Source organism: Pseudochaenichthys georgianus, chromosome 24 (genome assembly GCF_902827115.2).
Source record: "Pseudochaenichthys georgianus chromosome 24, fPseGeo1.2, whole genome shotgun sequence".
In the NCBI taxonomy this organism is placed as follows: Eukaryota; Metazoa; Chordata; class Actinopteri; order Perciformes; family Channichthyidae; genus Pseudochaenichthys; species Pseudochaenichthys georgianus.
In genome coordinates this window covers 20792377-20848150 of record NC_047526.1, presented here as the reverse complement: position 1 = coordinate 20848150, position 55774 = coordinate 20792377, and the positions used below count along the sequence as shown (strand labels likewise).

The window sequence follows — 55774 nt, the reverse complement described above, 5'->3', positions numbered from 1 at the left end:
TTCATTTCAAAATAAAAGTGAGCTGCAACATTATGTGGAAATGTCAGTAAATGTGGGTGGTGTAACAAATTAACACGGTTGTGACGTTTAAAGGGAAAGGTCATTCTTTCTTCACATGATAGCAACAACAGTTGGAGAGCCACATTAATTAATGTGAAAACAATTTATATTTGGGTTAAATAACGGCTTGTAATAACCTGTATCAAGTCTCATAATGACTCGACACTAAATGTTGACGTAATGGGGAAAAAACCACCTGCACACCTGAGACGCTTAGAGTAATAGTCGGGCTGTTAACACCATAGGATGAGAAATGAAATGTCAGTAACTCAAAATAATTACGAGGAATGCTGTATTCACGTGTAAAGCTGGACATTTGTAGTTTCCTCTTTTGACTCATACCACCCACTCATTTCTGAACAAGTCTGGCTTGTTGAGAGTTCGTCAGTCTAGTCAAAGACAAATATTTCCTAGGTTCATTAATCATATTCCGAAGTGGAAAAAGGTGAGTTGTGAAAGCCATATCTATGTTTGGAGGTCTAACCTGTGAACGTTCATGATCAGCTCGTATAGGGTACTCACTGCACGACTATTTCTCCTCACCACTCTCCGTTCCCTTATAAATTCATTTCACACCATCTATGAACACAACACAAATCAAACTATCTATATTTATTTAAAAAGTCATGTGATCCTGTCGAACGGCCAACGTTTGTCTTTTTTCTTTCAGCTCATGAATGGGTCAGACCAACGTTTTTCAGAAAAACATCAAATGGCATCAGTTCATATTTGTCAAATCACATGAAGGAAAACAATTACGTCGGTGTGCTTCTGTCCAAATGTGACTCTGTGTCGCTTTCATTTAAGAACATATCAATTGTCTGAAGAAATGGCATAAGATGGTTAAAAGTAATTGCTGGCAAGAAAATGTAACTCACTGTGAATGCTAAATAGATAGTAATGCAGATGCTTATTAATGGTGAGACAAAGGAATTTGAAAAAAAATGAAGAAAAATTGCATATAGTTTTCAAAAAACACAAAAATAACTATTTTCCTGCATATTTTGTTGTCTTTATTAATCTGGATATTTATATTCATTACAACAATTGCCAGCATGCATTTAATTGTTTTCCAAATTTGATGTGAAAGCAGACTCATTTAAAAAGTAAGTCAAAATATGTCTGTATGAATACATTATAGACTTAGCAGAGTCAGTCAGATGTAGAGAAAGGGAGTTTTTAAATACATTAAAAGAATAGTAATTTCATTCTTGCCGAGTGTTCGATAAATTTATCATTACAGGTCTTGCATCTGTCTGTTAAATACAAAGCTACAGCCTGTAACTGGTTAGCTTAGCGTATAGACTAGAAACAGAGCAACCATGGTCCTGGAAATTGATAAAAAACTAACAAATATATTTTCTTCCCAAACATTTCTAGTTTTTTCTGTTAGGCATGGCTTTTTGTCATCTGCTGCAATGTGTATCCCTGTGGCCCACAGTACAAGTTTTTGGGTTTTACTCTGCAGCTTTGAGGAGTCTCATCTCCTTCTCACGGCAGTTTCATTACAAGACATGTAACCTGCTCATTTAAGGCAAGTGAGGCACCATGATCATGTTCACGATGATACAACTTGAGTACTCAGTCCCCCAGAAGCCTAAAGGACTGTTGAAGTTGGAGGTAGATTTGATTAATTTCCTCCTATTCTTGACGTTTCCTTTTCTTTTTCTTGTCCTTTTTAGATTTCTTCTCTACCACCTCCACCTTGTCTACATCGCCCACCTCCTCTAAATGTTTCTTCTTTTTGCCAACAGCCTCAGAGTCTACACTTTGATCCTCAGTTGGCTCATGTCCATTTTGAAGCTCAGTTTCCCTATGCTGTTTTTTATGCTTCTTCTTCTTCTTGGATGGAGGCAGTTCCTCGAAGTTCTGCTCAACACCGGAGGTTGAGCTATTTGTAGCTTCTTCACTTTCTACCATTTTTCTCTTCTTCTTCTTCTTCCCTGAACTCTCCTGCTGCTGGTCCTCATCGTCCACCGTTATGACAGGAACGGGGGTACTGTTCTCTTCTACCACTTCTAGATCATCGTCTGACGTGTTGCTCTTCTTCTTCTTATTCTTCTTCTTCTTCTTCTTCTTCTTCTTCTTGGGTTCTTCTGAGTCGTCAGTGGGGATGAGGATGGGTTCCTCAGATTGACCTGAAGTCTCGTCTGTCTCCATCGATGGTTCTTCACTCTCGGTCTGTCCACGAGACTTCTTCAACTGAGCCATTCGCTGAGCAAAGTACTCCTGCATAGTGAGAGTACTTTTCACAGTGTTGGTGATGGTCTCTGTATCCAGTTTGAACGCCGCAGGAGGAACATTCTTCTCAGTCTCACCCTGAGAATCACTGCTGTTGCTCTCCTAGACAAAAACACACATGAGAAGACAGGGTTAGGATTTAATGCAGAATTTAAACAATCAACACTGAAATAGACGGACAATGGTGGACCGAGGAGCTTAAGTGATCGTCAATCATCACGCACAGATTAACCAGACAGATTTTCTTGAGTGAAAAAAACCCAAATAGGATGTTGAGGCAACAATAGGTGTTAAAGGATCATCTTAAAATAAGCATCTCTGGACATAATTATCACACAGTTGACATTTATCATCATCTTCTTCCAACACAATGTAGCTCCACACATCCAGCTGTGCTCCTTAACTGCCATCTCCACGTCTAACCACAAACACACCTTAAATATACTAAACCATTGTGACACTACAGAACATCAAATAGAAAGAATATATTTGTCTTTTAATTCATTTTACAGGGTTTAGAAATATGTACATATATATTCAATTCATCATAGTACTCAGGCATACTTCTACTTGTCTTCTCTCGGTTAACACACATTTTCTATTTCATTAGACACTTTATACTTTGATCATCGGGTGCTTTAGGGAAAAAACTAGGGCTGTCAAACGATTACAATTTTTAATCAGATTAATCACAGCTTAAAAATGAATTAATCATGATTAATCACCATTCGAACTATGTCCAAAATATGCCATTTATTTATGTATATTGTTGTGGGAATGGAAAGATAAATGAAAGAAGGCGGATATATCCATTTAACATACAGTATCTATGTTTATTATAACATTTTTCTGCATGTCAAAATGAAAGACAACCCACACACCTATCAATCATCAAACCGTGGGGTCTTAATTCATTACGTGTTGATTTCTATCAACGGGGGAGTACTTCAGGAAAGTCGACAGAGGGGGGGGGGGGGGGGGGCTAGTGGAGTACTTCATGACCACAGGGTGTGAACGTTGTGATCAGCTGTTTTAGCGCAGTTCTCCAGTGATGGGGGAGTCTCCCTCCGCAGCCGGTTGGCGTAGTTTTGGCACAGTTCCGTTGTACAGACCGACGTTAACAGCAGCCCTGTCTGTGCACACGGAGACCGACTCTGTGGTCCGGTGATCTAACCGCCTTCTGGAAAAGCTTCACAAGTACGTCGGTACGCAAATGCGCTTTGTGACAAAAGTGACGGTACGCATTTCAGATTACGCACATAACCTGCGTACCAGTTATGTGCACCCCTGTACCAGAGCCATATTATTACTATTATATGGCTCTGCCCTGTACTACAGCAAGAGTATTCTCCGTCGGGACTTCCTGCAACAACACCACGCCGTTATCAAAGATGTTCTATTGAGAAGACGGTCACTACGTGACAAAAGTTTTCAAAACCGTGGCGACTGAAATCAGTCTTACTAACTGCTGTCTGTGCAATTTACTCCGCGAGTTGGCAGACCTTATTTTGCTTACTTTAACATCATTTTTCATGGTGGGGCTAAGCCATTTCTTGGTATGGGTGTAGCCTACCCCAGCCATATCCTGGCGCTGCCACTGGTGGCACGTATGGGGCGGGCCATTCTGCACATGCGTTAAATGCGTTAAATATTTTAACGCAATTAATTCAAAAAATTAATTACCGCCGTTAACGCGATAATTTTGACAGCACTAGAAAAAAAACACTTCTTTTTTATATGTGTGCACTTAGTAGCTATGGTGCTTTAATTTGTGTTGATGAAACTCTCAAAAAAGGTGTTGATATACTTGTTTTGTTCCTTTTGATAAAGTATGACTTCTTTGACATTCTGCTTGTAGTAGATGGTGACACTATTAGACAGGAAGTGCAGGGATGTCCTAAAAAAAGGAGTAAAGAGCCAAACTCATTCACTAGTTTTGAATAAACTGTCTCCAATCTGGGGGACATGAGTTATTACGACACTATTAAACAGGGACTACTTTACAACTATGAGGTACAACGCAGACTACATTTTAACTCTTCAGCAGGAACAATTTGTCACCTCACCCCTGCGACCCATTTGTCTTCATTTTCCTAATGGCCTACTCAATGCATAATGATTGGTCCAGAAGAATACAGGAGCTCCTCCTGAGAGTCGCTCTAAACAATGCTGCCGCTCAGAGTATTGCCTCAGAGATGGCATTATTCAAACCCTACAGATTAGAGATTAATTGAATATGCCGTGTTGTGTAGAGTCACCTCATGGTGCGGCCTTTAAGCTTTTACATTCAGATTACATTACTTTGGCCCTTAACACAGATTGAGGCAGACAAGCTAACTGATGGGCTGGTAAAACAATGTGGATGCAGATCCCAACTGTTCTTTTGGGACTTACTGTAAGTAGACTGAAATGCAGAGTGAAGTTAATACATTGGTTACTAACAAGGGCTTCTGCGTCTTCTGTGTCATTTGTGGCAAGAAATTGGCTAATGACAGCGTGAAGCCAAGCGAAACATAACACCAGCAGGAAACAAAGCACATCATTGGTAAAGGTTAGGAATTTTTGGAGAGGAAAATTCATTTGGCATATTCAAAGAAGAGCCACAGACAAAGGGTGAGGGCGTCCTGAAATATGTCTGTGCTTATCTAAGATGTGGACCACTGTGTTGCTACACATGCACCAGGTTTCCACGCATTACACATCTGTATGTCTTGGGTTACAACATGTGCCACTGGGGACTTAAGCAAAACCCTAAAGCAATGAGTCGTTACTACCTAAAAGGCTCTACAGTATATTATGTATTTCCATGAGGGAATCAACCATTGTTTATTTGGTCTAATATATTGATTATTATGGTAAGAAATTATTGTCCTGCAAATATACCCTTGGATCAATACTTTTGAAGGGCTATACATTATGCATGTAAAAATCAAGATTTGACCAGGTATAAAAATACAATATAATAATTAATCTTAAAAGTAGTGATTCTGGAGCCTCACATTAATAAAGCACCAGATTGAGGCTTAATGACAAGCCAGCTGTTCAAATGGACCACAAAGTTTTCCGCCACCTCAGTCCTCCACGAGAAAGAACCCCAACTTCTAACAAGGGGGGGAAAGGCCCTTCAGGTGAGGTGCTATTAAACAAAACTTTCCAACTTCCCAGAGAAAATCTATACTCCCCGTTACTGCACAATGGCATCCTCTCTGCTTGGGAGAGTGGAGATGGGGCTTAGAGCTGACAGCGCCAAACAACATGTAACAGGGATTTGGGAAGATGGCTGGGGGCCACTTTAGAACTGCCTGTGAAATTACTCTCTAGAGAGGGTGAATGAGCGAGGGGGAGAACGAGAGGAGAGTGACTGAGAGAGAAACATCTCCATCAGGGGAAGGGGCTGGAATGTGGTCCGTCCTCACTACCTGGGGTCTCCATTAGACCCTGATCCGGCAGGACACACATATGTACAGTGTGGATGTGAAGCTGCTGATCCAGACAGCACTACTGACAGCCCTGGAGATCTTTGTTGGCGAGTGTTAAGGGCAACATGTTACCAAGAAACAACTCTGCAGTAATGTTGGAGATCTTATTTCCAGGTGTGTGTGTGTGTGTGTGTGTGTGTGTGTGTGTGTGTGTGTGTGTGTGTGTGTGTGTGTGTGTGTGTGTGTGTGTGTGTGTGTGTGTGTGTGTGTGTGTGTGTGTGTGTGTGTGTGTGTGTGTGTCTTTCTATGGCCTGGTATTATCAGTCACCATTTCTGTGTCATATATCAGTACAGCAGGCATGAGACAAAATGCTGAGATTAAAATAAATGTTATCACTGCAGGAACAATGTTAATTATCGATTTGTTGATTTGATTTGTTTCCTGATATAATGAAAATTATGTTTTCTGCTTAGTATTATTACATAAAACAATAGCATTTTCTTAAGCAATTTTCTACTCAAGTATGTTGGACGTATTCATTCATAAAGATAAAAAGAAATGGGCACTAAAATACATTACTGAATTGTGTATTATTTTAGGCAGCTGCAGCTTCATATAGTTTGAGGTTTGCAGTCCATTTCTGAATTTTCAGTATGTCAGTCACTTGTTTTACGTTTTGAACTGATAAGGTGAAGCCCTGGAAACAAAAGATGAACCCTCCAAAAGAAAGTGCAGTTAAGTGAGGGTAAGTCAAATGTGTTTATACCATAAGATGCTAATGCTACAGTGATTTATTTGTTTTCCCTTATATTGCTGAGACTTAAAGGTGGGGTAGGTAATTTTGGAGAAACCAGCTCGAGTGCGCTAGAATTTGAAAGTACACAGCCGGAACAAATCTGCCACTTCCTCACAGAGCCCCTCCTCCAACACACACGAACGCGCACATGACCAATGAGGGCACGAGATAAGTTTGTGCACAGATGGAAGGCTGACAGGCAGGTAGGCCATCCAGTTACTTTAGCCGGGCCGGCTAAAGTGATTGGTCGTACTTTTTACAATACTACGGCTTCCACAGGTGAAATTTTTTTATGGATTTTTTGTCAAAGCACTTAAGATATTCATTGCAAAAAGTGTATCTCGAGCCGGTTTCCCAAACCTACCTACCCCATCTTTAAGAGAAATGTAACATACCTCATTAACTACTTTAATTATAGACTTCCTTTTGAAGAACAATGTTTATTTTCTTTAATAGTACATGTACTTTAAAATGGACACCTACTGCAAGAGAAGGGACACCACTAATCTACAGTTTTACAAAAATCTTTTTTTGCGAAAACCATAGAAAAATGATCGAAAGAAAAAGGCAGTCCCAAGCTGCAACACAGTGGGGTTGGAGAACACACCTATATCCAGCCGTGTTTACTCCTCCACAACCTCCTCCACCTCCCGGGCCCAGAAACCAGGAAAAGGATGCGCTCAGTGCAATGTGTGCAGTTCTGAGATAAGGCTCCTTCGGCAGAGGAGCGGTCTGGCCGGCTATCGGTCCCTTCCTGCTCCCCTCTCTCCCCTGGCGGGGGCTGGGGCTGGGCAGGGAACACAGGGAGGGCCCACAGAGGGTCCCAGAGAAAAGGAGAGGTTGGGAAGACATTCAACAGGCCGCCTCCTTCAAGACACTCCAGTCCTATCTCTCTCTGCTAATGTAGCCGATGGAAAGCCAACCGAAGACATGTGCCAAGGAGCCAGAACACTGAGGCCAACATATTCAGGAGAGTCAAACAAGCCAGCAGAGGGATGGGGGAAGAGGCTCACTGCAGAGGATGGGAAACTTTTCCCCAACTAAGTCGGAAGCTTTATGCATACTTATTTTAGTATACAAGATTCCAGGGTCAATACTTTTAGGATTGTCTGTTTTAAGCTCTTCATCCCAATACACACCCTATAATAATAAGTCAAATTATTTGTAATGTTTTCCCAACACTGCTCAGCTTCAGACGGCATCATGAAGTCCAAGAATTTGTATGTGCTTCGTATTTTATTTGCCCTACTAAGGGGTCACAAGTGGGCGTCTTATGGCTCGACATGAATTACTTGCTAGTTACTGCTTCTCAAAGAGTTTATTATTTGCTCAGTTTCAAATCACTTTATGGTTGCGTAAACTGTTAATTTTCTGTTGGACAAAATGAGGGATCAGAAGACACACATTTAACTCATGTTTTGCATTCGTCATAACCGTTTACATTCGGATAGACACATTTTTGAAGCTGTTCTCAAGTGAAACCAGTGAACATGGTAGCTAACTAAACGGGTGCTAACTGGGACATCCAGCTCTGCCTGCAGTAGGTCTTAAGCAAAGCCCAACAGGCCGAGGTACATGAAGCGTTACTTTGTTAGTTCAACGTTTAAGTGAAAAGTATGTTGAATAAGTAATAAACATCTTGCAAATTACCTAGCCAGATTAAAACAAGGAGATTATTTTTAATAAACTAACATTAACAAGATCTGGTAGCGGTATAAGACTTTAAAATAATATTGATAAGAAAATGAAACCCAAAAGGATGGTTGAAAAGGTCACTTGTATTACATTTATCAAAAAGTTACGTCGACTGATGAAGACGTCTTACAGCTTTTTTGAAAATGGTATAAATTCACATTCTGGCTCACATGTTAATTAGCATTTGACAGAGCTGCAATTGCCCATTTATTTTCTTTAAGAATTGCCTGTATGCTTTATTTGCTGGGTTTTTTCCTCCAATAATTTCCAGCCAATATCGGTTGTGTCTGTAATTGCATGAGTGTGCCCTCATTGTCCTGCCACAATAATAAATTTGGCGATACTCAAGGTCTATGGATCAGGCCCTGATTAGCCAGCTGTCTCTCCCTGATGAGCACACAGGTCCAGCATCCCATCTTTCATGAGCTGACGTGGGCGGACAGAAAAACAGGTGGATACCTTATTCTCTGTAAATAAGTGAACCTGGTTGACCTTCTTTTTTCATTTTTTTTTTTAAAAGTAATATCTCTGCCTTTAAATGTGACCCTAATATTTAGCTTATTTTTCTGCAGAAATTCCATATACACAAAGTAGAAAAACTTTAAATGATGCACCATAAATACATTAAATGCCACACACGGAAGCTTCCACAAGACAATACTTTTGCTAAAGACTTTTTTCGTGTGTAGTTAAGTCAAAAAATATATATTGGGGTTTGAAAAATTACACTTTGTGTCATAAGCAACAAATGAAGACAACATTATGCATGCAGCACGACTGCCCTGAGCTTGTTTTACATTAGCAAACACTAGCCAACAATTCCCCCTCAATAGCATAGGGTACTCCCACCCCAACCACAGAGAGAAGATACAGTGATTATTTCCCCCAGATGTGATTTATTAGATTAAAGAGTCAGTGATTAAACGCTGGTCGGCGGAAGTAAACAGCCGAGAGGGCTGGAAATCTTTGGGCGGTTAGCTTCACCAGGCGGTAATTACCCTGGTCCCATGTATTCTAGCTAAGGCCCGTAACTAAGAGACAGGCGCCCTCTTTTTCTTTTTTTGTCCTGTGCTAATCTGTAAGTGTCAGCGAGCTGGCATGGCCAGGAGGGAGCAGTCCACAGAACTGCCAGGGAGGTAGGTGGTGAATGCGTGTGTGTGTTTTTGCAGCAGGGAGTGGGGGGGGGGGGGGGGGGGGTTGCTTGGCGGGTCTTGATATTTTCAGCGGTAGAAGCAAAAGGGCCAACAAACATGCTCAAGAAAGGGAGAGCTTTTTCGCTCAAAGTAATTAGATGTTATCTGAGAATGAATAAGAGCTCTCCAGCTTGACAATACGCTAAGAGCATGACTGCACTGGCCCAATCAATCTGCTCCAACAACGCAGCGAAAGCGCACGTTTACACCAGCATCCCCTTTCAATAGATCAACACTGAGGTTAACAGACAACTGAGCCAATAAGAAAGATCTCTGCTTTAGTGCTGTATTTCTATTTATACAGTTAACTGGAAAATGCAGTAGAACTTCAGTAAATAAAGAATAATCCTGTTCATGCCAGCAGGACAGACGCTTAATCTGTAAAGACTGCAAGTTAACAACAAAACTAATCGATACAGATTCTTTCTACATATACATAGCACCTGACATGTGTAACACCATCTAAGCTGGTCTTAATTAGATTTCTAAATAATCCAACACTACCTCACGTTCCTGTTCCCAGGCCTCAGCAGCAACCTATAAAACCTGTTCTAGAGTTGAATAGAATTTCTGTAAAAAGAAATGTTGCCTCTGCGCTGTCAGCAAAGTTTCACTGCTCGACTCCGCCCATCGACTCCCTGGCGCCTAGCCGACGCTTCTGCCAAACGCTCGAGCCCCCAACCCGCTCCGCCCCTGCCCCATATTCCTTAAGATGCTGGTATCGGGGGAGCCCCCGCTGACGTGCGATCCTTCATGTGGACGACGCGTGGGCAGGAAAGACTTGCAACAGGTGCCACCCGATGAGGCCTGATCCTCGGCCCCTTTGTGCCTGAGCAGGAGTGGGAGTGGGAGAGGCCGCAGGGGTCATGCTAACCCGAGAGCAGGGTGAGCCATACCGACTGTCTGACTGGAGGCTCAGACGTCAAAACAAGCTATGTTCCAAATTATATTCAACCGCTTTTCCTTCGCTGACATTTTTAAGGAGTAAATAACTAATGAATGGGTCACTGTTAGGATTTTAATGTTTCTTACATCATCGGATCTGCCGACTGTAAAACTTAAATCCTAGATAAAGATATGTACTGCACTGATAAAGAGGTTGTGAGCAGTGAGCAAAATATGTTATGTTGCCGATTGCATTGAGCAACAGAAACATTGTATTATAGTTATCAGACTTCTTCACAAGATCAATATATAGAAGACTTCCTCATAATAAACCATTTAATTAGAAAAAGGTTTTTAAAAAAGCTTTACATGCAAGTAATACAAATTAACAACAAAAAACAAACAGAATTTAGTCTTTTTCAAACCCCACCCCCCCAAAAACAGGACCGTGGAAGCAAATGTAGGTGGAAAAATAAAACTATGGCTTGTTTCCACCTTTCATGTGAGCTGGCGGCTTTAAAAAATGACTAACTTTTGTTGATGTATGAATCGGCGGGGAGTCTATTTATCAGCAGGCCCTCTGCGGTCGCCGGCTCGGGTCCCTCAAGTCACAAGCCGCGTCGCTCCCCTTTGACTGATTAATTAGCCAATCAGAGGACATTTTTCACTGGGCGGCAGAATGGTTTATTTCAGCTAATGCCGGGCTTTCGAGCTGAGGCCCGTTGGAGCCTCGTCGGCTCTTTCGGCCTGCCTGAGTGGCCGGGCAGAGGGGCAAGGGAGATAAATCAAGCCGGGCTGGCCCTCCATGTGGCTCCCCTAACTAAACCCCCTGAGGAGGGCATGGTGGTGGAGAAGGAGGAGGAGGAAGAAGGGGGGGACGCAGGACGGCCAGGGGCACTGCTCGCCCGCCGATAAGCACGGGGAGCACAGGGCTGCCAAAGTGCCTTCATTTAGAAGTGGCCGGGGCTTTTTGATATCTCGGCAGAGAGAGCCTGTCGTTTGTCATGCTGTGAGTAATTGTGTTGAGGGGCGCTAGAGGAAGCAGGAGATGGAGGGGGCTCGCAAGCGTGGGATGGGTGATGGATAACAGAGAGCCATGTAGATGGACAGGTGCTCCAACACAACTTGATAACTTTCACTGGTCAGGGAGTGTAAATAATGGTTGTAAGCCATCATTTTCAAGTGTCTAGATGGTTAGATGGAATAAGGGTTTGGGGTGAAATGGTGGTCATCTATTTATGGTGTGTGTGTACTGATGATGGTTTGTATTTAACAAATGTTTTTTTTACAGAGGTCACTGGTTTTGGGGGTGTTGTACTGGATCTAAATCATATTGAGATGTGTATCAACATGTTTGACCTTCCTAAATACATGAAGGCATAATATTAGGAACCCGTCTTAATATAATGCAGCCAAACACCACCCTCACTAACTAAGACCCTGATGATAAAACAGAAGAAAAACTGAACATGATAGGCATTAAAAGTAGACATTACAGCAAAGTAGTATTTGAATTGCAATAGTTGCATACAAAAAGTGCAGCCTCTGGTGAAGTGTTACGTATGCTTTTAATATTTTAGTTCTCACTCTTCCATTTATAAATAGGGCTTGAATAAGAAATTCTAAAATGTTTAATGTCACACATCTAGTGTACTGTGGCTGTTTGGAAGGAATCAAACCCTCATCTTTAAATGTATATATATTTTACAATAATACTTGTTTTTCACAAAGCAAATGTTACACTTTTAAAAGTTAAAATAAAGGTCATTTTTACCCAAAATACAGCTCTGCTATACACATTATTGAGAAGACAGGTGAATCACCAAAATGAATTAAACTTATTGGATGACTGTATACAACCAATTAATGTGCATTAGGTTAGTAATCTGTCCCATGAGCTCATTAGTCCTTTCAACACGTTGCTGCCTTTAACTAAAAGAGGCATGTGGGACAGCCGAGTGTCTGCGTGCGCGTGCACGTGCGTGCGTGTGTGTGTGTGTCTGCCTGTCTGCATTTCAGGGAGCGTTGTGAGAAGCGATAAGAGGTGAACAGGAAGCACATCACTGCGTAGGAAGGAAAACCCCAGCAGCGGGGGGACTAGTGTTAGGGGGGCTGGAGAGACAACAGTGGGTGGTGGGTGAGGTGCTCGAAGATTCATGAGTCGGTAGAAAGGCCGTTCTGGAGAAGCAGATTCAGATTTGGTCAGGTCTCACCTTGTTAGGATGCAGATATGTGATAACGCAACTGGTTCAAACCCCTGGCAATCCAATCCAACACTAAACCAAAGCCCCTAATGTTGATTTTATGCTGCGAATGGATCTGGCCCTTACTACATCCAGGACATGGTTAAACCGTACACCCCAGCACGTGCTCTACGTTCTGCATCAGCCAAACGGCTCGCTGCACCCTCGCTGCGAGGGGGACCCAAGTTCCCATCAGCAAAAACACGTGGGTTTGCTATCCTGGCTCCAAAATGGTGGAATGAGCTCCCCATTGAAATCAGGACCGCAGAAAGCTTACACACCTTCCGGCGCAGACTGAAAACTCATCTCTTTCGACTCCACTTCGAGCGATAGAATGACTAACAAAGAACTGCTAACAGAGCACTTATATACTAATAAAGGACTGGCTTAGCCAGTTGAGCAGCACTTGAAACGATTGGCTCTTTGAAACCTGATGTTCTTATATGATTCTGTTTTCCTCAAGGTTGTGTCTTCCTGGTCGAATGTACTTATTGTAAGTCGCTTTGGATAAAAGCGTCAGCTAAATGCAATGTAATGTAATTTGGTCACTACTTAGGAGTACAACTCTTTAGGGTACTGAGATTTCTGGATGTTTGTCAATTGTAGAGCACAATTTGTGCCGTCACAGTAATGGTAAGCACAGACCACGGAGCGCAGAGGGTCACTGGCAGTGTCACAGAGATCCTGCACAATGCCTACAGCTTGATTGGTCCATCACCCTCTTTACCTCTTCCCAGCGACCTCTGATGTTGCTGGGCTTCAACACAAGGCCTCATGGGATGCCATTGTAATTGTGTTCAGTGTTTTCGATATGGTCAATGGTGTCCCTCCTGGCTGAAAAATAACAACCCATAACCAAACGATTAGGGAGAAAATGATAGTGTGTATTGCTTGCATTTCCAATGTTAATCAGCTGGGGAGAAGCAGCCATTGTGATGTTATGGCTCTGTACCTGCGTGGGAATAGAAAAAGGTTTTTCTTTTGCAATTTATGGATTTTAAGATGCCAATTTCTTCAAGCCAAATGCTTGAGATAAATAGAGGAAGCCAGCAAGAGGGTTTTTCTGTGTCTCTGCGTCCAAAAGCTACATTTGTTATTGTCCTTCTGGCTCTGTATGGAGTCAGCAGAAGTTGTGACACCAAAAATACTTTAACAAATTATATTTTAGTGAATTTCAACAGTAGATTTGGTGTAAAGAAAGATCCATTGGCAGATACTTGTTTAATTTGTAATAATAACTCAAGCGATGTTTTTATTAATCAAAGGAAGACCGTCCGAGACTAAACACCTTTCGACTTTTTATTAATTGTAATCTAGTATTATTTAGTACTATTTAGTTAGGCAAAGGAACATACTGTGCCTGAAATGCAGCTTGTACCTGTCTGAGCCTCTAAGCTACGCTTCAAAAGCACAAGAGCAGCATATTGCCAAATGGTAAAGTGACCAACCACCAATGCCAAGAGCAGAAAGACAACTTTTTTGCAAGCGTCATCATTTCAGATTTCTGCACACCTCGCCCAAATTTTGATTTGCCTTTAATAATGCCCGCTGGCATTCTAACACCCTTATGTGAGCGCTCCAAGACAGAAGTGGAGAAAAGGGGGGAGTACAAAGAGAGAAGTAGGGGGTAAGAGTGCAAATCCCTTAACTGGATTTAGGTGCTCTCGCCACCACCGGTGGCCATTTGGCGGTGTTAAAGTGACGTGGCTAATCTAGGGCCACAGGCTTCACAAGGATCACATGGTACTGCAGCGAATGATAGAGGCGTCAGCACCAATGGTCACCCTTAATTACAGAGGGAGATAAGCTAAAACCACCTGGCTAAAAGGAAAGCATTTCCACCCTCAGTGCACACTTGACATTGAACGAGATCAGGAAGGATCAGAGTACTGCACACCCAATTTAGAAAACCACTGTTTCAGTGCAAACAGTCATTCACACCTTGGATAACAAATATTCTCTACAGATATCTTGTTACTTGAAACAGAACCATTTGTCACAACAAGACTGACTGGAACAAATAAATATGTACATGTTTTACAGGAATTAGTCATGATCATATTACCTAAGCCAAACATTATTTCTACATCTTTGAGAGAACTGACGGGATTGTTTTCTTGATTTGTTAAAAATGCGTTTGCCTTTGTTAGCAGGTTAAAACATAACAACAATAAATTCAGCCTAAATTAAATGTTATATCAAAAGAGGAGTGTTTAGCGATTGTGGATTTACCAAGAAAATCATGATTTATTTCTCTTACCTTCTCTGGGTCATTGGAAGACCCTCCTCTCTTTCCAAAGATACAGTTTAGGTCAGTTTTACTGCGGGAGGACAGGTCCTTTCCTAAGAGGGGACACAAAACAAACACATTTTCTAAAAATTGCAAAGCCTATTACAACCAAGTTAGTTTTTTGTCTATTATTCTTGCTTTGAAATACAATTCATGGTCACATTCATCCCCAAGACACACAAAATAAATTAACAAACATATTAAGGGCAGCTATTTTTCTAAGGCAACATGTAATAGTTGAGGAGGAATGCGGGGGGGTCTCTTAAGGAAAGAAAAGGGGAGGTTTGCGTAGTCTGCTTCTGGATACAGGGATAAAACGGCAAAGAAAAATAAACCGACGACAAGGTCTTCCACGCACGCCTCCGGATTCCCATTTTCAAACCAGGCCTCAAAGACTCCTTGAGCACACAGTGGTCTGTCTCGAGCCCAGGTCCTGTTCGTACAGCTGCATCCTCTTCCTTCAGCGGGGCTCTGATAACATTTGGTTATTTATTGCTTTTAAACCTCTATCTCCCCGACTCTTGGCTTTGAAAGCCACTGCACATGCAGGTCTGAGAAGTAAAACCAAGAAAGTATGTTGAATAGTAAAATAAATGAGGCGGGGGGGCTGAGGTGTTTGTCTTCTCGTGAACTCGGGTCAAACGTAAAATGATGCCCAATGTGACCTTTCTGCTGTTTGGATGAGGAAGTACCTGTCAAAACGCTCAGGCTTTGAGGTGAAAGTGCAAATAACAATGTTCTGATAAAAAGGGGCTTTAACGTTCAAAAGGTGGCTGAATGCCATCATGCAGGATGGAGCATGTGCGCTGCTGTCGTGCAGCGGAAAGTGTTAGTGAATACACGCTGGTTTCTAAGGACACGGTTGAAATGGTAACAACTATCAGTGAAGACAACTAGTCAAACCAGACCAACAGATCACTGAGGCTCTACAGGGGATGCACAAATATGACAAATACTAAATGATGAAAAAAGCTAAATAAGATAGTCTCCAATAAAACAATGTAATGAGTTTTAGAAACACTGAACTGCAGGTACAGGAAACAAATAACAACTATCTGTGACCTGAAGCTCTTTAGCTGCATAATATGTTGTAGTTGCGTTTCCTTAAAATCTCCAATTACAGATCTATACTGCCTGAAATGCGAACATTTGTTTTGATAAAAGCCCCAAGACTGCAATTAAGCCAACAACACGGAGAAATGGACAGAGAGCTTGTGGTTTAATTCTGCATCAACCACCCCTGCTGCAGTGACAGGTGATAGATGGAGGTAGCAATTAAAACTGGGTTACTGGTTTATGCTGTGAGCCCGGACCAAAGCAGCGGAGATTTTGGTGCCTTTCCCCACAAACAAAGACCATCAATCCTCAGCGCTGGCAGTGAGGGAAGCAGCCTGAACAGGATATCAATAAAAAAGCAGGAGAGAGTAAGGAGGAGGCCTGCGCTGAGACGCAGACTAAGATGTTTGGAAGGTTCCCAGATGCTTCTGTAGCCACAACATTTTAATGCTTTAATGTTTTTACAGCTTTCCTATCAAGTTAAGCAATAAATTAATGAGAAATGACTAGATGCATTTTAGTTAATAACCAGGATTAGACCAAACCGCAATATCTCTTACAATTTTAATCAGACTGAACATGAAATCAGGTTTTAAAGGGAGCACTTTGGGGCTGGGAATTATCCTAACTTGTTTTCTTTTCATTCTGATTTTGGTTTATAATGATGACAACCAAATAACCAATATAAATTATTATAATTGTCCCAGTTTCTGTATGACACTCACCTTTGTCTTGTGTTATAAATATAGCAAACCTTTTTTCTTTACAGCCGTGTACATTAAGAACAAGTCGAACAGGGACAGCCGCTATACGTTTATTTTGCTGTAAAAGTGCACCAGATTCATGTACTTTCCTTTATAAAGTGCCCTCTTTTTTATGTAAATGCTTGATGTTTCCATAATAACCAAGTAACAAATTACATAAGCGTAAGGATGATTTTGTCATAATCAAGCAGAACTGGTTGACCTAGTTGACACATGCACATGCAGCACTATGAGGAGGACCTGCCTTTTCAACCTCTCATCTAACAAGCTTAGCAACCCTAAATCCATTACCAAGCCTTAACTTGGCAACAGCTTCCTGGAGAGGAGCGCTAGCGTCAGTTCAGTCAGTGGTAGCATGCAAACAGGCGTGGCCGGTTATATGTTGCCAGGTAACCCTTTGTTGGCATATGCCGATTTAGAGCATAAGCTGGCCAAAGTGAAGCAATGCACTGGCACTTTATGCTTGTCAGACAACTTAAGGCAGGCGGATCACCCAACTCTCATGTTTCCAATCAAGTTATGGACAAACAAGTAGTGCCAGCGTCCCTTCTGTTGCACGACAACGGTTGTTGCCTTTTTCTTTTTTTAAAGAAACAAGTCAAAGTGGTGTCAGGTTGCCAAAGACACGTCTGCTTCCTACAGAGCAACAACATGTCTCAAGATTGAATTCTGGTTTCCCTGTAAATGCCTTGTGTTTAACAAACGGCGGCATTGTCAGGTGCTACCTGCTCTCCAGCTCCCTTTAAATAGCTGCTGGTGATAATTAAAGGGATCTCCTCAAATGGATTAAAAGTCCTACAAGGTCAGACTTTATTAGCTGATGACTTGTTGGGGTACAAATGTGTCCTAAAAGAGGCCCAAGTTCACACTCAACAAAAGGTGATGAACAACAGATACATGTGGCTGTCACATTGACAATAACACTTAAGCAAGGTATTGTTTTCAGTGCTTTTCATGGGGTCAATGAGGCCGTCTTGAGAGGGAGGAGTGAGGTGGATATAGCTGGGAGGATGCAGAGATTCGAACAGAATTGTAGCATTTCAAAACGTTTGATGGGACTCGCAGGGCAGGGACAACAGGAAATGTTTTCAAAGATTTCATTGCAGAATGGAAATATCACCATACATTCTCATTATGACTGTGATATATCCTCATTAAGAATAATGGAAGTTGTGATTTTATCGATGATGCCAACGCTAGAGAGGGATTAAGCAGAGGTAAAGCAAGGCTAAAAGCAGGCCAAGGCTAAACCACAGTATTTATAGTCACTGAGGGGACACGCAGGGAGCCTACAAGAACCCTGAAGACTTTGTTTAAATGAGACTCGCCCCGTGAGGAGACATTAACACTGTTAAACAGTCATCGGTAGTCAGGATTTAATAAAAACAAAATCTAAAAATAACATAAATAACTCACCTAACATGTTTTAATGCAAATGTGGTAAATGGTGCCATGTTGTTAAATTATCATAGTGAAGTGATATTTAGAGATGGCATGGGTGCATTCATTTTCAAATTACCCAGCAGATGCAAAATCCCAGAATGAAAACCAACTGAAGCAAAGGTGCGTCTGCAAGACTCAGAAAAGTCTGTTATAATCAGTTGTAGGACTTCAACAACGTATGCATAGGGACTGAGGGTAAAAGGGAGAGCACCAGATGGAACATTATTATGTTCATAGTGTCCGTGCTTGTTGCCTTAATTGTGCCTTGTATGGTGCATCTGATGCACCGGGATCTTTTTCTGGCTCCTGCCAAATTAAGATCACATAAACAGGGTGAGAGGGTCTAGAGAAGAGACTCAGGTCATACGTTATCTAGCAGGGTCATCTAATGGGCCACAAAGCCCCTGGGAGGTGTTGTTTTGAGGGGGCCAGTAAATGGACATGCCAGATGCCCCAAACAGGAAACAGGAAGTTGCTATTGAATGACGTAAAATGTAAAAGGCTCTCCCAGGTGAGGCAAAAGTTGAGATATTTAGTTTGCTCATGTATGCTGACCTCAGGATGTACATTGAACCAAATAACAAAAACTGTTATGGATTAATTACTTCAGCATGTGTTAATACTTCATGAGTTTGCAATCCTTTCAATCCAAAAGGATGAGCTAAATGAATGTTTAAAAATGTTTATTATCGTGACAATCATCTTAAAAAAGTGTAATCAGTCTATATGCTCTTTGCTCAGGAAAAACCACTTTGCAGTAAAATATGGGCTTGTGGTTATTCAGTTTGGTCTCCAGTGGTCCTGAACATCAAATTCCTCCTCTTGCCTATCAGTGTTCTGGCCTTGACCAGCAAATCTTAACTTCCTGACGTGTAAAGGAGTAATGAAAGTAGAAGGAAGAGTTATTAATAACCTCCCCTAGCACTGACCGGGCCATCTGACCCAGTACAGGCTGACAGAGCTCAGATCAGCTTCAGAGGTCCGAGCCAAGTGCACAGGCTCAACAAGGGGCTAAAGAGACTCCTCTCTGTCTGTCTGGAATGACTGTATGAAAGGTTGAAATGAAAATAGTGGAGGCACACAATTGAGTGGGACCTAATATCAGTATACATCTACCTTAAAACAGAGATATTTTCACGAGGGAATTGTTTTAGCGCGATTAACGGTTGATCCAGTGATACTACAGAAACTGTTTTAGAGGCAATATATATAATGGGTGCTAAGATTGAGAAGAGAAAACACCCCTTGAGAAAATAGTGCTCTCCTGAGCTATGTTTATCCCTTGGACTTGCTGCTGTACAGACCCGTCTGCTGCCAAAAGATAGACCCACCTTTAGTGAACTTCATGTAATGGACCCTCTTTTTGCCAGTCTTGGACTTCTCCTCCAAGCTGAATCCTTTTGGCTCCTCTGACGTTGGAGGTTCTAAAAATAATAAAGAAATACAAATAAATATGGTCATGTGATAAAAATGTAAGATGCATCTTTGCACCAACTTTGATAAACCAGTATTCTAGCAGTGCAGTGTGTTTACCAGAACAGTGGTAACAAGATGTTTCTGTGAGAATGTATCCTAAATGTTGCCGTGTGGCACCCTCTACTGTCCGACACAGGGACCAAACAAAGACATTGCTGCACTGGGATTTTGTGTAGTTTCAGACCGAGCCACAACGTTGGAAAACCTAGCACTAAAAATGAGTACACACATCATGCATCAACTCATGACAATACGTAGCTAGGGTATAGGATCATATCGGATACATATTGGTGGATGGAGAATTTTCACGATCTAATAAGAATCTAATCACAAATACACATGAAAAGAAAATCCTATCGCTAGATCTCAACTTGTAATAATTATTTCTTCTTTCTTTTACACAACCAAGGGAACACAAAGTGCTTGAACCCAATGTGTGAACTGGGATGAAATGACAATAAAGATAATTTGTTTTATTTTTTAAATTGAAAAACAACATTTAATCCAACAAGGACAATCGGTTTGTGAAGAATAAGAGTGAGACACTGTTTTGAAGTAACACCGCCACAACTACATCATAACCCCTTTGTAGACAGTGCATTATAAACACTTCACACATCCTAATGCTGTGGATGTACATACCAGCGCTGTTGTTTTGACCATGGTGGTTGTTCAGTTGAGCTAGAAGCTCATTGAAATCATCTTGGTGGGCGATCCACTTATCCTGTGAACACAACAGGAGTTAAATGTAGATTTAAACACTCAGTTGACAGATTATAAGAAGGTACAGCTAGCCAGCCTTAATTATTTTTAATACAACAGTTCTGGCATTAATCCTCGATTATAATGTATACTTTGTTTTAAACCCTGACAATCTTTTTATTTGCGTCATTTAAATCTGTACCATAATAGATGTAGTTTTAAATTTAAAGACTGCAAGTTGATTGAATACACCATCTCACATCACATAAACGGTTTCCATGCACCACAAACTACATTAACCAATAACCATGTTACTAATACAATCAATATGGACTTCTGATTACTTATTCTCTTTAGGTTCTCGTAAAATGTCCTTGGTTTTCAGATTCAGAGAAACTATATTCCATATATTCCAGTATCAAATCCCAAAGTGTTGAATGTGCTCACCTCAGAGCTGGCAGTGGTTCCAAAACCTTGGTGGTTGTTTTTAACTTTGACTTTGATATGATCGGTGGAGCCCTGCTGAGCTCTTCCCAGGCCCTTCACATGAAAAGAGAAGACATTACGTTTAACACAATTGTTTCTTTACTCATCCGCTCACTGCCAGTTTAATAATAAATCACCGCTGTTGATCTAATAAGAAAGGTCCACCTCACCTTGCCCTTGGACCAGCCCATTCGCTCCAGCATCTTCTGGCCAAATTTGGATTCATCCTTGGACCAGGCGCTGTTCCTGGGGTCAACAGACCACTTCAGTTTCCTCTTGGCTGCATAGAGAGAAGCACCAACATTACATAAGAGTCATTGAACAAAATATAACAAACGAGCATGAAAGCAACTCACAATGCACGCTGACACCGACAAGACCTTATGCTTACTAAGACAAATGTTACTGTGCAGCATCGTGATACAACTACCCAGTTTAGTTACCCAAACCTGTATAATAATACAGTTGCCAAACAGTTAGATATCACATATGTAGCCTTGTATTGCACCCGTTTTCCTTCTAATACACATCTTTCAAAATATCAAAGTATGCTGCTGGCCCTTCCTGGTAAATAAATCAGGTTTTGTTCTGTAAAATAATGAGGACAATAAGGTTCCCTGTGCATGTAAACACACTGACATCTGTCAGCATTACGGGACCTAAACAAAAGCAACGTCCGACAACATTGGAGAAAACAATGTGCAACAGAGGACAACACGTTTTTTTAACAAGAGAGCAGACAAATGGATAACAATAGATGGTCATTAACGACGATATAGTTAACTAAACTGAGCCATTGACAGGTGACTGCAGAGTTACAAGAGAAAACACGTGTTGTCATATACTGCTTTTGGTGTGCTAATGCTAATGTTAGCAAGCCGAACAGTTGTAATACGTATACAATTGAATACTTTCAGAAGACTGTCTCTCAACAGCTGATGGATGTATTATTAGCGAAAATAAAATATAAAAAAACGGATTGTTTAATTGAAATAAAAAGGGAAATATCCGTAAAAACAATTGAAGAAATGTACATACGTTCAGCAAGCATGGACATCCTGGGGTCCTCAAACAGCTTGACGGAAGTTGCGTAGCCTTCGCAGAAATTGCCTGAAGATATATATATAAATACCACGCTGGTTGTTTGTGGGCAACATATCCTTGTAAAATATTTGTTGTGTGTCGTATTGCACACGGGTGTAAGTATTATTAATTGGCCTATTGTATTTACAATTAATATTATCGTTATTTTTATTCCTATCAAGTGTTCATTTTAGCCAACAGAGAGCGCCACAGCCACAACATAAAGTAGCCTATGTGCTGGGTCACTTAGGTTCAATGAACCCAAAAACCACAGCCCAATAACATTACATAATGTACAGTAGATCATAATACAAATACATTGTTATGGATTCAAGAGAAATTTAGAATAACTAAAAAACTGCAGACTGGAAAATAATGTTTTACTGGAGATCTTCCAATGGCAATATGAATTTGGAAAATTGAACTATGGTCTTCCCAAACTAAAAAAAAAACATTGCTTAATCATTCAGCAACACATCACACCATGTGTTCTTGCTCAAATCGATTCAGATCAAATTTCAAAATGTGTTTGTGGATAGTGGATGGAAAAAGCAAGGAAGATGCTTAATAAAGAAATAGCCAAGGATAATGTTGTACTCTCTGAACAAGGTTCAACAAAATATGAATTATTTGTGTCCTTGTTCAGTCTCTTGCATGCCAACAAGAACACTTTCACTCTGAAACACGAGCTAACACACCTCAGACTGCACAGATTGCATTTCACATGCATTTTACATTTCTCGTATGTAACTTGTTATCAACATATTAGACAACAAATTAACCCTAATAATAAGTTACAAAGACATCAACAGATATAGAGCGGATAGAGAAAAGGACAGTCATAGGATCATCATAAGCTGACAGTGGGTTAAATTGATTTATAACAAAAGCATTGACTTAATACAACTTGTTTTGGAATGTGAAATGATATCTTATTGGCTGTTGCATGGGTGAAAGCCTACGTAAAGTTATTCTTGATCTTTGCAGTTTCTAAGATGGTGTTTGGTAATTGCTTTGGTCTCACTTATGTCCTTGTGCTGCTTATGAGTTATACAAGCTTTCTGGGGACATTATCAGCCCTACTCAAAGAAATCCCTGAGTCTTGATTACATTACATTGCATTTAGCTGACGCTTTTATCCAAAGTGACTTACAAGAACACTTGATATGAGGCCAGTGTTTACATGTATTGTGTGCACAATGATACACCTGTGGGAATAATATTTATTCATGCTGAAAAGCCCCATGAAGAGGCTGACTCGGGGCACCTTCAGGAGATTTTTGTATTAATACATTAAAGTGTATTAAAGAAAATAACAAATATTCTGGAATAGAAGTTATTCAAGAGATTAAAGAGAGAAACTGTGATAATACAATACAAAACAAATGCAAAAAACATTAATTTGTCACAATTCTAGTTCAGATTTTCTCTCTTACAGAGGCTGACACCAATCTAGTCTCGGTAACACCTGTCCTCTCAGGGAAGCAATTATGTTTATCTTCACTGAAAAAAGAAAATAGTTGAACAAACTTAATTGAATTACTTCAATTGGTAACACACAATTTAATTAAGTTTTCTCAAATAAGGTTTTTAAATTATATTAACACAAATTATTCAAGTCAGATGTAATTAAAAATGTGTTTTCTTTCAAATCAACAGTTTGCATTAATCCAGTTTACATTTTCCAAGTTTTCCAACCCAATTATTTGCTTTACCCACAAGTAAGATACTGCTCATTAACAACCTAAAACTACATCCATCCATCCATCTTCTCCCGCTTATCCGTGGTCCCGATCCGATTCCGATCATTTGATTTTGACAATCTGCCGATACCGATTTTTCCCGATCCGATCTTTATGCAATGCATTAAGAGGAAAAAAAGGTAACAGATAACGGCTGGTCATCCAACGCGATGAATTCAGCTACCTTGGCTGTTATTTTTTTGGCCTTTTCACTGTTCTGGGGCAGTTTCTCTTTCCTTTTAAAAGTCTCTGAAAGTGTTCGTTGTTTCAGTGCCGTTACCTGAGTGGTCGCTGTGTACTCGTTGTGTTGTTGTTGGTGTTTGTTTCTCAGGTGGCTTATTAGATTGGTCGTGTTGAACGTAGCTCTGTTCTTTCCACCACGCGGAACCTCTGCCTTGCAAACATTGCATCTGGCTGATCCCCGATTTTTTTCTCCCGATTCCGAACTTTTGAAAATCACATGATCGGCTCCGATCCCCGATCACGTGATCGGATCGGGACATCTCTAGCTTCCATTATTGTTCCCTTACCACATATGTCTATCAACAGTGAAACGTTGTCAGTGTTTCTGATAGTAATTGTAACTGCCAAGTTGGTTCTTCTAAAATATTGACCAGAATATAGATTTCCTGCTTAAAATCAAATGTATATCAAATAAATAAATGAACATTAAAATAAAATCATTTACGCACCACAGTGTCAGCCTGATTTAATTCAGCTGTGCTCCTAGATGTGATGACAATATCCGAATCAGAGTCTGAGGTATCATCCCCTGTAGTAAAAGCAAAACGTTCAACACATTATTATGTATGCTGCAGGAGAGGATGTTAACATGTAAAAAATAAAAAATATTGAATAATAACATCCACAAACCTCATCTAAAATGTTTCTCAAGACAAATGAAAAGGGTGATCCTGGCATATGCCTTTCCTAAGTCCTTTTTATATTCTGCCAATGTGAATGGCTTTTCTGAACCAGGCACATTGACAACCTCTGAGCAGTCTGGATACAAAAGGACGTACAGTTCTTCATCCATGTTAAAGGCTTTCATTTTCTGGACAGCTCGTTCCAGTATAGCAGGTGCTACTACCTCCGGGTCTGTAAACAACGGGAGTGTTTTCCCTCTCCGAGGCTTTAAATCAACTCCTTGTGGCGACATCATTCCTATGTTTATCTAGAAAAATAGCAGAGAGATATAAGTAATGACACACACAGAGACACTGAGATGTGTAGGAAACGGATAATGCAGCTTACCTGGACTCGTCTCTTTTCTTGTTTAAGTCTTCCTTTCCCACAGTTAAAAGACTGTTTCTCTTTTGACTTTGAGTTTCTGTACTCCATGAAAAGTTTATAGGATGGGCCTGGTTGTTCTGCTCGTATGAATAGTTCCAATAAAAATATAAAAATTAGCAGCTCCAACAATCAGCAATAGCAAGTGTGCATTAAGGTTTACGGAAAGCCTAAAATAAAAACTAGCATATTAGCTCAATGCGTTGCTATTCCGTTAAGACATGGATTGGTATTTGATTGATATTAAACTGTGATTTCACTTTTATTTACTGCATGTCTGACAGTAGCATCACAAAGCTAGCGCAATACTACACTTACTTTGTTTAGCATTTTCCGGCTGTTTCGATGTCCCCTGTGCGCTTGGTACACCCGTCTGGTCCGTGTCCTTTAAACACTCCAGAGATCCTCCACACGAAAGGCAAAACCGTGTCACTTGTCCCAGGTTGTTTCCACAAAACGGACAAAACATGTTTACCGAACGTAAACACACTCGTACCTTCGGTCTTTCCGCCAAAACAAATTTTAATTTGAGTCAATCACTAAAACGTCACTTTCCGGTTTGATTCTGGTTTGTAAATGTGTTTCGGGAAATGTTAAAGTGTTTCGGGACATGTAAATTTGTCTCAAGCTTTGTTAAAGTGTTTCACACTTTGTAATTGTCCATGTGTATCAGTTTTTATTATAATAGATATAATATAGCCTGTAGTCAGGGTTGGGTTGTAACGTAACGGAATACATGTTACGGCGTTACGTAATCAGAATACAAAAATCAAGTAACTGTATTCAGCTCGCGTTACATTTGAAATATCCCACATAAATCCGAAAAAATGTGTTGAGGCCAAAAAACAGTTAGGAGCACGTTTCAGGCAATTTGGATTCGATTGGTAGTACTTTGTAGTGACACTATTTTGGGTCCCTAACATTCATTGAGCTAGGGACTCCCCCCCCCCTCCCCCACTAATTGGATGACGCTGAGTCGAATGGCAGGTGACATCAATGGTCTACAACTTTTCAATAAGAAGTTACAGATTTTTGAAATAGTTGCAGATTTTGCGGTTTTTTGTAAACATTTTTTTTTTTAAATTAAAAAACACTTTTGCAAACTCAGAAAAGGACGTTGAGTCGAATGGGCTAGGTCTCGATTTTCTAGGACCTTAGGAAATACCAAAAATCACTGAAAAGATTGGAGTTTGACCCCTGTAAAAATGTGTTGTCTTTTTTTGTTTTGTCTTTTATCAAAATATATTTATTCCGACTTACTTTTTGGAAAAATATTTTTTCAAATCCAAACACCATATTCTGGGTCAGCGCGCTGCCCCGAACATGCCCATATAGAGGCTGACACCAATCTAGTCTCGGTAACACCTGTCCTCTCAGGGAAGCAATTATGTTATCTTCACTGAAAAAAGAAAATAGTTGAACAAACTTAATTGAATTACTTCAATTGGTAACACACAATTTAATTAAGTTTTCTCAAATAAGGTTTTTAAATTATATTAACACAAATTATTCAAGTCAGATGTAATTAAAAATGTGTTTTCTTTCAAATCAACAGTTTGCATTAATCCAGTTTACATTTTCCAAGTTTTCCAACCCAATTATTTGCTTTACCCAAAAGTAAGATACTGCTCATTAACAACCTAAAACTACATCCATCCATCCATCTTCTCCCGCTTATCCGTGGTCAGGTCGCGGAGGTAGCAGTTCCAGCAGAGAGCCCCAAACTTTCTTTTCCCTGACCACATCAACCAGCTCTGACTGGGGGATCCCAAGGGGATCCCAAGGGGATCCCAAGGCGCTCCCAGGCGCTCCTTTCGACGCGAAGGAGGAGCGGCTCAACTCCGAGTCCCTCCCGGATGACTGAACCTCTCACCTTATCCCTAAGGGAGACACCAGCCACCCTGCGGAGAAAACCCATCTCGGCCGCTTGTATCCGCGATCTCGTTCTTTCGGTCATGACCCATCCATCATGACCATAGGTGAGGGTAGGAACGGAAATTAAAAAAACTACGGTTTCACAAAAAGTATTTATTTTAAGTAACCTCGGTATGACATTTTAGTTTACTAAATATAATTTAAATACTTTATTCACAATTAAAATGTTAAGTTGGCTGAAAGACAAATCATGGACTCAAATATAATGTATTTATACTTTATTATATAAACATATAAAAACAACTTTCATTTGTCTTTCCTTAAAACAGTCTTTGGACCAATACAAAGTGTGTAATTAACAGACAAACAATAACAGTTACCTAATGTTAATGTTAAACACTAACATCAGGTGTGCCATCTCCAGCTATGAACAACACTTTATGATTTTTGAAGCATAAATGCATTAACAAGTAGTACAAAGTACTATAAACACAGTCGCATGGCCTTGTGTTACCACCGCTAAGCTTAAGGTGGCTAACGTTAGGCGTGGTGGCGTCACCTGAGTCAATTCCTTCTTCGATAACACCAGCATCATCAGTGAATTTTACCAGCATGTCACAGTTTTCTGAATACGATGTACGCTTGAAACCTCTGACTGCTCCATCCCAAACATTAGCCCTTGAAATGTTGAACCGGCTGACTCTTCCATGATCAATAGGCAGGTAATGTAATGTTCATGTATTACTATCTGAAATACAAATACAAATGTCTGTAACAAAACAACACTGAACGTTAGAAACATCAGGCTTCCACAATCTGCCTCAATACCTGTCCAGGCTGAGTTGTGGATGAATGTCCAAGTGCCTTCCTGAAACATGATAAAATTGATAAAATTATTAACTTCATGATACAGGCTATAGTTGAGTTTTAAGTAACATTTAGAGGTAGGGGGAACCATAAGATTTATAAATAACAGATTATTTTAGTTTGAAATTAGATGACATGTATGGTATTTTTGTATCCATGTTCACCAGAGAAAATGCTGTGGCCTATTCTTATCATCCACTTAAATAATAATAATATAATAATAATAGATTTAATTTGTTAGCGCTTTTACAGGTGCTCAAAGACGCCTTACAGATATAGTGAAGGGAAAAGAAAAGGAAGGAACAACAAATAAATATATAGTTAAAGTTAAAGTCAAATAATACAAAAACAATCACACAAGCCAGATTGAAGAGGTGAGTTTTTGTGAGTTTTTTGAAGGTGGTGAGGTCAGTGCAGTCTCTGATGGGTTGGGGGAGTGAGTTCCAGAGGGAGGGGGCAGCGACAGAGAAGGCTCTGTCCCCCCAGGTCTGGTGATTGGTGCGGGTGGGGATGGATAGGAGGTTGGCTTCTGATGAGCGGAGGCAGCGGGAAGGGGCGTGGTGGTGCAGCAGGTCTGTGAGGTAGGGGAGGGCCTGATTGTTGAGGGCTTTGTGAGTAATGAGGAGGACTTTGAAGTTGATTCTTTGACGGACGGGGAGCCAGTGGAAGTTCTGGAGGACGGGAGTGATGTGGTTTCGGGAGCGGGTGTGGGTGAGGAGCAGAGATGGGGTCGTTACTAAAAAAAAGTAATATATTACATATTACATATTACTTTAAAAAAAGGTAATATATTACACTACTTCGTTACTCTCTACATAAAGTAATTCGTTACTTTACTCGTTACTTTACTCGTTACTTTACTCGCAGGGCCGGCCCACCCCTCCCTGCAGGCAGATCACGCAGACTGCTAAAGTTTCAAATGTTCTCTTTAGTTCAGTTTCCATTGTCGCATAATACTGATCCAGATAGCTCCTGAATGTTTTCCTATCTGACCGTGGCTGTCCTCTGTCTCCTGCTATCTGTATATTTTGCGCAGTCTATCTCTGCTCACGCTGTTGCGTCGGCGTGTTCTCCTGCGTGTTGGCCATGTGTTGCACTGGAGCCAGACTGGAGCACACCGCAAAGACTTCAGCCGAGCACGTACGAACTGCGCATGCGTGAGTGGCAATAACTCTCCTTACCAGCAGGCGGCGGTAGTGTGTATTCGTCATTCAAAACAGGCAACAACCGGAAAACAGAGAAGAAGAACAGACTACGTGTGTGTGATATAAATAAACAACAGCTATGTGCGTTAGCTTCACCTTAGCATGTGTTCTTTGCAGGTGTTTGTTGAGGTTTGATTATGACTGATTTTAGAAAGTAACGAAGTAACGCGTGTCGGGGCAATGTTAGTAACTGTAGTGTAATTACTGAATTATAAAAGTAACGCGTTACACTACTCCGTTACCGACAAAGTAATATTATACACCCAACTCTGGTGAGGAGGCGGGCAGCAGAGTTCTGGATATGTTGGAGTTTATTGAGGAGGTTGGATGGTATGCCGTAGGATGCTATTGCAGTAGTCGAGTCGTGAAGTGATGAATGCATGAATCAGGGTTTCAGCAGCAGAGGAGGAGAGTGATGGGTGGAGACAGGCAATGTTTTTGAGGTGGAAAAAGGCGGTCCTGGTGATGTGATTTATGTGGTGGTTGAATTTGAGCTGACTGTCGAAGATGACTCCGAGGTTGCGAATGTGAGGGGGGGAGATAGAGTGTGGCTGTCAATGGTGAAGTTGAAATTCTGGATGTCTTTGATACGGGATGGGGGGCCGATGATGATGTCTGATTTGGCACTGTTCAGTTGGAGATAGTTTGTTTGCATCCATGCTTTTATTTCTGAGAGACAGTTGGTGAGAGTGGAGTGTGTTGTGCGGTGGTTGTGATGGTTTTTGTAGAGATATACTTTTGTTTCGTGGTTCAAATTCAAATACCTGAGAGTAAAAGTGTACAATTATCAACAGCTTCCATTAGGGATGTCCCGATCACCTTTTTTTGCTCCCGATTCGATTCCGATCATTTGATTTTGACAATCTGCCGATACCGATTTTTCCCGATCCGATCTTTATGCAATGCATTAAGAGGAAAAAAAGGTAACAGATAACGGCTGGTCATGCAACGCGATGATTTCAGCTACCTTGGCTGTTATTTCTTTGGCCTTTCACTGTTCTGGGGCAGTTTCTCTTTCCTTTTAAAAGTCTCTGAAAGTGTTCGTTGTTTCAGTGCCGTTACCTGAGTGGTACTCGTTGTGTTGTTGTTGGTGTTTGTTTCTCAGGTGGCTTATTAGATTGGTCGTGTTGAACGTAGCTCTGTTCTTTCCACCACGCGGAACCTCTGCCTTGCAAACATTGCATCTGGCTGATCCCCGATTTTTTTCTCCCGATTCCGATCTTTTGAAAATCACGTGATCGGCTCCGATCCCCGATCACGTGATCGGATCGGATCATCTCTAGCTTCCATTATTGTTCCCTTACCACATATGTCTATCAACAATGAAACGTTGTCAGTATTTCTGATAGTAATTGTAACTGCCAAGTTGGTTCTTCTAAAATATTGACCAGAATATAGATTTCCTGCTTAAAATCAAATGTATATCAAATAAATAAATAAACATTAAAATAAAATCATTTACGCACCACAGTGTCAGCCTGATTGAATTCAGCTGTGCTCCTAGATGTGATGACAATATACGAATCAGAGTCTGAGGTATCATCCCCTGTAGTAAAAGCAAAACGTTCAACACATTATTATGTATGCTGCAGTAGAGGATGTTAACATGTAAAAAATAAAAAATATTGAATAATAACATCCACAAACCTCATCTAAAATGTTTCTCAAGGCAAATGAAAAGGGTGATCCTGGCATATGCCTTCCCTAAGTCCTTTTTATATTCTGCCAATGTGAATGGCTTTTCTGAACCAGGCACATTGACAACCTCTGAGCAGTCTGGATACAAAAGGACGTACGGTCCTTCATCCATGTTAAAGGATTTCATTTTCTGGTCATAACTTTCGTCACACACAGCCTTACGGTTCTCCTTAATTGGCTGGGGTCAAGGGGCTTTCTATTTTTGCGTTATATCTCGATAACTATAAGGTTTTGAAATCGGATATGTCGTACAGCTCATCAAGGCGCACGCGTGGATGTCCTCTGTGTCCCGGTCCGACATTCCTACGAGAAGTTTGTTTTTCAAAGTTTTCATTCAGTATGGCCTAAAGGTCTTACCCTCTGTGAGGCTCCCTGAAAATGCAGGACTCTGGGTGGGAGTGTCGTACCAGAAAGACGAAGACATCCACGCGTGCGTCTTGGCGAGCTGTACAACATATCCGAAAGGCGGATTCTAAAAACCTATCGTTGTGGAGTTAGGACCATTTATTGTGTGTTATAGGTTGATTCTTGACACTAGCCAATTAAGGAGAACGGTAAGGCCGTGTGTGAGGAGAGTTATATGGGCGCGTTCGGGGCGGCGCGCTGACCCACAATCTGGTGTCCAATTTTGTTTATACTCCTTTAAAACAGTTTTTCACTATTATCTCGGCCCCTAGATATATATAAAAATAGGGACACCTTGTATTGTTTACTCTCAGTACAGCACCACTTTCCGAACAGGAAATGCACGCTAATACAACATAAAATAGCACTGACACTTATTATCTATATATCTATATAGATATATATATATTTATTTATATATATAAATACGACATCTTGTATTTTAGTTACACCCGCTAGACAACAGTGGAAGGTTCGAGAAACAACCGTGTTTGCCGGGTGCACCGCGGCGGAGGTGGAGAGGTTCCAGCTGGGAACCTCCACCCCGCTGCGGGACCCGTGGGACCCCTGGACGGTGCGTCTTGGGCACGCTTCATATCGGCCGGCGCGGAGGCCCTCCGACAGTGTGTCGCATTTGCCATTCGATCAGTGAGAGGAGAGGAGAAAAATGCAACAACAATTGTCAAAATCCGATTAATGGATGAGTGTGGGGGGGGGCTGGACACAGGCCGTGGGGGGACACCCGAGACCGGGCAATGTCCCCGGTAGAAACCGGGTGAAATAACCTAAAAAATAATAAAACCGGGGAAAAGTGGAAAAAAGTGTCCGAAAATAGGCACGAGTGAGGCGGGCAGAGTCCCCTGTCAACTCCCGTTACATATCTCCATGGTGTCATTTGAGCGAAACACTTTTACGATAACCAGGCTGGGGCACGACAATGCACGTAAGGTCTCTCTCTCGCTCCCTCGGGCCACACATACACACACCCTCCCGGTCCTCCCAATAGCCAGTCGGTGCCTGCCGGTGAGCGTGGAAGTGTGGTCGGCCACAAGTGGGCGGCAGGAGCGGGGCTGTCAGCATCAGCTTGTAGATGGTATTTTAAACTCGATGCGCTCTGAAACTACGGGGCGGCCGAGGAAAAAAAATACACATGCGTTAATCGCGTTAAAATAATTAGTGGCGTTAATTTTTGTTTGCGTTAACGCGTTATTAACGCGTTAACTTGACAGCCCTAATATTTAATAATAACCACTAATTACTTAAAAATGACTATCTCTTTAAAATTGCATTGGACTGGAGTTTATCCAGACATAAAGCGACAGTAAAAGAGTAACATTCCCATTCTCTCAGAAAGAGAGTTTTTTTTTGGGGTGTGTGTGCCAGAATCAAAGTGTGTGTGTGTGTGTGTGTGTGTGTGTGTGTGTGTGTGTGTGTGTGTGTGTGTGTGTGTGTGTGTGTGTGTGTGTGTGTGTGTGTGTGTGTGTGTGTGTGTGTGTGTGTGTGTGTGTGTGTGTGTGTGTGTGTGAGCGCATGTGTGTGCGTGCACGTGTGCATGCCCACTCTGGGTGAGAGCATTTTATGGGAGGGGGGTCTAACATTTTAAATTAAGCACCATATGTTGAGGACAATGGGTTGTGATTTTTTTTTAATTATTATTATGTGTAAATCTTCTTAAGTTTGTGCGTAATGACAAAAACATCTCAAAGTTACCTTTGGACAGAGACTACAAGGAGTAGAGCAGTCCAAATGTCCCATAATTTCCTATTTTAACCTAGTGGTACACTGTAATTTTTTTTAAATTATTTTACAGACCTTTCTTGTTTTTCTATATTACGTGTAAATACCATAAAAATACAGTAAATTACTTTTATTTAAAATAAATAAAGGTTTTATTCTGTAAATTAATGATAAAACATCTCTAAAATGTTAAATAAATGTATACATCTTCACAAAAAATGTAATATATTGCAGAAATACCCAAAAATGATTTTGTGTAAATAAAGTAGTTTTCATAGTATACTAAAATAGTTAAAGGTGGGGTAGGTACGTTTCAGAAATCGGCTCGAGATACACTTTTTGTTATATTTCATGGAATGCTCTTAACATCCCGATAGCAATGAATATCTTAAGTGCTTTGACAAAAAATCCATAAAAAAATGTCATCTGTAGAAGCCGTAATACTGTAAAAAGTACAACCAATTGGTTGATTGGTTGTACTTTTTAAATCAAGCCAGGTAAATCAAGCCAGGGCTTCTCTCACCAGCTGAGAGCGCGTTCACGTGAAAGGGGTGGGGTTAGCAACATTTGACCAATCACAAACAGGGACAAGTATACTGACAGCGCAGCGTCATACTTCATTAATAAAAAGTAAACTAATATTAGTCATCCATGACTTAAACATAATAATCCAGGATACAAGCCATCTGCAAGGTGAATACAGAACAACTGGTTAAAAAATAAATAAACTACCGAGTGTTTGAAAGCGTAACAGTTTTATGATATCACTGCCCCATCTAAGACACGGGTGGATCTGACTTTAATTACATTTGAGTTGAGTGTTTCGTCAACCTAATGTGTTGCTTAAAATAATACTTCTGCATACAGTATGTGACACTGTGAGTGTTGCACGGCCAGATACGGCTCAGCTGACTCAGATAAGGAGATAATATAGGCTATGATATTATATGATCGATGATCTGATTGAATGTGATATGAATGATAAGTGCGACACGTCGGCGTCTTCTCTGCATACAGCAGTTTAAACTGTATTTCCTTTATCCTGTAATATGACTTGATAGATTTAAAGGTGGGGTAGGTAAGTTTCAGAAACCGGCTCGAGATACACTTTTTGTTATATTCCATGGAATGCTCTTAACATCCCGATAGCAATGAATATCTTATGTGCTTTGACACAAAATCCATAAAAAATGGATGGCCTACCTGCCTGTCAGCCTTCCATCGGGGCACAAACTTATGTCGTGCCCTCATTGGTCATGTGCGCATTCGTGTGTGTTGGAGGAGGGGCTCTATAAGGAAGTGGCAGATTTTCTCCGGTTGTGTATTTTCAAATTCTAGCGATCGAGGAGCCGGTTTCTCAAACGTACCTACCCCACCTTTAACTGTAAAAAAAAAGTGTCAAATAAAAAAATGTATGCAAAAATCTACGGCACTTGAAATGGAATCCAGCCATACAACGGCAGACAAGACAAGCAGGATTGGTTGTCCACAACACTCCTGATTGGTTGATATAAACGTCATCGAAAAAACCTGCCAATGAGCACTGTCCGCGCCTTTCAATCCAATTTGAAACTTCCACGTCAGTTTGAGCGGCTCTCCTGCGGAGCTACAGCTGTCTGTATGTCTGCTCACGAGTTTATGGACTAATATCGAGATAGTTTTACATCTACACGTTAAATATGAGCATCGGGACGTCAACAGAGAACAGAATACTTGAGATCTGGTGAGTCCTGCAACTGTAATGGAGTTAAACATGTATTTAGATAATCCTTAGTTTGTGAATGTTTAATTGTGTATTTAAGGTTACGTTTCTTCTTCTAGTTCAGTGAGTTTTGAGTGATGAGACATATATTTTAAGGGAATCTGTGGAATCTCAGCTTTCATATGATACGTTTGTGCAGATAGCATGAAGTAAAAAATATCGCTTTTGCCAGTTATGTGCTAAAGTAGCGTTAACCCCTTTAGCTGTTAGACTTGTGTTTCATTTAGTTAAAAATGGTTAATATTGTCAGTTAGCTGAGTTTCTTCCCGTTAAGTGGGTAAGCATCATTAATAGGTTGTTACATTTTAAGAAGTCCTGAGATGCTGTTTCTTGCAAGATGTCCCACCGGCGGGACAATCGGGCTATACAGGTTAACAAGGTGGCTGCTAACGTTAGTTTACAGCTTATTGCAGTGCTGCCGCCATCCTCTCGTCTCCAACTGTTGCGGCCGAGTCATTCTTTGGTGGGGGCTCTAAGGCCCCCCTCTGCCTCAGCGCGTCCTTTTGTGAATGGATCAGATTAACAGAGGAAGAATTCACAGCAACCATTGGTAAGGTTCTAACAAATATGCTGATTTAATGGAAAAAGATACAATAACACAACTTCACGAAGTAATCCGGATTACCCCGGCTCTTGTTCCTCCCGCCGGGAGATCTAACTTACTTGTCTTGTCAGCCGGAGGAAGAAGTGAGTGAACACACGAACACAGACAGGAGATACAGAGGTACCATGGGGAGGAGCCGGGGGAGATTCTCCTTCCACAGAGCCTATCCTGCAGCATTTCAGAAATTTGGGTTGTGTCTAAAGAATATTCCCTTGTTCACAAAGATATATACAAAGGTTTAATTTTCTCATATTTCCAGCTCCTGGTTACACCGACTGCTTATTATTAATACAAAGTAATTAAACCCACACATATACTATTCAAGATATGTAGACTTCCCTGAAACATGACATGCTAGAGATCTTAAGCAGAATATACTCTCATCCACCTTGCCCCCTGTCCTGCATACCTACACCTCCCCCACAGAGCAATACAACCCCGTTTACTCCAACCAGCCCAGAATGTTTATAGCCATTTTAGTCCTCACATTTATGAAAGGACAAAACAGAGAAATCAATATAAAACACAAACACAGGTATTGTTTTGAGCAGTAATCCCATCTAGGTGCTGCTAGACACAATTCTTCCCCAAACATCTTTAATGCACACACATCTTTATCATTAACAGAAGTTGATTGTTCTTTTTAGCTTAAGGGCTTCTGTGAACTTCCTTTCATCTCGAAGTCCGCTTTACTGGACTGAATACATTTATTGATAATTCAGAAGGACTATTGTCTCTCTTAACTGTGTGACTCAATTCTCAAGGCTTTGTATGGGTCTGCCTGTCATGCATCATTAACTACAAGAATGTAACTGCATTAAATCTGAGGAAAATCCCCCCCCCCCTGGCTTCCCCTGTCACTTGCCCAGACTATTGATAATTAACAGAGAAACTCATGGGGCTTCCTTCCATATCTGGAAATTGCAACAAGACTTTCTGCCATTTCAAATGTAACACACTTCTTAAATATCAGATGATAATAATCTTCACAAGGCGGGACGATTACACATAAACGTGCAGCAGGGTGTCACAGTGTTGTCGCCAATCTTATTGGAAAGTTTCACAGCTTTTTTAATGCGGAATCCAGTTTGTTAATGTTCAGTAGCCAACAGCTATCATAGCATAAACTGCTAACCACTAACGTTTGGCTAACTTGCTAGTTAGCTCTGCTCTATATATTACAAGCTAACATGACTAGCTAATGTCACACTGTGTGAACTAAAATAGTTGTCGTATTACTACATCATACATGCTTGGTCCAAATCTCTGCTAAAATTATTATTTTTAACAAAAATTTGTATCACACTTGGCATAAACTATTTTAGTGAATCAATTAGAACTGGAGAATTAAAATAATGATTTGTGGTAATCAAAAACAATGTATTTAAAGAAACACTAGAAATAACAGGAAATAATACGGATTATTTTTTACCCATGTTGTGCCTTAGAAGTGTAGTGATACAAACATGATTTTTATTTTAAAAAAGTAAGAAAGTTAAAATGAAAATTAGAATTGGTGTTGATCAAAAACAGGTTAATTGAAGAATTCCTGGAGGTAATTTATTGCAAAGATATTTACAATTTAAACTAATTTGGGTCACTTTTGACGCATGTTGGTTGTATGTTGTGTAACAAAGGGTTACCATGACAGCTGTGATGTTCACTCTTTTGACAGAGCACCAGTGAACAGTGAAGACTATGGAACAGAACATGTGATGGCTTTGTGTGGAAAGCTGCTGAAGCCAGCCAGTGACTCCTCATCAGTCTCTCCAGGCAGCACCTAGCTATTCTTCCATCTTGCAGATGAAAAGACTTTGATATGTGAGTTATAACTAACTTGTTTCTAAAATAATATTGAATCTCAGTGTTTCCCCTAGGTTTACTGCTGATATATTCTTTAAATCCTCTGGAGCAGAGAGAGGAGCTGTGGATTATTGTTATTGATTAATGCATCAGTGTTTCTTAGGGTCAAAAACACTAAACTCAACTTAAAATGAAAGCGTTTAGTTTATTTAATAAAAGAGCTCATGTTCAATGTGAAAAGTTACCGTAGATATAGATTAGTTGCAATTTGGTGCTATATATATTTAAAAAAATAATAATAATACAAAAATATATATTCGGTTAGGGTTAACACTATCCAGTGGTTAGTTTTAGGGTAAGCTCCACTGTTTTTTTATTTGATGTATTCACTTTAAGAGAAAGGGATTTCAGAAACAAGTCGCACAAGTTTGGCTCGAGGTAAAATTATCAAAAGGTAACTGTTGTTCTAAACTTATGAAATAATGAGAAAAATATGAACGACTCTTCATAGATCCACGTCCACACAGCTTTAAAGTTGTAGGAAGCTGAAGCATTATATTCGTGCCAACGGCTAGTTGTCGTTTCTAAGGTAATAGAAAGTTGGTGTTCTGGAAGGTTTAGCATAGGATCAATGCCCTTGGAATGCTCTCAATAACTGTTTTACAATTTTGTGTGTGTGTTTTGTGTAACCCTGCTTCAAAGGTCCATCATACAAGATGTAGGGGATCTATTGGCAGCTGCTGATAATAACATCCATCATTCTCGTTTACTAATAGTTATCACTTCCTCCTCCAGCACCTGGACACAGCAGGAACCTATGCCAGGATCCTGTTTGTGGACTTCAGCTCTGCCTTCAACACCATCATCCCGGCTCGGCTGCAGGACAAGTTCAGACCCCTGTTACTGACTAAACACTTGATCACAATATATTCACACACACACACCCACACAGACACACACACACACACACACACACACACACACACACACACACACACACACACACACACACACACACACACACACACACACTGACACACCTAATAACCTTTCAAAATGCGATGACTCCAGGCTGCTTTTGAAAGGCAAGTCTATTAAACTTAGTGTAATTCCTCATGAGTCATTTGCAGGTTATTTTCAATTCTCACATTACACTTTTCAATTATATTTTTCTTAAGATATTGCCATCCATAAGATGACTTCAATGCTCGCTGAAGTACTTGTGGTGGTAAAGGACCTGTCCAGAGATGTGCAGTTCATCAAGAATGAGTTGGCAGAGGGCAACATGACCCCGGCCGGTAGTCAGGGACCAGGGTCAGCCACAACCCATATGTTCCCCATCCAGCTGCCAATCGCCAATGAAGACGACTTCAATGAGGCTGAATCATTGCTGAAGAATGAATCAGTCCGTCAAAAGATGGTAATTTGACAGACTGAACTGCAGTAATTTATGAAATGTGGATAATATCAGTGCGGTCAAAATGTGCTTAGTTATTGCCCTTTAGCTACTCAACCACAAATAATTCTAGTATTAGCTACTCAACCACATATAATTGTAGTCTACAAGTTTAAAACCTGTCACAGTGCATGTATGAGCAAGATCTGCTATTTATGGAAAAGTTTCGAAATTGTTCAAATATATTATTTATATTGACATGACCAAAATTGGGACACCAGGGTTAAAGTGGTTAAATATAACGACTGGCATGAACTTGACTGAATACCATGGGCTGGAATATCAGTGTATCAAGTGTATAAAAAACAAAGTTGGTCTCTGTGTATGAAATTAGAGTGCTGTTGTGCTGTTTCTAACGTATGTCCCACAGAACGTAGCTCAATACAACAGTTAAAGCAGTGGCCTATTTGTTTCTCTCGTCTGATTTAGATTGCTCGCCTGGCTCTGGTAGGAGGCACCAATTCAGAGAACCTGATCAGACGGATGCTGGCAACTGCTCTGACTAACGCCTTGGCCTGTCGGTACAACTGAGCTGGAAAGAAAGACAAGCGTTGCAGCAGCAAGAAGCCATTCAAGGAAACGGCAATACAAGACTGCATGTTTGGTGAGTTTCCTCCCCTGCAAACTACTTATTAGCTTAAGTTTAGGGAGTGAGGTGTGACTGATGGTGATTCAGAACATAATTATGCTCTTTGTGAGCCATATAGTACCGACTACCAAGTTTGAATCCAACTCCTATAATATAGTTTATGTCTCTTCTCTGCCCTTGTTTCATGTCTGTGTAATCCCCTGTTGAAGAATAAAGCATGAACTTAATCTAACAAAAAAGGTTAGATTGGAATCAGGTGATGGTGAAGCTATAAGAAATAAACAAAAAAAAGACAACCTAATTGGTGAGCTTTAGAGGTGCTCGGATGCAAATGTTATTAGAGTCAAACTGCAAACTGGCTGCTGACTGTAGCTTGTGTTACTGTACAGAGTGAGAGTGATTTTCTTATTATAACAGAAGTTGTATGGGATACACACACTCTCTCTCTCGCTTATTTTTGTAATCTTGTCTTTCAGCTGCTGCTCGGCAGTTCGACCGCAAGCTGACCCTCAATGGCTTCAGTGAAACTGTGAAGAAGTGGCTTCGTTATGCTCCAGAGCGCGAGGGAGGCATCCCAAGGAACACAAGTGAAACAAACACAAGTGAAACAAACGCAAGTCCAACTTAGGGTACCCCACCACACTCTAATGTGTTTTCCTTGTGCATACAGTACAAAGGTTACCGCCTCATAGACAATACTGTTCTTTCATGGTCAATAGACTGTTGTTCTTACAGTCAAAAATAAGTCAAATGTTTACAGCTTCGCCTTCATGGAAGACTTGAAGCTTCAGGCTGTTCTTGTTTGGAGTTGCACCAATGGTTCTTACACACCCTCTTTTTTTTGATGAGGGTATCTTGTGTCACTATTTGCACATGCGATGTGTCCTCTGCATTTATTCCACAGCATTTGGGGAGCAATAACGGGTTAAGAGTCTTGCTCAGGGACCCATTGCTGCCTGTTTTCTAAAATAAATTTGAATATTAAAATCATGTTTTCTGTCATTTTTAGTTTGATTTCATACATTTTGGGAAATGTGGTAATTCAAGGTAATTTTCAACAAGCTAATAACAACCGTCTGTCAACAATACATGGTGTAGTGTGTGTTTACAAGTTTGGACCACTTCATTCAGTACAGTATTGATGTTGCACTTGTTAATGGTCTGTTAAGATGTAGACCTATACGCAGAAAACTCATTGGTGAAAAACATTCACTTTTTTAATGTGTTACAGTATGCTTAGAAAAGTTGAATATTTTAATGTAAGTTTTACATTTAGACTCCCATTTAGATGATGGTTGAATCAATATTGATTCCTAACACTGATTCAATATAAAATCAACTACAATTTACATGTAGATTCCTATTTAGATGATGGTTGAATCAACATTGATTATATGTCAGTTATGGTTGAAAGTCCAACGTTTATTCAACATTAAAACAATTTTCGCTTTCTGTTTAATTGCAATGTCTGGGTTTCAACATGGATTCAATATTTCTGCCTAACCATATTTCAACATTGATTCACTCATATTTTGCTGTGTGTGTGTGTGTGTGTGTGTGTGTGTGTGTGTGTGTGCGTGCGTGCGTGCGTGCGTGCGTGCGTGCGTGCGTGCGTGCGTGCGTGTGTGTGTGTGTGTGTGTGTGTGTGTGTGTGTGTGTGTGTGTGTGTGGTTAAAACACATCAGCCTGCGGTCGCTCTTTCTTTAGCCTTACTATAATGATTATTTCTGAAGGTAAACACAGTGAAGGTGGTGCGTGAAAGGCGGTGCGTGAAAAGCACTGCACGCTCGTCTTCTCAGACGCTGAGTTAACCCTCCCGCTGCCTCCTGGTGCTGCAGAGATTTCATGAAGTGAAGGAGGTTTTCCTTCTATAAAACAGCTGTGGGCAGCAGATACTGTGAGTGTCACAGACATGAATTCATAGATCAAGGCAGACTGGTGCACACACTCTCCTCTCCTGTTTTGCCAATCCGGTGCTTAAACAAATATAGCTCTACACCCCTGGCCGAAATGTCCTTAAAATGAAGTCCGAGTTTGACATTTTAAATCATGTCCTGCCAACACTGGCAGGACAGAAGACGACACGCCCGTTCTAAACCGTGTCCCTCACTCCTCACATCCCAAGCTGCATCCCCAAAAAGTGAATTATGTTGTTACATCGTTCCAGATGTTATGTTTCAGTTGTGCTCTTGATAAGCCATTAAAACAGTAAAAACACATTCAGTGTCATTTTGCTTTTTGTGTCTCCTGTACACCAAAACATACCCATCTGTGATGGAAAAAGAAAGTAATCCAAAAGTAATCTAAAAGTAATCTGATCACGTAACTGTAACTGTATTCGGATTACTTTCAGAGCCATGTAATCAGTAATCAGTAATTGATTACATTTACAAAGTAACCCTCCCAACCCTGCCTCTAGTCTATGACCCAGACTATACAAGGCCTTTCTTTAGAACTTATTTTTGGCAGAAATAAAGTTAGAAACTGAGAACATCTAAGCGTGGCTTTTGGATTGAACAGCGGCCCCTGAGGGGACCTATAGGTTGTGAAGCAAATAAATGATTAAAAAAAGACACTCAATGATTTGTTGTTGATTTTACTGGTAACCTTTTAATGTGATTGTGCAACTGCACAATGATTGTGGACTGCACCGACATCCATGTAGCTGCCCCCCAGTAAGATGAACCAAGCAAAGAGGGTCACCATCATGCCCAAGGACATCCAGCTGGCCCGCCGCATCCGCGGAGAGAGGGCTTAGACTGACCTGAGACCAGCACACCCAAACACAACGGCTCTTTTAAGAGCCACCTACAGTTTCAAAGAGTTGCAATCCTACGTTATTATAATTAGTAAACTGGTTCATGTATCACTTAGTTTACTGAACCGTGATGAATGAAAGAAATTAGTGAGGTAGTGGTTTACTGAAGTTACAAAGACATTAATATATGAGTAACAGGTCATTGTAAACACAAGCTTCTGTCAATTATGGATCATTCAAACTATTTATATAAAAATATGTAATAAAGTTCTAAAACAAGTATTCGGTATATTCCTTGATAGCTTTTGGAGAAGGTTTTTAAGTTTACTAAAATCTATCGTTTCAACTGTTTCACTTTATAAAAGGAACAGGTGAGTAGAGCATTATTGAGTTTCTTATTCTGTCAGTAAATTATCCAAATGAAATGTTTATCATTATTTTAGTCAACCCTAAACAAATTGATTGTACCTTTTTAATAATGACCTTACATGGTCGCCAAAGTTAAATTTACTTCAGAAAATCAAATCTGTTCTGAGAAAAAACTAATAAATGTTTAAAGATAGGAACTTGCCATCCCACTGAAAAACAGTCCGTATAGATTTAAAGGTGTAGTTGTAGTTCAGTCCAACGTTTCATTTGGATTAATCAACTATTTTCATAAAGAATATATATATTTTTCAAAGTCAACTTTATTGTCAATCTTACTCAGTTTGTGTTTATAGACAGAGAGATCAAAAAGACTTTTAAATCAAATAAAATTATACAATTTACAGATATGTATACAAATATATATATATATATCCTATATACACCATCATGTATAATGATGGTGGACACTTCACCTCCAGCAGGGCAGATGGCTGCACAAGTCCATCGGGGGATGCTCCCAAAACACCGACTCACTCACAAAGAGACCAGACTCGAACACTGTCACCTGATAGGCCTGCACAAAAGCCTTCACCCCTTCGGCCTCATTTACAACCCCCCAGTTGACAGCCATGACTCCGTCCAAGTTGTACCCCCCGAGCACCCTCTTCATGAGGGACGCGCATGGAGTGGATGAAAGTCCCGACCGCAGCACAGCACCAAACTTGCTGGCTGTCAACCTGCCCCGCCTGTGTAACTGCCACTGAGGATTTGTCCGCTGTCCTCCGGTGGCTGTCTGGATGGCAGCTTGCTGGTCTCTGCTCAGTCGCATTGAGGCAAGAATTGCCTCAAGCCCCCGACCCCCATGCCCCTTCACCAGCTCCGGCACGGTGACAATGGCCTGATGTTGAGGCCGCGGCTCTGGCTCAGGTGACAAAAGCCATGCCATGCCACACTGTGCGCCCCTCGGTGCAGACCTGAACCAGTCTACATCCTCAGTGGCGATGTCTCTGGCCAGTGGGTTGTATGTCTCCTCTCACTGTTGGTAAAGTTGAGACACCGGCTGGACTACTTTGGAAGTGTTAGGCTTCCTCCACTGGCACTCAACATCTGTGGAGCTGATCTGCCACATGGCACATCCCAGATAGAAAAAGATATTAATTCAACATTAGATTTTGGTTAAATTGGTTATTTTTGGTTGAGGTTGAAAAATCAATGTTGATTCGATGTGTTTTTACAGATACCATTTCAACGTTTGAAAAAATGTTGTTGAATCAATTTAATATAGATGCCGGTTTTTCAACGTTGAAATTCCCTACATTGAATTGACATTGTTTCAACGTGTGGCGCTCCCCTCTCGGGCGAGATCATGATACAGCGTCGGAGGCGGGGTCTGGTTCTTTCCTATGAGAGCTGCTGTGCATGAAGACAAAATGGCCCAATTTTTGAGAGAGCGAAACGTCACAGATTACCCGTCATGCCTGTTGCACGTTGCACTATGGTTGCACTTAATCTTGAAAGCGCGTTGGTCACGTGAAAGAGCGTACACCTCAGCGTGTGGAGGAAGGCAGGCAGTTCAGTAGCCGCCAAGCCGCCTGAAGAGAAGAGACAGATATCACAAATCGGTAAGAAATGTAACGTGACCGTTGCGCATACCTACTCTATATGTTTACCTCAGTTATACCCTGTTATGTTTGTTTAGGTTATCCAGAGCACAAAAGAGGGAACTAATTACTTATAATATATATCATCAACGAATTTAACGTCGTTCATCGCATGACGCAGTTGATATTTTATTGCCCTGACTAGCACCTAGCTAACGCAGCGCTAGCTAACACAATCTGACCTTAAACTCTACCATCCTACAGAAATTACATAAAGTGTTCACTAATGCAGTCAAGCTAAAGCATTATTTAGGATATTTGGGTGAAATTGTGCATATTTTTTGTTATATTATAGCCTATAATATCATAAATTAATTAAACCGTTCATGACGCAGTTGATATTTTCTTGCCCTGGCTAGCACCTAGCTAATGCAGCCGATACACTAGCTAACACAATCTGACATTAAACAACTCTACCATCCTACTAAGGATGCCAGCGATTAATGGATTATTCGTTACAGTCTCCATAATCAAAGATTATTTTTAAAATTCGATTTTATTTATATATATTTTTTTATTATTATTTTTTTCTGGCTTAGTTTCAACCAAAATATAGACTAATGCTAATAATAGTAATAGTATTAATAATTGTAAATGGCCATTGGTCACACCACCAGTTTGTTTTACTGTAAACTTGGAGGAAGCCAGCAGCGCAGGCTGCACAGACTGCAGACTGCTGCTGCAGCTTGCTACACACCGACCCCGCCGATTTTGATCATGGTCAGTTTCTGGCATCCCTACATCCTACAGAAATTACATCAAAGTTGGTCTGATACAGCTGTCAAGCTAAAGCATCATATAGGATATTTGGGTAAAATGTATGTCCTAGGGGTCCTGGACTCCCAGTTGAAGACCCATAGAATAAAACATGTAATTCTAGGGAATTTCGTCAGTACAGTTATATTTGCATTGCACCAGGAGGCTGATATATATTTGTACTGTTAGTTTATGCATACTTTTTTTTAATCTGCTTTGTTTTCCTCCATTTCCAGGATTATACTACAAGACGAGTCGAGGGGATCACTGCAATACACAAGGCCAAGTAAAGTAATCATAGCAGCGCCACCTCTCTTTACCTAAGATGGCTTCTTATTGGTCTAAAAGACGTAGAGTCATCAGAACTGTAAGGGACATGGAGAAAGATATCCTTAAGGAATACGAGGAAACTCTTTATAATAACAAGTCACATTTAGACCCCTGTGTGAATAGGGAACCACCCTTCAGAATTTCACACGTTTCCCAACTAGATACACCACCAGCTTCCCATGTACACATGGAAAATGATCATACTGATGGTAGTTTAGCTGGAGATGATGAAGTTGAATCAGATCATGTACAAATGGGAAATGATCATACTGATGGTAGTGTGGCTGGGAATGTTGAATCAGATTCTGACTCTGACAGCCATGACGAGCATCAGCCTAGTCAGGATCTGCTTATGAGGAGCCTAAGATATTGGGCAACATCCTACTCAATCAGTCTGGTTGCTTTGTCTGCTCTGCTGTCCATCTTAAAGCTTTTTCACCCTATGCTCCCTAAGGATGGAAGAACTCTGCTTAGAACACAACATGATGTTGCAACCACTCAAATGCAAGGTGGCGAGTACTACCATTTTGGATTGGTGCAAGGGATACTTTCACGATTGAAATGTTTGAGTTTACCAGTGAGCCTCAGAACTCTTACTTTACAGTTCAACATAGATGGTCTCCCTCTCTTTAAGAGTTCAAGACTTCAATTCTGGCCTATACTTGCAATTCTGAAATGTGATTATACTAAGTCCCCATTTATTGTCGGTATCTTTTGTGGTTTAAGCAAGCCCAAGTGTGTTGTTGAGTATCTGCAGCAATTTATTAGCGACCTTAAAAATGTACTGGCTAATGGTGTTGTTCATAATGGTAACCGATTTAAAGTACTGGTTTCCTCATTTGTGTGTGATGCTCCAGCCAGAGCCTACGTTAAGAATATCAAGTCACATAATGGCTATTCAGGGTGCGACAAGTGTGATCAACATGGTGTGTGGAGGAAGAAAATGACTTATCCTGAAACAAATGTCAGGCTCAGGACAGACTCAAGTTATTGTGATATGATTGATGAAGAACATCACTTGAAACAGACACTCAGTCCTTTAACAGGGACAGTAAAGATGGTTTCTTCATTCCCAATAGATTATATGCACCTCTGTTGTCTTGGTGTGATGAGAAAACTGTTGAATATGTGGTTAAAGGGCAATCTTGCCACTAGGCTTCCTTCACAAACTGTTAACAGTATATCAAGCAAACTGCTGGGGTTACATTCCCACACTCCTTGTGAATTCAATCGCAAGCCAAGGAGTTTGAATGAGCTAGATCGTTGGAAAGCTACAGAGCTCCGATCCTTCATACTGTACTGGGGCCCTGTAGTTCTGAAGGATTGCCTTCCCAGTGAGATTTATGACAACTTTATGTTGTTTTCAGTGGCCATGTATTTGTTTTTGTCTCCTGGAATTTCTGCCCAAAAGGTTGAATTAGCGCATAGATTGATGATTTCCTTTGTGGAACACTTTGGACAGTTGTATGGCAGGGATCAGATTGTGTTCAGTGTACACCAGCTTATACATTTAGCCAATGAATACAAACAATTTGGACCTTTAGATAATGTTTCAGGATTCCCTTTTGAGAATTATCTTGGCCAAATAAAGCATCTTTTACGCAAGCCACACCAACCTCTACAACAGGTGGTCAAAAGGTTGTCAGAACAGCCACGTTTTGAGGTTCCATTACCAACAGATGAACCAGTCTTACAGAAAATCCACACTGATGGTCCACTCCCTCAACATTTCGGTGTTGCTGTACAGTACACAAAGGTCTCCAGTAGTCGTTTTACCTTGTCTACAAAGCAGGGGGATAATTGTATTGAGGTGGGACATAGTATTGCAGTAGTGCAGAATATAGTCCAGGAAGAAGATGAGGTCTATGTGATCTACAAAAGGTTCAGACACCAAGAATCATATTACACTTATCCCTGTGAGTCCTCATGCATAGGTACATACAAGGTTAGAGAGTTGTGTGACAATATCGGGGTTGGTAAACTTCGATGTATCAAACGTAAATGTGTTCTGTATCCAGAGTCAGAAGGAAATGGCCTCATAGCTATTCCAATAGCTCATATGCAGTAGCATACTGCTGGGCAAGTAAATGACATCTTATGATTTATGAGCAGGTTTTTTTTTAATCATTTACATTATTTCATTTATTGTATACAGAATGGAAAGAAAGGTGGTGCTTTGGGCCGTTGTACTTTTTCCAAATGGCGGAGCTGCAACAGTTCTTGCCAGCTGGTTCAGTCTAAAGGAAGGTACATTGTTATGGCCCCCAAAAAACATGTATTTGAAGGCCCTTAAAGAACACATGACGGCCCATAAAGGATGGAACACATATGCGAATGTCCAGCTCTTGATTACTTGTGGTAAGTAGTCACTGCATTACTATTGTCTATTTTCAAGTATATAGGTATCCACATCTTTTTATGGATGGCAGTTTGAATGTGTGTGGTGCCATACCACATATGACATATCTGTCACAAGTGAGACTAGTCAGTAAAATGTCATCCTGTTATTTTATGCTTTTTCTTTTACAGACTCATTGGAAAAGGCCAAACGATATGAAGAAAAGTATGTGAATACTGGATGTCCAACCACTGATCTGAGCTCTGAGGACGAAGCAGGTGAACGTGGGAAAAGAAGAGTAAGGTACAGTTGAATTCCTGTAGGAGGTCAGGTTCCATGTCTGGCCTGACTTTAACCCTTATCAGACAACGTCGCATTGATAAAAAACAGTATGCGTGTACTGTATAGGCTGGAACCAAAAGAACCCAACCGCTCAAAAGATGCAATGGAAAAGTGGTCACAGCACTCCCAGTGTGGAGGAAGCAGGCTTAGGATGTTTACTTTGATCGCTCCCTCTTGAAATATATAATCCTTGGTTTCTGTGTAAATAATAAGTAAAAACCCCACCTCCAGTCCTGTGATAGACTAGTGTCATCTCTATGTGTACCTGTACGTCAAGTTGCCTCATTCTACAGAAATGGGCCATGGGCCAAATTAGTTCAATTAATGGGAATGTTTCATTTTTATTTTCCAGGCCAAATCCTGTGTACATGGAGTCAGATGGGGAGTCAGAAACCAGCTGTGTGAAGAGAAGATTTGCCAAGCCACCTGATGTTCATTGTCCTACAGTGCTCCTAAAATCTAGCCAGTATCCCTCAGTACCAACCCCAAATGCAAGCAGTGGTATGTCATTACTTATTAAAATGGCAGAAACAATATGTAATTGCATGTGAGCTTTAATTTACAAGCATTTAGTTCCTCCATCAATACATTCAAACATCAGTCATGTGATATGTGTTCAAAAGTTACAGCATCCATTATTCCTGTCTTTTGTTCCCTTTTAGCCTCTGGAGGAAGCCACTCGGAGAATGTGCTGTCACTTCACCAGGCTGATAATGGTAAGTGAACCACTTCACACTAGGGATCGACCGATATGGATTTTTCAAGGCCGATACCGATAATTAGTAATCAAGGAGACCGATAAACGATATTTGGAACCGATATACATTTGCAGTAATATCAGAAAATCTTGGTCTCAAAATGTAGAATAACACAAATTCCAACACAACTTCTTTGAAATGCCTTTTTATGTTTGATGAACTTTTCAACATCTTAAAACGGGTTTGCTCTCTGACCCTGAGTAAAGTAAATGAAATAAAAACTACTAAAACTTGTTCTGAACTTCTGATATTTGAATCTCCCTCATTTAGTAGTCCCAATTCAGCAGCACCAGATTGTGGTGCAGAAAGCAGAGTTGCTGTGAGGCTCCACTAGCAGCCCCCCCTCACAGTTTATCCGCTGCGAGACGCTACCTGTGTAACTGGGAAACTGATAGAATTGGATCGGGACATTGCTCGTGAACACAGAGTGGTGACTGCAACCAGAGAAACGGCCGCATCAGATCCAAAGTTTTATCGGCAATTTGATTTAAAAAAAGGCCGATAGCGATAATCTGTAAAATGCGGAATATCGGCCTCGATAATCGGTCGACCCCTACTTCACACTACTACCTCCGGGCGGACAGTATGTAAATGTGCTTTGTCCGAGTTACAGCATTCATAGTTCATGTTTTGTGTTCTCTCATTGTAGGCTTTTGTGGAAGCTATTTGGCGGAGCTGGACCAGTCCATGGACCACTGTAATGATGGTAAGTAAACTAATGGTGTAAAAGTCAGGCACATTCAAGTGGCTGCCGATGAGAATTTATTCAGGATACCGGAAATATGATCCAATGTTTCGGTCTGTCCGAAACGTTGGTCATATTTTCTGTATCCTGAATAAATTGTCATCGGCAGCCACTTGAGTGCACCCCTCGTTATTAAGTAGACTAATAGGCTATTATGTCTTTTTTATCTTTGGATCACAGGAATTATCAGCACCTTAGGTGGGAAACTATTCTTTAATTACTTACTCGGTAGTGAAGTGTGTTCATCCCACAGGTCTCCTTTATCTAAAGTTGGAAAGTAACTATATGGGGCTAGCTAGGTGCAATTGCTATATGGTGCTCATGGATAACAACTTTGATAGTGCTCATTTGCCTTATTTAGTTATTTCTGTCTTTTTCTAGGATTACCAACATATAACTCCAGCCCCTACCACGCTATGCCATTACAGAAAGCAAGGAATGTTTTGTGGAAAATTCCCAAATTCATTTCAATATAAAGAATTAATACCAGCTCAGTGGCCTTGTGGTTAGTGTCCGCCCTGAGATTGGGAGGTTGTGAGTTTGATCGCCGACCGATATCTCCCTGCTTGGCACTCAGTACCAAGGGTTGGATTGGGTTAAGTCCCTGCGACATACTAGCATCATGTCCAGGGGGCGTACTTGTACATCATGCTGCGGAAACAGGATATCGGCTCCTATGGGCCAATGGTTCCCATGGCTTACTTATAAACAATTAATAATGGTGTCTTATCTTTTAGACGGCGGTGCCAGCTATGCACATGGCTCAAGATTAGCTGACTTCAGCGCACCGGGCTTGGCTCACCTGACCCCGCAGTACCCATCCCACCCCCCTTCAGCTCCAGAAACACCACGGGGGAGATTATATGGAGGGGAATCAAGCCGAGTGTTGAAAGGCAAGTATCATTTTCTAAGCAGGTTCTTAACCGTACTGATGCCTTCTGAATTGAGAAACCTATCCCTTGTGACTTTCCCATCTTTTCATGTTTTTTGTCATGGTGTTAAGGCTTAAAATGTAAGCACTTAAACCTGCACTATGTAACTTTTTTGTGATTACAATGTTATTTTGTCCAATCTGTATGGTAGTGTTAATACAATATAGCTTACAATTGGGGTGGTTGATTTTGGTCTCCCTGCTCTTCTATTGAGACATTTAGATCCTTTATCTAGGTGAGACATGACCTTGGTTTGACAAAAATTATGACTTTATGGTCAATTTCTCCCCCGAGCAAGCAGGTAGGCTCTATAAGCTCAGTGGTAAATATTTCAGCAGTTGTGCTGGAGACCTGTGTTCAGGGTAGAATAGGAAAGTTACATAGTGCAGCTTTAATGGTTACTGTTGGCAAACACTTATCAGTGAGTTACTTAGTGTCATTCTAAATGATTGGAAATTAAAAATCTATCCTTGAAATGTAAATTAAAACCTTTTTTTTTTTTCAAGACATTGCTGCCATGAGAACCACGAAAATGCTTACCGAGCTATGTATGGAGGTGAAGCAGATCTCACGTGACATTAACTTTATAAAGACGGAACTTGCTAAACTGAACATTCATGGAGCTGGACCAGAGTCACAAGAAGACAACTTCCCCATAATGGTTCCACTCATCAACGAGGAGAAGTTTGATGAGACTGAAGCTGCTCTGAGGGAGGAAGCAGTCCGTCGAAAGATGGTGAACAATTTTTACACAAAGCATTTTCTCTATAATCTGTTGAGGCTTCTAATATTTTCTGTATGCATTTGCAGGTATCCTGTGGATCCTTATAAGTTTTAAAAGTCTTACATTTCTTGTTTGAAATCTTAAGGGCTTATGTCTGGAATTGTAGGAGTGGATGCATTACATTTCTTTTTCACTTGGATGTGTGTTTGACAGAAATATTGTAAAAATACGTCTCGCGAATCACAATCATATTTTTCTTAATCAATATTTGACAATTTCTTTAGGATTGCCAATTTGGTTGATGGCATTGTTTGTCGATTAGTTTGGACACCGTAGTGGTCTTATTTCTTCCTTAGAGGTAATACAAATGTGTTCAAATTCATTACATTTGTATTTATTTATAAATGAGAAGATGTCTATTTACATAGTACACTGTAGCACACTAACCATTTTCTCTCGTCTGTTAAGATTACCCGCCTGGCATTAGTCGGAGGGACCAACTCGGAAAATATGTTGCTATCCGCTGCCATGACAAACAGTCTAGCCTGCATCTTCAACTGGGCGGGAAAGGGAGAGAAGAGGGCCTTCAAGGACACGCTGATAAAGGACTGCATCTTTGGTGAGCCTGCACCTCAAAATACTAGGTTTACTACTTTACAACAGATTTGGCAAATATTGAATTTAATTCATAAGTCTTTTAAATGTCTTTCTCAAGTTGATAAGAATGGATGCAAAATGCATCCATTCTTATCCTTATCTTCATATAAGTGGTCCTCATTAATGCTCATAATAGGATGGCAGCATTTCTGTCTACTCGCTCTGCATCTCAAAGGTGGGCTGTGGACAGTTCAGAATCCTGCCTACCAGTGACATTATTCCTAGCTAATGGAAATTGGAAATGACCATTGATGATGTCACTGATGGGCACGTTTCTGAACTGTCCACTACCGTCCTCTGAGACACAGAGCGAGTAGACATAAATGAGTAATAATGTGAATCAATTATATGAAGATGGGGTTGATGGGTGAATTGCTCAATTAAGGCCGCCTGAAAACCTAGTACACTAAACAGTACACACTGGAACGCATCCATTGCAGCTTTCTTCTTATTATTTCAATAAACAAACAAAAAATGTAACTTCTTTTTTTTCAGCTGCTGCTCGTCAATTTGACCGCAGGCTGACGGAATTGACATTCAGGGTTGGAGTGCAGAAGTGGCTGCGTTACGCACCAGAGAGGAATGGCGGGGTACCAAGGAAAAAATAGTTAAACGGACATTGTTTAAAGTTGAGGTGTTTTCTTTCATGTTGAACTGGGGTCTTATAGATCTGAGTTTATAGTTAAGACTGCCTTTCCACCGAGTATGACAACCCCGTTTGCAGTTGCCAGGTTTTTATGTCATCTGGAGTTTCAGAGCAAATATAACTTGAACTACAGTTGATGGCCAGATCATTGTCTCTAAGGAGCTCCCTCCACTTAAAGGTCCCATGTCATGCTTTCCCGGTTCTGACCCGTCCCCTTGTGTTATGTAGCTTTTTCTGCATGTAAACGGTCTGCAGAGTCAAAAACCCTCAAAGTACACCCTGTAGGGAGTAAAACTCTAACACAGAAAATGCATGTCTCTGCTGCCCCAGAACTTCTTCCTGAGTAAAGTGACGTAACGGGCATAGTGGCGTAACACACACTCTCACTCAGCCTTATCTTTTCTCAGCTGCGGCTCTGTGGATTTACACACACTGAGTGTGTGTCTGTGTCTCGCTGATGTTCAGCTGTAACGGTGGTGAACATCAGTGATTATATGTTACAATGGCGTTAGCAACCAGAAAATGACACCAGTAATGACAAAGTGATGAGAATGCTGCGTGGGGTCTGGGTACCGTGTTGGCGGGATGTTGCGGGGCTCGCTGCTTCGAGGAGCAGACGGTGTGAGCTGGATTACTGGTGTCGTTTCCTGGTTGCTGCGTGGGGTCTGAGAGACAGCGAAACACAGAGGAACTCAGCCTGAGCACACAGACACACACTCGGAGCCGCGGATGAGAAAAGATAAGGCTGAGTGAGAGTGTGTGTTACGCCACTATGCCCGTTACGTCACTGAGGAAGAAGTTCTGGAGCCGCATAGACAGGTATTTTCTGTGTTAGAGTTTTACTCGCTACAGGGGGTACTTTGAGGGTTTGTGACTCTGCAGACCGTTTACATGCAGAAAAAGCTACATAACACACAAGGGGACGGGTAATAACCCTAAAGCATGACATGGGACCTTTAAGAGAAACTTTAAATCGATATTTTGACCACAGCTATGAGGACGAGCAGGTTGCCAGAACTGGCAAGCGCCTTTCTTATTTTATTTGCCAACCTCTGATGTTATCTTGAATTCAGTTTTGTTATTTCCGCCATGGTGCAAGGCTGTTATTAAATGTTCCACCCCCAGTCAAACATTCCTTCATTAGTTGCGCTGACATGTGACCTTAAGAGACAATGTTTTTCGTGCTTGTGGACAAAAGATGTTAAAGATGTTCATATCATTGAATCTGAATAAATAACTGAATAAGTAATAGGCTCTTTTTTTGTTTGTTCATTTTAGTTTATTTTCAATGTCCGACATCAATTGCAATCTCCAGCATGACAATATCTCAATGTTGATTCAATGACTTTTTGCAATCTGATAATAACATTGTTTCAATGTATAATGCAATGCATAATATAGTTGAATCAATGTTGATCCAATTCTACATTCTTTCAATGTTGATCATATCGTAATTGAATCAAGGTTGATTCATTGTTGGGATTGGTTGAAAATTCAATGTTGTTTCAATGCTGATCATAGCGAGCACATTCACTGTTGTTTCAATGTCTGACTTCAATGTTGAACACAATCTTCAGCGTGACCATATCTCAATGTTGATTCAATGACTTTTTGCTATCTGGGATATTGCCAATGCTGCAGCGTGGCTGCATTTGTACATCCCCCGTGCACAATCACAGACAGCGCTCTGCATCGCGCCATCGTCTCCCATTCAGATCTGTACAAATAAAGTAAGTACCATGTTTGTTAGCATGCTATAATAGATTGAATGAGCAATAATACAAGGATGGTCCGGATCTGGGGGTGGGAGGGGTTCTTTTTCCATAGTTTTGTGCTCTTGTCTGATTGTTGTTATTGTTTGTTTTTTCTGTATTTTTTGTAATTTGTGTTGTACTGGTTGTGATTGTACATTGTATTTTTCTAAATGTGTATGAATACATTTTTGAAAAACATTTGATCAACAATAAAAAAGGATTTGGTCAGGATCTAGACTCAGTGTGTAGTTTATTAATTAATCAACGCTCTCTACATTAGGAAAACACATACCAGTGTACCCGAGGGAGTCACACACAGCTGTACCTGGATAACCAAACAAATTGACAAGATAACCAAAACCCTTGAATCTACACACAGCAAATAAACTCAAATGACACAACGAGATGTAAAAGGAGATCACACATACAGTATAGTCGATATAAAACTGGCCGCTTCAATCTGAAGAGCAACTAAAACAAAACACGGGAGTGTACCTTGTTCTTGTGAACACTAATACACAGAGACCACGAAGTTCTTAAGGAGAAGACTAGTTACTGAAACAAAACACGTTAGTGTACCTTGTTAGCTAATGTTAGCTAGCTGACATTAACGTTACACATTGCACTCATATTACTCACCAACATCTTGTAAAGCCGGTCCCGCTGCTCTTACAGAACCGACTAACTCCCCTTTCGTGTATGTACAGCTCTCAACGTGTCCAGACTTGTAGTGATGTTCACCTCGTTTTATACTTTTATTCTCATTCTGCAAGAAACAGGTGAAATTTGCTAACGTGACGGCCGTCTGTGTGATGGTGACACTTTTGTCCACTTTCCCTGGTGGTAGAAACTCAAGCCAGGCATCCCTAGAATCGCCATAACAACCTGAAAGATATGTATTTTATCTACACATTTCGTAATTATCTAATCTAGTGGCCTTATAAAAGTGTTGGCTAAAGTAACGCAGAATATATATATTTTTTAATTGTAAATAATTAGAAACATTATTTATGTGCACAAGTAGGCCTACATAAATATAAAAAAGGTCCAAATGTGGGAATAAGTATAAACAGTGAATGTGTAAATAAATACATGCAAAAATATGAACAAATAAATGAATAGGGAAAGTAAATGAGATATACTGACAAACAAATAGCTACAGATCAAGAAATAAAAATTAGTACATAAATGTGTCATACTTAAATTAGTATTAATTTCTATTGTATTTCACTGTTCCTATTATTAATATTATTATTTCTTTCTTTTAAATCTATTTCCCGTGTCAGTTTTGGGACCCCACCATAGGACCCCACACATAACAAGCTGTCCCGAGTTCCTCCGGCGGCAGTTCCGCAGACGGCCGGTGTGTGGCAGCAGAGCGCTGGGAGCAGAGGGAGGTGAGTATATGACGGATGACGGATGCGACGGAAATACACCCGAACACATCTGGTACCCCGAACACATCTGGTACCTACACCGGCCGTCTTTGTGATGGTGACGCGTATTGTTCACTGAGCGGTTTCACACAAAACAATGTGTAACTTCACAGTTTTACGACACATTTTAATTTTTTTGACTTGCAAAATATTATTTTAAATTGACAAACATCATATGTGTCATTCGTGGCATAATTCAAACGGGATCAAAAGATAACTTTTCTCTCTCCATTGACTTCAATGTATAATTTTCCGCTTCCGGGGTCCCATGGAGGCTCCCGGAAGGGGAGGGACTTCGCCTCTCTATGCCCCTATGGTCATTATCTTTTTCCACACACATTAAATAGGAAAATACTCTGAGCATGCGCAGTGTCATTTTTACAGTCACCGTTCACTTAGACAGTGAGAGGGAGGGGCAGGATCGGGTTTTGTCCCACATGGCTCTAAACAGCTCAATAGGCACACACTGTAGACACTAATTAGATGAACACATACTAAAACAGCAATGTACAGACGAATCAGATGATTAAACATGATCTTAAAATATATTTTATATATATTTTAATTTATTTTTTGCATTTTGTTGTAATCATTATTTTAATACTTTCTGCTGACTTTCTGGGGCTGTGCCCCACCTGCTCCTAATGACCATTCGCCACTGTATGCATCAAGGAGTGGTAGTTTCAATGTGTTGGAACAAGT

At 40.7% G+C, this 55774-nt stretch overlaps 1 protein-coding gene and 1 long non-coding RNA gene across 2 annotated transcripts; one reads left to right on the top strand and one right to left on the bottom strand.

The window, feature by feature from the left end:
* Positions 1–657: 657 nt before the first annotated feature.
* pinx1 (PIN2 (TERF1) interacting telomerase inhibitor 1) lies at positions 658–21859 on the bottom strand. The gene is made up of 7 exons (XM_034075921.1): positions 21789–21859; positions 20921–21030; positions 20712–20804; positions 20205–20286; positions 19418–19510; positions 14794–14876; positions 658–2403 (listed from the first exon to the last, which is right to left on the bottom strand). Exons 1-7 carry the CDS (start codon positions 21805–21807, stop codon positions 1702–1704), a joined length of 1182 nt encoding a protein of 393 aa, XP_033931812.1. The 5' UTR covers positions 21808–21859; the 3' UTR covers positions 658–1701.
* A 16297-nt stretch (positions 21860–38156) lies between these two features.
* LOC117439566 (uncharacterized) lies at positions 38157–39445 on the top strand. The gene is made up of 3 exons (XR_004551170.2): positions 38157–38241; positions 38707–38881; positions 39343–39445. It is a non-coding gene; the product is annotated as an uncharacterized lncRNA (long non-coding RNA).
* Positions 39446–55774: the final 16329 nt, after the last annotated feature.

Excerpts from the sequence above, each read along its gene's own strand:
- pinx1 (XM_034075921.1), bottom strand. Across the intron at positions 20,287-20,711 it reads GAACCACTGCCAGCTCTGAG|GATAAGTGGATCGCCCACCA; the intron begins GTGAGCACATTC and ends TTGTGTTCACAG. Across the intron at positions 2,404-14,793 it reads CTTCCAATGACCCAGAGAAG|GAGAGCAACAGCAGTGATTC; the intron begins GTAAGAGAAATA and ends GTTTTTGTCTAG.